General features: G+C 47.8%; 1 protein-coding gene across 18 annotated transcripts; it reads left to right on the plus strand.

Annotated features, from left to right (window-relative positions):
- Positions 1–13,513: 13,513 nt before the first annotated feature.
- On the plus strand, positions 13,514–16,796 carry LOC125550819 (uncharacterized). 18 transcript variants are annotated; one of them, XM_087513990.1, is made up of 6 exons: positions 13,514–14,020; positions 14,470–14,530; positions 14,811–14,896; positions 15,434–15,560; positions 16,034–16,211; positions 16,334–16,796. In XM_087513990.1, the coding sequence occupies exons 2-6, from the start codon at positions 14,528–14,530 to the stop codon at positions 16,336–16,338; spliced, it is 399 nt and encodes a 132-aa protein (XP_087370116.1). In that variant the 5' UTR covers positions 13,514–14,020; positions 14,470–14,527; the 3' UTR covers positions 16,339–16,796. The 18 variants fall into 18 exon arrangements, 4 of the variants coding, with proteins under 4 accessions (XP_087370116.1, XP_087370113.1, XP_087370115.1 ...); XM_087513987.1 differs by having other exon boundaries at positions 16,339–16,796; XM_087513989.1 differs by having other exon boundaries at positions 16,366–16,796.
- Positions 16,797–72,089: the final 55,293 nt, after the last annotated feature.

Here is a 72,089-nt window from a genome sequence, read left to right on the forward strand (position 1 = left end):
ATCTCATATCATGTCATCATGTGCATTGCATTTGCATACGTGTTCATCTCATGTATTCGAGCATTTTCCCCGTTGTCCATTTTGCATTCCGGCGCTTCGTTCTCCTCCGGTGGTCAATTCTAGCTTTCTTTCGTGTGTGGGGACTAAACATTTCCGGATTGGACCGAGACTTGCCAAGCGGCCTTGGTTTACTACCGGTAGACCGCCTGTCAAGTTTCGTATCATTTGGACTTCGTTTGATATTCCAACGGTTAACCGAGGGACTGTAAAAGCCTCGTGTGTGTTGCAGCCCAACACCCCTCCAATTTGGCCCAAAACCCACCAAACTCTGCTCCATCATCTAGAGCGTTCGATCACGATCGCGTGGCCAAAAACCGCACCTCATTTGGACTCTCCTAGCTCCCTCTACCTATAAAACTAGACCTCCCCCGAAATTTTCGGGTCATTCTACCCTAACCCTAGCAAAATCCGCTCCTCCGCGCACCGGACGTGTCCGGCACGGATCGGACACTTCGCGCCGCCGCCCCGCACCAGTGGCGTCCCGCCACGTGACGCTCGCCGCCCGCTGCCGCCGCGGGCCGGGAAGCCCGGATCCGGCCCCTGCGGCCCGTTCCTCCGCCGCCCGGCGCCCGCGCCTCCACCACCCCTCGTCCCCGACGCCGGTGCCGGCCGCCTCCGCCGCGCAGCTCGCGGGCTGGAGCAAGCTCCGCCCCGCCGCCTCCTCCACCGCGGGTCACCGCCGCCGATGACCCCGCGGGTCGTCTTCACCGTCGCCGGCCGCCACCACCAGCGCCGCCCGCGACCTCGCCGCCTCCTCCTCTCCCCGCGACGAGCTCCGGCCACCTCGGCTTCTTCTCCGACCGTCGAACCTCGGGAGCCGCGCCGGTGAACAGTGCCAGATCTGGATCTGAAACCCCTCGGTTGACTTTTGTCCCCCCGAACCCTAACTTTTGTGCTATCTTTGACCTGCCATATCTCCGCATCCGTAGCTCCGATTTGGACATATAGTATATCAAAATGTTCGTCTCGACGAGTACATCATTTCATTCCATTGCATCATTTTCATTTGAGTTCATCTTGATGCCCGAAATGCTGTGAGAAGAGGGCTTCGTGAGTTATTTGTCAGATCTGCTAGTTCATCTTAGACTTTTGTCATTTTTGCCATGTTTGTTGTGTGCATGATATGCCTATGAGTCCTTCATATGTTTTCTTAAGCATCTTGTTATCTTTCCAGAGGTGCAACCCATGCATTTTTGTGATGTGTGTGGTGACTCGTGCAAGCTTGCAAAGTGAGGCACCCGGTAAACCTGTTTTCAGAGACTTGGTAGTTCTCACCAAGTCTGGGATTGTTTAGTTCACGATGCCATATGTTCTTGCTGTTTCCTAATGATCCGTGCCTCTTTTGAGGATGATCAGTAAAGGAGTTTTGTTAATATTGTAGTGCTCTATCCATCTATGCCTTTGTTTGCAATTATGGAGCACCCTAGCTTGAGTCAATCGAGCTCTACTTTTGCTTCGTTGTGAATCTGGGCAGATCGTCAACTTGTTTGCGATTTTGCCGATGCTTTTGTAGTTGATCCGTGCATGCTATGCCTTTGTTCTTGCCATGCCTAGCTAGCATTTTGTGCCTTTTTAATGGATGTATGCTTTCCTTGCCATGACTTGCACCATGGTGAGTGCATCGAGCTCGTTTACATGCCTTCGTGAGTTATATTTCAGCATGTCTCAGTTTTCACTAAGTCTGAAAACTGATTATGTTTTAGCTATGTTCGTGTGCTTGTTAGTATATTTTGTGATCCCTTTTGGCCCCAGGTCACTAAGGGTCTTTTGTTAAAATTGTTGAGTATCTTCATGCCATGTTCTTCTTTGTCATAATCAGGTCCTGTATCATGTTGTTTTGTTGCTCCGAAGAGGGCTTCATGATCTGAAATTTCAGACAAGTGTTAATTTCACTAAGTCTGAAATCTATTTTGCATTTGCGTTTTTGCCATGCTTGTTTGAACCTCTTAATGGATGAATTGGCCGTGGCTCAGTGCTAGTCTTTTGTTAAGCATCTTGAATGCTTCCCTGCCATGTATTTTGTTGCCATGTTTGGGTGCTGTAGCTTGTTCTTTTCATTGCATTTAGAGGCCTACTTGCTGTAAATTGCAGACCGGTGTCATTCTTAAATCGCTTGCCATTTCCAAACCGTAACTCCGATTCCGGTGATCTTTATATCGTTTTCAAGAGATTTTATCTCATCTTTCCAGTGGCACACTTGGTTTTCCAAGTTGAGGCCAGGTTCATGCATTTCCTGTCATATCTTGCATTTTGCATCCCGCATCGCATCCCGCATAGCATACCATCTTTGCATCTTATTATTTGAGCTTGCACGTGGTTGATTGTATCCTTGTTGCTTGTTTGTCTTGTTTGGGTAGAGCCGGGAGACGAGGGTTGGTTTTACTCGTAGCTTGACCTATCTGAGTGTGCCCTGAGAACGAGATATGTGCAGCTCCTATCGGGATTTGTCGGCACATTCGGGCGGTGTTGCTGGTCTTGTTTTAACCTGTCGAAATGTCTTGTTGTACCGGGATACCAAGTCTGATCGGAATGTCTCGGGTGGAGGTCTATTCCTTCGTTGACCGTGAGAGCTTGTCATGGGCTAAGTTGGGACTCCCCTGCAGGGATTGAACTTTCGAAAGCCGTGCCCGCGGTTATGGGCAGATGGGAATTTGTTAATGTCCGGTTGTAGATAACTTGAACATAAACTTAATTAAAATGAATCAAACGTGTGTGTTACCGTGATGGCCTCTCCTCGGCGGAGTCCGGGAAGTGGACACGGTGTTGGAGTAATGCTTGCGCAGGTTGTTCCTCTAGATTCTCGCTCGCGCTTTGCCTCCTCTTCTCGCTCTCTTTTGCGAATAAGTTAGCCACCTTATATGCTAGTCACTTGCTGCAGCTCCACATATATTTGCCTTACCCTTTCTATAAGCTTAAATAGTCTTGATCGCGAGGGTGCGAGATTGCTGAGTCCCTGTGGCTCACAAATACTATAACTACAGATGCAGGTCCAGGTGATTCCGCTCCTGGTGACACATACGAGCTCAAGTGGGAGTTCGACGAGGACTCGCAGCGTTACTATGTGTCTTTTCCTGATGATCAGTAGTGGTGCCCAGTTGGGGTTTGATCGGGACCGTGTCGCATGTTGGGTTTTCTTCTATTTTGGTGCCGTAGTCGGGCCATGAGTGTTTGGATGATGTATGTTATTTATGTACTTTGATGTGACGTGGCGAGTGTAAGCCAACTATGTATCTCCCCTTTTATTATATATATTACATGGGATGTTGTGATGATTGCCTAACCTGTGACATTGCTTTCAATGCGGTTATGTCTCTAAGTCGTGCCTCGACACGTGGGAGCTATAGCCGCATCGAGGGCGTTACAAGTTGGTATCAGAGCCTTCCCCGACCTTAGGAGCCCCATTGCTTGATCGTTTTTAGCAGCCGAGTTGTGTCTAGAAAAATGTTTTGAGTCATTTAGGAATTATATATCGGAGAGCTTAGGAATTCTTTTACTTCCTAGTCTCCTCATCGCTCTGGTAAGGCATCCTGACGTAGAGTTTTGACTCTTCTCTTCTCAAATTTCACTAATTTTTTTTAGGATCACGCGAGTATCTTGGAATCGTTCCGATGGCTTATGATGAGAATACTGTCTTGGTGCCTCCTGTCAGGGGTTTAGTGGAAGTATCCCGGGGAGTTGAGCTCTGAGGTGTTGTCATCATAATTTTATCGTTGCAATTCTGGAATACTTGAGATATTTTCGCCGACATCGAAAATCTCTTTTATGCAGTTCGTTGGTGAGATAACCTCGACGCCACCCAGTACTGGGGCGGGAGTTCGGGAATATCGCCATAACTTGTATAACGGATGCTTTTCGAAGGTTGAGGTAGATGGTTTCCGAAGGTTTCTTGGTTATGTGTTGAAGGATGGATACAACTGGATGTAGGAATTGCTAGTTTGGGTGAAATATTGTGCTTCCCCTGTATCCCCAACACCTGATTGCATAACCGGAAAGTTTCGGGAGTTTCATAGGTGGGAATTCTCATAGCTCTAGTTTCTTCTTCCACGAATATTGGTTTGAGATTGGGATTTCTTACCGATTATTCGTTCTTGATCCGTACCTTGTTGATTTATTTATCTACTTTTATTCTACGTGGCTTCGCAATTTAGGGATATGTGACTACTTCAAGAGAAGTGCATTCGTTCATTTTGTTCGGATGTGAAGACTTTATGTTGCAATTTTCATTCCGTTGGTTTCAGCTTCATTTATCTGTCTATGTGCTAACGGTTGTCAACCTCTTCAGGATGGCTCCTCCAACGCGCTTGACTCCGAATCCTGATCCGCCACCACCTCCACCTCCTCCAGAGGCATGGCAAGCTGTGATGGCCGCAACCAACGCAAACACACAGTTGATCATGCAAATCCTCCAAGAGCGAAATCAAGGCAGTCAAGAGAATCAAGGCAGCAATCAGAATCATTTTGCTACACTGAATCAGTTCCTTGCTAATGGTCCAAAGACGTTCAGCAATTGTATTGAGGCATCCGATGCTGACGATTGGCTTGTGGATCTGGGTAAGCATTTTGAGTGCAACAACGTCAGGCCTGAAGATTTCATCAAGTTCGCTTCCTTCCAACTCAAAGATCAGGCTGTAGAATGGTTCCAGCAGTACAAGGATTCCAGAGGTGGACGTCTGATCACTTGGGATGATTTCCATCAAGATTTCCGAGCTCATCACATCCCTCAAAGTGTGGTTGAGAGTAAGCATCAGGAATTTCGCAACTTGAAGCAAGGCTCTTTGTCTGTCTATGACTACAACAAGTTGTTCCAGAAGCTCGCCCGCTTTGCCAAGCAGGACGTACCTGATGAGAACAGCATGATATACCAGTTCAGGGGTGGCCTTAGAGAAGAAATTCAGCTCGCTCTTGTCCTCTTTGAGTCGTTGAGATACGATGAGTTCTACAACATGGCACTGAAGCAAGAGGCTTCTCAGTTGAGGTGTGATGCTTCCAAGAAGCGAGACAGAGATGCTACTCCTTCCTCCTCTACTCAAGTGGCCAAGCAGCAGAAGTATTGGCTTCCTCCTCCTCCGTTCCGTCAGCCGTATCAGCAGAAGAGCAAAGGTGGCAGTGGTTCTTCCCACCCACCCAACCCTGGCTTTCAGAACAAGTCTTCGTCTCAACCTCCAAGATCGAGTGCTCCGTACCACCGTCCGCTTTCAGAGGTCACGTGCAACAAGTGCCAAGAAAAGGGTCACTATGCCAACAAGTGTTTCAACCAGAGGCGTCTTCCTCCTCCTCCTCCTCCTGTGAGATCGGCAAGTACAGTTGTGGTCAAGCATAACCCCAAGTATGCCAAGGTCAACTTGATGAACGCAGCTCAGGCAGATGATTCATCAGATGTCATCATGGGTAACCTTCCTGTTAATGATATTCCTGCAAAAGTTCTTTTTAACACTGGTGCATCGCATTGTTTCATGTCAACACCATTTTTTACCAAGTATGAGTTCTTTTCTTCTCATTTGGGTAAACAAATGGATATCGTTTCTCCTGGCAAACGTTTGAGTGCAAGTCTGGAGGTGCCAGATGTTACTATCACATTGGGTGACTACAAGTTCCTTTCTTCCCCAATGGTTCTTGGTAACTCGGATATTGATCTTATTCTCGGAATGGATTGGCTTTCTAAGCACAAGGCTCAGCTGGATTGTGCAGCCAGGCAGATTCAATTGACTCATTCGTCTGAGGATGTAATTGTCTTTACCGCTTGTGATGATACCATCCGTCTGTTTTCTCTCAATGAGAAGGGTGAAATGGATGCTATCTCGCAAATTCCAGTCGTTTGCGAATATCAAGACGTCTTTCCAGAAGAGCTCCCAGGAATGCCTCCGCACCGGCCAGTTGAATTCGTTATTGATCTTGAGCCCGGCACGGAACCTGTGTGCAAACGTCCTTACAAGCTCGGACCTGAAGAGTTGAAGGAGCTGAAGAAACAACTCGATGAGCAAGAGAGAATGGGTCTCATCCGGCCTAGTTCTTCTCCGTGGGGTTGTGGTGTTCTTTTTGTGAAGAAGAAGGATGGATCGGACCGAGTTTGTGTTGATTACCGTCCATTGAACAAGAATACCATCAAGAACAAATACCCACTTCCCAACATCAATGAGCTGTTCGAACAACTCAAAGGTGCTCAAGTATTCTCCAAGCTTGATCTCCGTATGGGTTATCATCATATTCGTATCCGTGAGCAAGATATTCCCAAGACGGCTTTCAGGACAAGCTTTGGGTCATATGAATACACTATCATGTCTTTTGGCCTCGTCAACGCTCCTCTGACGTTCTCTCGCATGATGAACTTCATCTTCAACGCCTACACCAATGACTTTGTTTTGGTCTACCTCGACGACATTCTAGTTTTCTCCAAGAACAAGGAAGATCATGCCAAACACTTGCGTTTGGTTCTCGATAAGCTCAGGGAACATCAGTTCTACGCCAAGTTCTCCAAGTGTGAATTTTGGCTCGATGAGGTTCTTTATCTTGGTCATATCATCTCTGCCAAGGGCATTGCCGTGAATCCTGAGAAGGTGTCTGCAATTGTGAATTGGGAACCTCCTCAGAACATGAAGCAACTCCGCAGTTTCCTCGGTCTCGCAAGCTATTGCCGAAGATTCGTTGAAAACTTTTCTAAGATCGCGAAGCCCCTCTCAAATCTTCTTCAGAAGCACGTCAAGTACGTTTGGTCTCCGGAGTGTGATATTGCTTTCAACACTTTGAAAGAGAAGTTGATCTCTGCTCCAGTTCTGACTCCGCCTGATGAATCCAAGCCGTACGAGGTCTTTTGTGATGCCTCTCTCCAAGGTCTTGGTGCAGTGTTGATGCAAGAGAAGAAAGTTGTTGTTTATACATCTCGCCAGTTGAAGCCTAATGAGAAGAACTACCCCACTCATGATCTCGAGTTGGCGGCAGTTGTGCATGCTCTGTTGACTTGGAGACATCTTCTATTGGGAAGAAAAGTGGACATTTTCACTGATCACAAGAGTCTCAAGTACATCTTCACCCAGCCTAATCTCAACCTCAGGCAAACTCGATGGGTCGAAATGATTCAAGAGTATAATCCGAGTATCGAGTATACTCCAGGCAAGGCTAATGTGATCGCTGACGCTTTAAGCAGGAAAGCGTATTGCAATAGTCTGATTCTTAAGCCTTATCAACCCGAGCTTTGTGAAGCTTTCCGCAAACTGAATCTGCAAGTTGTTCCTCAAGGTTTCCTCACCAACCTTCAAGTCTCTCCTACCTTAGAAGACCAGATTCGCCAAGCCCAGCTTCTTGATGCTATGGTGAAAAAGGTGAAGATTGGGATTGCCAAGAGTCAGTCCAAGTACAAGTGCTACCGCCTTGATGACAAGGACACTCTCTTCTTCGAGGATCGAATTGTTGTACCCAAAGGTGAACTTCGTAAAGTGATCATGAACAAGGCTCACAATTCTCTCCTCTCCATCCACCCTGGGAGCACGAAGATGTATCAGGATCTCAAGCAAGCTTATTGGTAGACCCGAATGAAGCGCGAGATCACTCAATTCGTGAATGAATGTGATGTCTGCAGAAGAGTGAAGGCAGAACACCAAAGGCCAGCAGGTCTCCTCCAACCTCTTGCCATTCTAGAATGGAAGTTTGATCACATTGAAATGGACTTCGTGACTGGGTTTCCAAAGTCCAAGCGTGGCAATGATGCTATATTCGTTGTCATCGACAAGCTCACCAAAGTGGCTCACTTTCTGCCTATCAAAGAGTCGATCACTGCAGCTCAATTGGCGGAACTCTATACCTCTCGTATTGTCTCTCTGCACGGTATTCCTCAAGTGATATCTTCAGACCGTGGCAGCATCTTTACCTCCAAGTTTTGGGATTCTTTTCAGAAGGCCACGGGCACCAACATCCGCTTCAGCACTGCTTTCCATCCTCAAACAAGCGGTCAAGTCGAGCGTGTCAACCAGATTCTTGAAGATATGCTCAGGGCTTGTGTGATCTCTTTCGGCATGAAGTGGGAGGATTGTCTTCCCTATGCTGAATTCTCCTACAACAACAGTTTTCAAGCAAGTTCGGGCAAGGCCCCATTTGAAATTCTGTATGGCAGGAAGTGTCGTACCCCTCTTAACTGGTCTAAAACCGGTGAACGTCAGCTGCTGGGTAATGACTTAATCACAGAGGCAGAAGAAATGTGCAAAGTCATTCGTGATAACCTCAAAGCAGCCCAATCCCGCCAGAAGAGCTACTATGATAGTAAGCACCGTGATTTGGCTTTCGAGATTGGAGATCATGTTTACCTCCGCGTCTCTCTTATGAAAGGTACTCGTCGCTTCGGTATCAAAGGGAAGCTTGCCCCCAGATACGTGGGACCTTTCAAGATTGTCAGCAAGAGAGGCGACCTCGCCTATCAACTCGAGCTTCCGTCAAACTTTGCAAATGTTCATAATGTGTTCCATGTCTCTCAGCTTTGAAAGTGCTTCAAGACTCCTGACTGCACCGTCAACTTCGAGGACATTGAGCTCCAAGAAGATCTCTCTTATCGTGAGCACCCAGTTGCTATTCTTGAAGATACTGAACGCAAGACTCGCAACAAGTCGATCAAATTTCTCAAAGTCAAGTGGTCACACCATTCCGGCCGTGAAGCTACCTGGGAATGCGAGGATCACCTCCGTTCTGAGTTCCCGGCGTTCTTCCAGTCCTAGATCTCGGGACGAGATCCTTTCGTAGTGGTGGAGTGTTGTAACACCCCGGATATAACTTTCCCAATTTGTACTCCAACTCTTGTCGTTTCCGGCGTTAAGTTATATTTATTTCTCGGGTTCGGGTCTTTGTCTCTGTGTGTTGTTTCGTTGTCATGCATCTCATATCATGTCATCATGTGCATTGCATTTGCATACGTGTTCATCTCATGCATTCGAGCATTTTCCCCGTTGTCCGTTTTGCATTCCGGCGCTTCGTTCTCCTCCGGTGGTCAATTCTAGCTTTCTTTCGTGTGTGGGGACTAAACATTTCTGGATTGGAACGAGACTTGCCAAGCAGCCTTGGTTTACTACCGGTAGACCGTCTGTCAAGTTTCGTATCATTTGGACTTCGTTTGATATTCCAACGGTTAACCGAGGGACCGTAAAGGCCTAGTGTGTGTTGCAGCCCAACACCCCTCCAATTTGGCCCAAAACCCACCAAACTCTGCTTCATCATCTAGAACGTTCGATCACGATCGCGTGGCCGAAAACCGCACCTCATTTGGACTCTCCTAGCTCCCTCTACCTATAAAACTAGACCTCCCCCGAAATTTTCGGGTCATTCTACCCTAACCCTAGCAAAATCCGCTCCTCCGCGCACCGGACGTGTCCGGCCCGGATCGGACACTTCGCGCCACCGCCCCGCACCAGTGGCGTCCCGCCACATGACGCTCGCCGCCCGCCGCCGCCGCGGGCGGGGAAGCCCGGATCCGGCCCCCGCGGCCCGTTCCTCCGCCGCCTGGCGCCCGCGCCTCCACCACCCCTCGTCCCCGACGCCGGTGTCGGCCGCCTACGCCGCGCAGCTCGCGGGCCGGAGCAAGCTCCGCCCCGCCGCCTCCTCCGCCACGGGTCACCGCCGCCGACGACCCCGCGGGTCGTCTTCACCGTCGCCGGCCGCCACCACCAGCGCCGCCCGCGACCTCGCTGCCTCCTCCTCTCCCCGCGACGAGCTCCGGCCACCTCGGCTTCTTCTCTGGCCGTCGAACCTCGGGAGCCGCGCCGGTGAACAGTGCCAGATCTGGATCTGAAACCCCTCGGTTGACTTTTGTCCCCCCGAACCCTAATTTTTGTGCTATCTTTGACCTGCCATATCTCCGCATCCGTAGCTCTGATTTGGACATATAGTATATCAAAATGTTCGTCTCGACGAGTACATCATTTCATTCCATTGCATCATTTTCATTTGAGTTCATCTTGATGCCCGAAATGCTGTGAGAAGAGGGCTTCGTGAGTTATTTGTCAGATCTGCTAGTTCATCTTAGACTTTTGTCATTTTTGCCATGTTTGTTGTGTGCATGATATGCCTATGAGTCCTTCATATGTTTTCTTAAGCATCTTGTTATCTTTCCAGAGGTGCAACCCATGCATTTTTGTGATGTATGTGGTGACTCGTGCAAGCTTGCAAAGTGAGGCACCCGGTAAACCTGTTTTCAGAGACTTGGTAGTTTTCACCAAGTCTGGGATTGTTTAGTTCACGATGCCATATGTTCTTGCTGTTTCCTAATGATTCCGTACCTCTTTTGAGGATGATCAGTAAAGGAGTTTTGTTAATATTGTAGTGCTCTATCCATCCATGCCTTTGTTTGCAATTATGGAGCACCCTAGCTTGAGTCAATCGAGCTCTACTTTTGCTTCGTTGTGAATCTGGGCAGATCGTCAACTTGTTTGCGATTTTGCCGATGCTTTTGTAGTTGATCCGTGCATGCTATGCCTTTGTTCTTGCCATGCCTAGCTAGCATTTTGTGCCTTTTTAATGGATGTATGCTTGCCTTGCCATGACTTGCACCGTGGTGAGTGCATCGAGCTCGTTTACATGCCTTCGTGAGTTATATTTCAGCATGTCTCAGTTTTCACTAAGTCTGAAAACTGATTATGTTTTAGCTATGTTCGTGTGCTTGTTAGTATATTTTGTGATCCCTTTTGGCCCCAGGTCACTAAGGGTCTTTTGTTAAGCTTGTTGAGTAGCTCCATGCAATGTTCTTATTTGTCATAATCAGGTCCTGTATCATATTGTTTTGTTGCTCCGAAGAGGGCTTCATGATCTGAAATTTCAGACAAGTGTTAATTTCACTAAGTCTGAAATCTGTTTTGCATTTGCGTTTTTGCCATGCTTGTTTGAACCTCTTAATTGATGAATTGGCCGTGGCTCAGTGCTAGTCTTTTGTTAAGCATCTTGAATTCTTACCTGCCATGTATTTTGTTGCCATGTGTTGGGTGCTGTAGCTTGTTCTTTTCATTGCATTTAGAGGCCTACTTGCTGTAAATTGCAGACCGGTGTCATTCTTAAATCGCTTGCCATTTCCAAACCGTAACTCCGATTCCGGTGATCTTTATATCGTTTTCAAGAGATTTTATCTCATCTTTCCAGTGGCACACTTGGTTTTCCAAGTTGAGGCCAGGTTCATGCATTTCCTGTCATATCTTGCATTTTGCATCCCGCATCGCATTCCGCATAGCATACCATCTTTGCATCTTATTGTTTGAGCTTGCACGTGGTTGATTGTATCCTTGTTGCTTGTTTGTCTTGTTTGGGTAGAGCCGGGAGACGAGTTTGCTAATGAGGAGCCCGTTGAGTTTACTTTTAAGGATCCAGTCAACTCTGACAGATTTGCAGGCAAGATGATCATACCCTTGAAATCACTACTATCTTTGCTATGCTAGTTTGCTCGCTCTTGCTATGCCAATGCTACGATGTCTACCTTTTGCTTGTCAGCCTCCCAATTGCCATTTCAAACCTCTAACCCACCATGTCCTAGCAAACCGTTGATTGGCTATGTTACCGCTTTGCTCAGCCCTTCTTATAGCGTTGCTAGTTGCAGGTGAAGATTGGAGCCGTTCCTTATTGGAACATTTATTTACTTGTTGGGATATCATTATATTGCTATGTTATCTTAATGCATCTATATACTTGGTAAAGGGTGGAAGGCTCGGCCTCTCGCCTAGTGTTTTGTTCCACTCTTGCCGCCCTAGTTTCTGTCATATCGGTGTTATGTTCCCGGATTTTGCGTTCCTTACGCGGTTGGGTTATAATGGGAACCCCTTGATAGTTCGCCTTGATTAAAGCTTTTCCAGCAATGCCCAACCTTGGTTTTACCATTTGCCACCTAGCCTCTTTTTCCCTTGGGTTTCCGGAGCCCGAGGGTCATCTTATTTTAACCCCCCCGGGCCAGTGCTCCTCTGAGTGTTGGTCCGAACCAGGCAGCCTGCGGGGCCACCTCGGGGAAAGTCGAGGGTTGGTTTTACTCGTAGCTTGACCTATCTGAGTGTGCCCTGAGAACGAGATATGTGCAGCTCCTATCGGGATTTGTCGGCACATTCGGGCGGTGTTGCTGGTCTTGTTTTAACCTGTCGAAATGTCTTGTTGTACCGGGATACCGAGTCTGATCGGAATGTCTTGGGTGGAGGTCTATTCCTTCGTTGACCGTGAGAGCTTGTCATGGGCTAAGTTGGGACTCCCCTGCAGGGATTGAACTTTCGAAAGCCGTGCCCGTGGTTATGGGCAGATGGGAATTTGTTAATGTCCGGTTGTAGATAACTTGAACATAAACTTAACTAAAATGAATCAACCGTGTGTGTTACCGTGATGGCCTCTCCTCGGCGGAGTCCGGGAAGTGGACACGGTGTTGGAGTAATGCTTGCGCAGGTTGTTCCTCTAGATTCTCGCTCGCGCTTTGCCTCCTCTTCTCGCTCTCTTTTGCGAATAAGTTAGCCACCTTATATGCTAGTCGCTTGCTGCAGCTCCACATATATTTGCCTTACCTTTCTATAAGCTTAAATAGTCTTGATCGCGAGGGTGCGAGATTGCTGAGTCCCTGTGGCTCACAGATACTATAACTACAGATGCAGGTCCAGGTGATTCCGCTCCTGGTGACGCATACGAGCTCAAGTGGGAGTTCGACGAGGACTCGCAGCGTTACTATGTGTCTTTTCCTGATGATCAGTAGTGGTGCCCAGTTGGGGTTTGATCGGGACCGTGTCGCATGTTGGGTTTTCTTCTATTTTGGCGCCGTAGTCGGGCCATGAGTGTTTAGATGATGTATGTTATTTATGTACTTTGATGTGACGTGGCGAGTGTAAGCCAACTATGTATCTCCCCTTTTATTATATATATTACATGGGATGTTGTGATGATTGCCTAACCTGCGACATTGCTTTCAATGCGGTTATGTCTCTAAGTCGTGCCTCGACACGTCGGAGCTATAGCCGCATCGAGGGTGTTACACAGTGGTGAAAGATTTCCCTGACGTATTTCCATAGGAGTTGCCAAGCATGCCACCGGATAGAGATATTGAGTTTTTGATTGAGATTTTGTCAGGCACAGGGCCAATATCTAAGAGACCATCACTATTAGAAATCACCATTTTACCTAGGGCCAAGGTCTTTCCCTAGAGTTTATTGGGCTCCTCAAGGGATAGTAAAGCAATGAACAGTGCACTCTAGGGGAAGATGATTTTCCAACAAAAATATGTATGACAATATACTTTCCCTAGGGTTGACCCATTTACATGCCATCAAGCCTAAGAAAACATGATGGGAGGGCCCACTGTGGCATGTAGCTGGAGTCCTTTTGCATCTTCGGTCGACTTCGCGCCACTTTAATTGGATGGCTCGCGCGCTCTTTTTTCCTTTTCGTGTAGCTGGGCCCTCTGCTCAGTGACTAATGACGAATAGAGAGCTAGAAAGGGCGCGTATGTACCAATATTTTGGCCCGACTGGGTCTCCTTCCCTCGCTCAAATCCCTGCGCCTCCAGAAGCCAAAATATCCCCCTTCTCTCCCGAAGCATCTCCAGTCCAAGATCCAGATGCGCTCACCCCCAGTCCTGCCGTTCCCCACCGCCGTTCGCCTCCAAGCCGTCCTGTCGCGCCCCCTGCCGGACTGACGTGTCCCACCGCCGCCCGTCTCCCCGCCACTCGCCCTGTTCCCTTCCGCACCTACGCCCCGTCGTGTCCCCCGCCCAACCACCGCACCGCCTCTCCTCCGCCCCGCTGTGTCCGCCGCTGCATAACCACACTGTCGTGTGCTCCCACGCCGCACTGCGCAGTCGTGCCCCCTCTTCTTCCATACCTTCAGTGCTCCAGTGGAACCATGGCCGTGACGGGCTTGCTGACCATGGCCACGCAGCCGGGATGACGGTGACGCCCCCCTGGTGACCTTGCCCCGGCTGGTAGCTGCACGACCACCGGATCTACCCAACATCGTACCCCCTCCTTCTCTCCAACAGGTTCCCATTGTCTCTCTCACTCTATGGTTTTACTTGTGTGCCAGAACTCGTGCTACCATCAAGAATTGTCCATATTACATATTGTCAATGCCTGCTCACTGTAGGAAAATATGTTTCTTTCACTGTAAATCTGAATATTCAGGAGATCGATAGACTACGTGGGGATAATCATGTGACATTATTTCTGAACTATTAAGCAGTAGTTATTAATTCGAGTACAGTTGCATAATCTACCCAGTAATTATATGCGTTCTAATCGGTAAAAAAGAGTAAGTTCAGAAATAGATTGACATGAACAACAAAAACAGAAACTTAGTACTGTAAGAGTTGTTAAATTTTACATGATTACGAATGCATCTATGAACACACTTCAAGTAGAGTAACCTTCTCTTGTTAATAAAGTTCCACCTTGAGTCTATATAACAGATAGTAGCATCTTATTAATGCAGACTGGCAGTTAACGGGGCTGTGGTCTTAATCACAGTGTTGTATTAGGAGGTCTGATAAATGGTAATTTCTCTACTATCTAGGCATTTCCCCTTGATCTTATTGCTATGTAAGTATGCAACATTGTGTCTCAGTTTCAAAAAAATGTAGGAAATTGAACTTTGCTTTGAAGGATATGTTGTGCAAACTGACCAACATGTCCATCTAGTATCTACTTTTATGTTGATGTGATTTTGATCTCTAGTTATATACTATGATGACTATGTTTTTTGTTTGTTTGCACAAAGGAAACCATAAGTTTTTCACTCTTTATTTATCATTGAATTGTCTTCTTTAACTACAGGAACATGTTCTTACCGATGGTCATGGTCTAATGGTTGATGGATACTATCGTTTAATTCAGGCTCTTGCACAGAGAAACTTCTTGAGGTGATGTTATGTAGTTTGAGCTTATCAATTTACTTGCGATTCTTTTGAACTAACCAATTGGTGTATCCCTATTCTTTTGTCTATCAATGAAATTCCACCATCTCTAGTTCCAACTCTTTGCTTGCTCACCATCTCTTGCAGATTTTGGAAATAAGCCAAGAACCACCAGCTTTGTGTGCTCAACAACACACAGATCATATAAGTTTTCTAGAAATACAATTGATACAAACTGTGTATGTTCCTGCAATGTGGATGTTGAAATGCATGCTTATGTGATGTGTGGTCATATGCACTGTTGTGCTTACATGCGAAGCGCGATCATGATTTTTTTATGATGGGGCTATGTGGGTGTGGGGAGGGATTACATTCTATTGTTTTATGTCCTTACTGTCACAATTTACAGTTGTTATGCTGCCAAAATTTCTACTAAAATATTCAATTCTTACAACTAAGTGGTAAACTACTGGTCATCACTAATTTCAGGACCATAATCTCACTTTGGATATGCACAAGACTTAAATCTAATGTCTGACTCAGGTGCTACATGATATTTGGAGTTTTATCAGTGCATCTGGAAGTAACTCGCTCAGCTTGTCACTCCAGGTCCAGGGCAGCCAACCTCTTGATCATTAATGTTTCTTTTGTTAGTGTTTACACTGCCAAGGTTAGTGTTTTAGGCGGTTGATTGCTATTGTTTTAGTTTTTCTTTGTTCAGATTAGTTCTGCCAATATAATGCTTAATATGGACCCTATTACAAAGTGTTTTATGTATCAATTACTAAATACTTGGGTAACCGTCGACTATAGCGGCCACATGTTTTGCTACCTGATGTTGGCCACAGATTACTCCTTTACACCCGCCTTGAAAGTCAAGCTGAACATTTGTTTCCTTCTCGGTAGCACCACTATGTGCATAAGTGTTCTCTGTTAGATGTCATTGATTTCCATTGCTTAGTCTAGTTTTTTGAATGGTTTGTACTGTAAAAAATGTTCTCATGTTTCTTCCGGTTCTAGTGATTGCCTTTCTTTTTCCTGAAATCTCCCATTAGATACAGTCCGTTTTCGGATAGCACCCACTAGTTATACTTTTCTATTTGAACTAATATATCTTGTAGTAATTCAGTTTCTTTGTTTCAGGAACCACTCGATGGATACAACGAGTGCCACTTTCCACCGATGCACCCTCTTTTCGACTCATTGTTAGACGATTGTACAGCCTATGTGTTCCGTGGAATGATATACGCTGATCTGAACCAGAACCCACTTATTGTGCTGTTGGAGATTCTTCGTGGCCATCTAAGTTCAGATAGAAGAGGTATATTGTTACATGCCCTTTCTTTCGTAGTTTCTTGTTTGCACTCATACACATATCCTAACCTTCATCAAAGCAGACAGTGGCTTACATTATTGTTATGTTTCTCGTTGGAAAATCTGAAGCATAGCGGTGCTTTGCTTACGTTACAATGCAGGGGTTTTGGATTGAAAATTCCACCTGAGGCAGCTGAGGTTGTTCACTGCTGGTGCCGACTCGGTGATTAGGCTCTACTTCGAGTGATGATGATGGTGCTTTTAAAGAGCATTTGGTTTTTCCAGTGATTTTGACACGATGATGATGATGTGTTGTTTTGACAAGAGTCACAAACCAGAGCCTGGAAGGAAGGATTGTGTCTGCTTGAAGACCAACTTCTTGGTGCATGTATAGATAACATGTTGCTACAAATTTTTGGTAGTAGCAGATACTTTGGCTTGACAACGCTTGTACTGGTGATTTAGGTATCCTGCTAGTTGGAGCATATAGCTTTTTTTTCCAAAAGTCCGGCTCTATTGAACTGTAGTCCGATGTATGTGTCATTGACCATGAATGTGATGTGGTTGTTCAATTTTGGCTATAATTTATAAATTTGAATTATGGTGCAAAATTTAATTATTTAAATTATGCTGCTACGAATTTAAATTTGAATTGTATATTTGCATGGCATGATTCAAAAGGGCCCTGTAATCTTTCCCTAGGGCCAAACTTGCTTGTAGGTAAATCACCTTTCCAACATGGACTAACGTGAAGTCTAATTCTTCCCCTACGGTCTGCAGCCCTAGGTAAACAATGGTTCCCTAGAGCTTGGGAGGTGCACTCTAGGGAAAGAGCTCTTTACCGACTATACTTTACCTAAGGTTCTTTCCCTAGGGCAAGCTCTAGGTAAAGCCTTTACCTATGGTTTTTGGCATTTCACCTAGGGTACATGGCTGTAGGTAAAATTGTAGTTTCTAGTAGTGCATACAGGATGCCCGCAAAAGATTTGGAGGAGATTAAGAAGCAGATTAAAGAGTTACTAGATAAAGGTTATATTCGCCCAAGTTCTTCGCCTTGGGGATCGCCAGTACTTCTAGTGGATGTTAAGGATGGTCGTTGATTATCGAGGATTGAATGAAGTAACAATCAAGAACAAGTACCCACTGCCGATAATCAATGATCTGTTTGATCAATTGCAAGGAGCTAAGGTATTTTCCAAGATCGATCTGCGATCAGTATACCATCAGTTGAAGATTTGAGAGCAGGATATACCTAAGACGGCTTTTACCACCAGGTATGGGTTGTACGAGTATACCATTATGTCATTTGGTCTGACTAACGCACCTGCATATTTCATAAACATGATGAACAAGGTGTTTATGGAGTTTTTGGATAAGTTCGTCATGGTGTTCATTGATGATATTTTGGTCTACTCAAAGAATGAAGAGGAGCATAAGGAGCATTTGCGTTTTGTACTTGAGAAGCTCAGAGAACATCAGTTATATGCCAAGTTCAGCAAATGTGAGTTTTGGTTAAAGGAAGTTGGATTCCCTGAACACGTTATATCCGGAGAAGGTATAACAGTAGATCCCACCAAGGTTGTCACGGTGACAAATTGGGAAGCACCAACAACAGTTGGAGAGATCCGGAGTTTTCTTGGACTTGCAGGATACTACCGGAGATTTATTGAGAATTTCTCAAAAATTGCGAAGCCTATGACGGAGTTGTTGAAGAAGGATACCAAGTTCAAATGGATTGAGGAATGTGAGGCCAGTTTCCAGGAGTTGAAGAAACGTTTGGTTACATCACCAGTATTGATTCTGCCAGATCAGAGCAAGGATTATGAGGTGTATTGCGACGCTTCACGTCGAGGACTTGGAGCAGTGCTTATGCAGGAGGGAAGAGTTGTTTCGTATGCTTCACGACAGTTGAAACCTCATGAGTTGAATTATGCCACGCATGATTTGGAGTTAGCAGCCGGAGTGCATGCATTGAAGACTTGGAGACATTTTCTTATTGGAAACCATTGTGAAGTGTACACGGATCACAAGAGTTTGAAGTATATTTTCACGCAGAAGGAGCTAAATCTCAGGCAAAGGAGATGGTTGGAGCTCATCAAGGATTATGATATGAGATTGCATTATCATCCCGGAAAGGCTAACGTAGTAGCCGATGCGCTGAGCCGTAAGAGCCATGTCAACACACTAATGGCGGGAGATTTACCGAAGGAGTTAGCCGAAGACCTTCGTGAGCTATGTTTGGAGATAGTTCCGAGAGGCTATGTAGCAGCATTGGAGATTCAGTCTACTTTGATGGATAAGATCAGAGAAGCTCAAAAGACTGACAAGGAGGTTGCCTCTACAAAGGAGAAAATGAGCAAAGGAAAAGTTAAAGGATTTTATGAGGATGAGCACGGTACCCTATGGTTTGAAGACCGTGTTTATGTGCCTAACGACCCGGAGATCAGGAAGTTGATTCTGCAGGAGGCCCATGATTCACCATATTCAATTCACCCAGGAAATACCAAGATGTATTTGGATTTGAAGGATACTTTCTGGTGGACCGGAATGAAGAAGGATATTGCGAAGTATGTAGCAGTTTGTGATGTATGTCAGAGAGTAAAGGCAGAGCATCAGAAGCCAGCAGGATTGCTACAGCCATTGCCGATACCCGAATGGAAGTGGGATAAGCTAGGCATGGATTTTATCACGGGATTACCCAGGACCCGTTCAGGCTATGACTCGATATGGGTTGTAGTCGATCGCTTGACGAAGGTAGCTCATTTCATCCCAGTAAAGACCATTTATACCAGTGCTAAGTTGGCAAAGATATACATGACCAGGATCGTATGTCTGCATGGAGTTCCGAGGAGCATTGTATCAGATAGAGGAACCCAGTTTACCTCAAAGTTCTGGAATCAGTTGCACGAAACTTTGGGTACCAGATTAGAGTTCAGTACAACTTTTCATCCGCGGACAGATGGACAGACCGAGAGAGTCAATCAGAGTTTGGAGGATATGCTGAGAGCTTGTGCGCTAGATTATGGATCTAGTTGGGACGACAATTTGCCATATGCAGAGTTCTCTTACAACAACAGTTATCAATCCAGTTTGAAGATGGCCCCTTTCGAAGCCTTGTACGGAAGGAGGTGCAGGACCCCATTGTCGTGGGATGAAGTTGGAGACCGCCAGTTGTTTGGACCGGATTTGATTAAGGAGTCTGAACAGAAGGTGAAATTGATTCGCGATAGGCTCGAGGTAGCCCAGTCCAGGCAGAAGAGCTATGCAGATTGTAAACGCAAGGAGACAGTTTACGAAGTCGGAGACCGAGTTTATCTTCGAGTATCTCCACTTCAAGGAGTTAAGCATTTTGGAGTTAAGGGAAAGGTAGCGCCACGCTTTGAGGGACCCTACAAAATTTTGGGACGCATGGGAGAAGTTGCTTATAAGTTGGAATTGCCTGAAGGATTGTCGAGAGTTCACGACGTGTTCCACGTCTCCCAATTGAAGAAGTGCCACACAGAGATGGCGGACATACCGCTGAGAGATACACTGCCGCTGGAAGCAATTCAGTTGGATAGTGATTTGACCTATGAGGAGAAACCCGTCAAGATTCTTGAGTATGCCAGCCGAGTCACCCGCATCAAGGTTATCAAGTTTTGTAAAGTTCAGTGGAGCCACCACATCAAGGATGAAGCCACCTGGGAGCAAGAGCAAGAACTGTTGAAGGACCACCCTCACCTATTTTCTGGCCAACCTAAATCTCGAGGGCGAGATTCATCTTAAAGGGGGTAGGTTTGTAACATCCCAAATTTTCAATTTGGAATGTTATACATTAGGTCATCACTGCATATCATATTTTATTTGCTTTTGGCCTGATCCAGAAATTCTACGCAACTCAAGGACCTACGGAGAGAGTTGGGGATTTCGTTATTTTCATATTTGGGTTTTTCTCAAATTTTGAAAATAGGATCATTGATTTTGTTTATTTATCTTCAATTATTTCTATAATAAAAATATGAGAGAGGGAATAAAATGACTTTGCCAAAATAAAAAATATTGAAGGTTTAATAAAAAAATCAAGTAATATTTTATTTCGGAGTTTTCTCGCTATTCTATTTGAATTTAGGAAAAATTGCATGTTTTTCAAAACTGCATTTTAGGGCCAAGAAAATGTTCATCTTGTTCTAAATATTTTATTTAGACGGTGAAAATTTGTTTTGACACTTTTAGATTTTTATTTGTTTTTCTAGGATTTTTCTTAGTTCGACGGGATTTTTTTAAAAAAAAGTCTCCGCGCCCGACTGGGCCGAAGGCCCAGCCGAGCCAGGCCGGCCTGCGCCGCCGCCGCCTTCCCCGCGCCGCCCCGCAGCCGACCCGGACTCCAAGTCTGAGCCGGACTCCTCCGCGCCGCCGCCTTGCCCCTTCCCCAAGCCGCCACCCACCCTCTTAAATAGCCGTCGTCGCCCTCCCCACCCTGCCACCCGACCCGCCCCGCCGCCGAAAGAAGCAGCAGCAGCCGCCGTCGCCGCCTTGCGCCGCCGCTGCTGCCTCCCGCCGCAGCCCCGCGACCCCACGCCGCCCCACCGCCGCACCGGAACCCCGCCGGAGCCGAGCCGAGGTAGCCGCCCCGCCGCCCCGGTTTTTCTAAAGAAACCGATCCGGTTTTTTAGAAAACCCTAGTTTCGTTTTTTTGAAATAGATCCTTTTTCTGGTTTATTTTTTTAGTGAGCGTTCGCCCATTCGTTTGTTTTAATGGACGAATTCGCTGTTTAGTTTCAGTTAACGAACGTTCATTCGTTAATCTGTTCGTCCGTTTTTCTTTTTCTTGGATTTTTCCGCAGTTATTTCTGATCGCGATTTCTTATCCGATTTTCGTTCAAGTATAACTTTTCGCTCGTTTATCGGAATCAGGCGATTCAAGCGCCTGGAGTTTCGTCTCGAAACCATTTTTCCGTTTAACCTACTCAAATAAGATTTTGCTTTTGTAAAATTTGACTTAGATCCAGATTAGTAAACGAAGTTTGTTTTTTTCGCCGTTTGACTTTCGTTGCTTCGTTCAATTTGATTCTTTTTGCAAACCGGAGTTCTTAAGTTGAACTTTCTAGTTAGATCTCTTATTTGAGTTTTACCCGTGTATTAGTTGAGTACTTATTGTATGCTTGTTTATTTGCGATAGAGTACCCGGAGTGCGCCGCTTGCTACTTTGAATCTCTAGGTTTCGCGGATCATCAGCAAGACAAGTAACACTTTGATCATACCTCTTTACTACCCAGTTTTTATTGCATTAGATCAATCCTCAAACAATTGTATGATTAGGATCTGATTAATATGTGGGTTTTGGGAAGTAGATGAGGTAGTACCTATTACCTATTTTATTATCAAACCCTTGGGAGTTACTTCTACGTTTGCTTGTTGTGTCATGCTATGCTAGTAGACGTGGATTGGGTGAGTGTATCCATGAAAGATGTGATATTGTTAAACTAATGGTTTATTTAAGATGGCAACTTAAACACACATCTGGGTGGATTGAGGCACCTGGGTATTCCAGTGATTGCCTGTTTTCTTTATGGACCGCCACCCAGACTCAAAGGGATCATGAGATTATTCATACTAGAAACTTCCATGTGCAGCCACAAGCTACTATGGGCTCTAGTATAGTTGACTAAGTCGTGCGAACTCTTACAGTGGTAGACTAGCAGGTGTAGGGGATGTAGGTTGGTACTGTCCACCCGATCGTAAGGTGCTAGCGCTTCTAAAAGACTATGTCTCGGTCATCCGTTTCTCAAACATCTTGTAGTGCGAGAATCCCAACAGAGGAGATCGAGTCTTGTGGGGAAAAGTGCGCAAACCTCTGCAGAGTGTATAAACTAATCATGGTTAGCCGTGTCCCCGGTTATGGATGTCTTGAGTATCTAGTACTTGAATTATCATGTGAATCTCATCATGTTACTTTAATTAATATTGTTGGGTTTTAATGATAATGCTTAATTGGGATTGAGAAGATGTCTATCTTCTCAATGTTCAACAACCACCATGATAGTTAAATAAAAAATTCATTCCTTTGCGGTAGGGAAAATTGGCTTTATGAAAAAAATTGTAACCATAGAGTTTTCCACCAGTCATATATGCATGTAGTATAGCTTTATTCCTTTATTACTCTCTATGTGTTAATTTGCCAGCATATTTCATGTGCTGACCCGTTTTCGGGCTGTAACGTTCATGTTGCAGACTTTTCAGACGACGAATAAGGTGCCTTTAGGTCATGGTTCTATACTCAGTGATGCCGTTGGAGTTGATGGACTCAATTATCTTCCAAGCCTTCCGCTGTTATCGTTATTAGATGGCCTTAAGCCATATTTACTGTAATAAGTTCTCTTTTGAAGCATTCGATGTAATAAGTGTGTGATTACTACTCTGTTATAAATCCTTCAAGTATTGTGCGTGTCAGCATTACTGATCTAGGGATGACACTAAAGCACAGAGATCAGATTGTTTGAGGTCTGGTCGCTACACACAAAAGATGTAAATTTGTGTATGGAAGTTGCTCAAAGTGTTGTGGACTAGGGACCTCAAATGTTATCGCATCTTGACCTGATTGCCACCTGCTTGCAATGCGGACAGGAAGAGGAGTCAACTTTCCATGCTGATATTTCAGGCCCAATGTCGCAATCGGTTTGGAGGTGATTCGAGAAATCTGGACGGTCCCATACTGATATGGCGGGGCAATGTGCCCCACTAGTTGGTGAGATCTGGCCCTGGCGGTGCTTGTGTTGAATTATTACTTGTGTGTTTGCACATGAATGAGGGAGTAATAACCATGACACACAAGTAGAAAAAACATTTTTGAAAATTGCCTAAATTATCAAGAATGTGCATGTAAAAAATGTATATGTGGTCATGGATTTTTCCCCATAATTTAAGGGAATGCTCTTGTATTTTCAAATGGGATTAATGTACTTTAATAGATATTCTTGTATCTATAAAAAGTCTTCATATGTTTCGATAAATATTATTGTCTTTTCAAAAATAGTTCATGTAATTTTAAATTGTTTACAAAGCACTAAATATTTTATGTAATCTAAAATAGTGTTCATGTATTTTTGTAAACATATTCTTGTATTCTTGTAACTAAAAGTGATTAATAGATTTTCTGTATATTCATAAAATTGAAACAATATCCACATATTTATATAAAAAATCGTGTAATTTAGAATATGTTGTATTTTTGAAAAGATGAAATAATTTTTCTAAACACAAATTTACAAATATTTATGCAGCGTTTTGAAAAAAAAACAAGGTACAAGAAAAAAACAAAGAAAAGTGCAAAAATAAACCAAAACACCGTAAGTAAACCAAAAGAAAATGAAATGTAAACCTGAAAAGAAAAGGAAAACAGGAAATAAAATGGAAATGTTATCTGGCGATCGTTCGCTGAAAGGCCCACCCCAACGAACGGCCCCATCACCGTCAGATGCATCTTGACGCACATCCGATGCAACGTAGGTCAGCTCCAGGAGGTCACATCTTTAGATTTCCCAACCAACATTTTGTTCTTTGTGTCCCAAAAAACATGCGAGCATGGGGTCTCTAACCAGAGACCTCCCGCCCATGGCGCGCATCGCCTGCCACCTGTACTATAGCGCCTTTTGTCTACATTTGCAGTTTAAACATGTTTCTATATATCTTATGAAGCTATTTAAAAAATATAATGTTTCATTTTAAAATAAAAATAAAAAATACCATTTTTTTAATTATTGGTAGAAGAAATATCATTTTTTTGGAGTTTTTTTCCCTAAATTTGCGATGTGCATTTTTATGATATGTAGCATGTCATTTTTTCTAGGTCCTGGTTTTAATAGCTCACATGGCATTTTTTCTAGTAAAGTGCATGTCATTTTTCAGGTCCTTTTTAGTGCCACACATTGCATTTGTTTTAGCAGAGACCGTGGCATTTTTCAGGTCCTTTTGAATGCCACACATCGCATTTTTTAGCAGAGATCGTGGCATTTTAATAATTAATAACATGGCATTTTCTATTATTAAGAGGATGGCAGTTTTATTTATTAGTAACATGGACTTTTTTTAGTTACAAGGTATTTTTATTTATCAAGAGGGATGGCAGTTTATGATAAAGAGCATGGCATTTTTTTTAGTAAAGAGCATGACATTTAATGTTTTTAATAAAGTGGTGTTTTCTATTACTAAGAGGATGGCAGTTTTATTATTATTAACATGGCATTTTTATTTTTTTAGTTACATGGCATTTCTATTTATCAAGAGGGATGTCAGTTTATGGTAAAGAGCATGGCATTTTTATTGTTAATAACATGACATTTTTATTGTTATGAGGATGGCAGTTTTATTATTTGGAAGGTGGCGGTTTTATTATTGATAGCATGACATTTTTTATGAACTATAGGATGAAAATTTTATTTAGTAAGAGGATAGCAATTTGTTTTTGCCATGGCCAAAAGACAATTCACTGACATGGCGTTTCTATGAATTGTGCGCAGTGAAAAAAAAACAAAATAAAATTTTTTTTACATCATAGCATTTTTTTTGTAAAGTACCATGTCCTTCTTTATAAATTAATATGGCATTTTTAATTTTTTATATGCATGGAATTGCACAACGCTTTTTCTCTGTCTTTGCAAGGTAAATATGTAATTTATTTATGGCATTTAAAAAAAGAAAAAACAGTAAACTGGGCCTCTGGGTATATTCGGGTATATTTCGCGTTCCTTTTTTCTAAAAGGGAGGAATTGTATTCACATACTGACTCGGAAAATCAGAGTCTACTTTTCAGATTCGCATGTATGTATAAGAGGAGAGGTAGAGGATTTCTCGCGTCCACCGACGACGACAGCGCGCACGCGTACTGGCCGGAGATTGAACTCAGTTTCAAGAGCGATCGACCAGCAATGGCATGCAGCAGCGCCAGCACCAGCGCCCTCCGGTCCTTGCCACACTGCTCGTCTTCGAACACCAGCCTTCCCGGAACGACTCGACGACGGCGATCGGAGTCAGATGCGATGATCAAGAACATATCCCCAAGAAGCTCATGTTCAACATATCGGAAAAGAGAACATGTATGGAGGTGACACCCGCCATGCTATCCCCCAAGGACAACTAGATCTGCTTTGCCACCCTGTAGGGCTGGATCTTCATCATCCATGCTTGGCGCCTTCCCGTGGGAGACTTGGCTGTGGCATCCGATCACACAAGAGACCATATCCCTCCCGCCCAAAGAAGACGACCACTATGTCCCAACCAGTTGCACCTGCCTCCTCACCCATAGCTCCGCCGTGCACCCTGACACTGGTAGAAAAAGGACCTGTTGTCCTGGTTCGTAAGGGCCTTTTGTCCCGGTTCCTGAACCGGGACTAAAGGGTCGGTACTAATGTCCTGTTCCTTTAGTCCCGGTTTAATTCAGAACCGGGACAGATGGGCCTCCACGTGGCCTGTGCGCGGAGCCCAGGCAGGAGATCCTTTGGTCCCGGTTGGTGGCACCAACCGGGACCAATAGGCATCCACGCGTCAGCATTTCTGTGGCTGGGGTTTTTGTTTTTTTTAAAGGGGGGGGTTGGGGGTTTTTGGGGGTTAATTTAGGTGTTTCATATATTATGTTAGCTAGCTATAATTAATAGAGAGAAGTGTCCTTTCTTATGTCCGTGCTTGGTCGACGCTACGTACTATACATACGTATAGAGAGGACTAGACACGCTAGCTAGCTAATAAGCAAACGAAGGAAACAGAAGATCGTCATGAACATATATGCATACAGAGAGAAGTGATATCGACCACCTCTCCTTCTCCGAGAGATTGGTCGAACAACAAGTTCTTGTATATCTATCCGACACTACCGGCTACATATATACAATAATTATCTTTTACAAATATAATTATACGGACTCATGGTCCACATAGTATTCTCCGTCTTCAGCGATCACGTGGCCAAGAAAGAATGCCGCCAATTCCTCTTGAATTGCTCGCATGTGAGCTGGTGCTAGGAGTTCATCCCGCTTCCGAAACATCTAATTTGAAGAAGGGGGTCAATACATACATACATATATATATACATATATATATATATATATATATATATAAATGAATGAAACTCAACACAAATGATGGTAATAAAATAAAATTGTGAATGTTGTTATTTACGTACTTCATATTGTTCGTCAGTGTAGCCCCGCTTGTCGTGGTTCTAACTCTGACAGTGATGTAGGGGGGTGTGTATGGAGAGGCTAGATCTCAGCTATGGAGAAGTTGTAAACACACTAGGATGTACGAGTTCAGGCCCTTCGCGGAGGAAGTAACAGCCCTACGTCTCGTGCCCGGAGGCGGTCGATTGGATTATAGGTGTGTGAATAACAGGGGTGCGAACCCTTGCTACTGAGGACGGGGTGGCTTATATAGAGTTCGCCAACCCCTCTGGCCCTCAGTAATGCGGGGTTAAAATACATTAAGACTGGGCGTTACTGGTAACGTCCCTAATACAGTGCTCTGGCTGAGCCCTCTAACATGAGAGGCAAATGCTTCATAGCCACCTCATCATTGCCACCGCCAATCTGTACAGCCATTCTGTAATCTTCGAGCCAAGTGTCAGGTTTAGACTCACCGGTGAACTTGCTGACTCCCGTCGCCAACCTGAAGTTGGAAGGAATCACTGCGGCTCTGATGGCTCGACTGAAACACTCTGGCCTCGAAACATGTATCCTGCTGCTGGCAGGCGCATCTCTGTCGTGGCCTTCTCGATGAGCTCTGTTCCTGTCAACCAAACCCTGAACGAGGATGGATCTCGCATCAAAGCCTGGGTCCCTGGGGTCGACTAGAATCCTCCGCCCAACACCATGAGGGCGTCTGTCATCTCGGTGTCGAGGCGCATATGACCCACTCCTCGGGGGAGGGGTTGGCACTCGACGTCGATCATCACGATCGGATCGGTGATCATACTACTCATTTCTTCTGTACTGATTGTGCCGGTCTCCACGTCCCTCACGCCTCGGGGGCGATCTCGGGCTGTGAGCCGACTGGACTGTATCTGTTGCAACGGATCGACTGTGGATCCTATTCCGTGACTAAGAAACAGCGGAATTCTGGTTTCCCGCCACCCGGAGCAACGCTCTGATCTGCAACAAGCCCCTGCCAGCCTCTGACTGGGAGGGCTGAATCGATTCTGCTATACGGGCCGCGGCGGCCAAATTCTGAACTGGGGTTCGATATACCTGTGTCGGCGGGAAGAGCTGACGTCGACTGGACTCGGGAGCTCGCTGACGCGCTTGCTCGTCGAGTGTTCGTTGGAGATTTTCCAGTCGAGTGCACTCGGCCAAGTTAGCCAAGCGCGCGTCCTCCAAGGCCCGGGCCTCGGGGGTTTCTCCGATGATAGGAGTGCGGAGTGCGTCCATGTTCCGACGGCGAAGCTCCTCTCGCTGCAGTGACGTGAGAGGTTCGGGGAGATACTCATCGTGGGGATGCGACGGGTCGCCCTCACCCGCGCCTCCATCAATGCGAGGGAAATCGGGAGGACTGTGTGTTCCATCGACCGCCAGAACCTCAGCCGCTGGGTCGCTGCTGTCGCACTCGGATGCGGTCTCCGCGGAGCCAGTCGACAGTTCGAACAGGCCGTAGAGGGATTTGTCGGGCTTGATTGCCGCGACTTGTGGGGCGGCCGACTGGTGAGCCACGGCGTGCCTCACCCACCTTTCAAGTCTCGACCGACCGGAGTGTTGGAAATATGCCCTAGAGGCAATAATAAAAGCATTATTATTATATTTCCTTGTTCATGATAATTGTCTTTATTCATGCTATAATTGTATTATCCGGAAATCGTAATACATGTGTGAATAACAGACACCAACATGTCCCTAGTAAGCCTCTAGTTGACTAGCTCGTTGATCAACAGATAGTCATGGTTTCCTGACTATGGACATTGGATGTCATTGATAATGAGATCACATCATTAGGAGAATGATGTGATGGACAAGACCCAATCCTAAACATAGCACAAGATCGTATAGTTCGTTTGCTAGAGTTTTCCAATGTCAAAGTATCTTTTCCTTAGACCATGAGATCGTGTAACTCCCGGATACCGTAGGAGTGCTTTGGGTATGCCAAACGTCACAACGTAACTGGGTGACTATAAAGGTACACTATGGGTATCTCCGAAAGTGTCTGTTGGGTTGACATGGATCAAGACTGGGATTTGTCACTCCGTATGACGGAGAGGTATCACTGGGCCCACTCGGTAATGCATCATCATAATGAGCTCAAAGTGACCAAGTGTCTGGTCACGTGATCATGCATTACGGTACGAGTAAAGTGACTTGCCGGTAACGAGATTGAACGAGGTATTGGGATACCGACGATCGAATCTCGGGCAAGTAACATATCGATTGACAAAGGGAATTGCATACGGGGTTGATTGAATCCTCGACATCGTGGTTCATCCGATGAGATCATCGTGGAGCATGTGGGAGCCAACATGGGTATCCAGATCCCGCTGTTGGTTATTGACCGGAGAGTCGTCTCGGTCATGTCTGCTTGTCTCCCGAACCCGTAGGGTCTACACACTTAAGGTTCGGTGACGCTAGGGTTGTGAAGATATGTATATGCAGGAACCCGAATGTTGTTCGGAGTCCCGGATGAGATCCCGGACGTCACGAGGAGTTCCGGAATGGTCCGGAGGTAAAGAATTATATATAGGAAGTGCTGTTTCGGGCATCGGGACAAGTTTCGGGGTTATCGGTATTGTACCGGGACCACCGGAGGGGTCCCGTGGGCCCACCGGGTGGGGCCACCTGTCCCGGGGGGCCACATGGGCTGTAGGGGGTGCGCCTTGGCCTACATGGGCCAAGGGCACCAGCCCTACTAGGCCCATGCGCCTAGGGTTTCCACCAAGGAGGAGTCCAAGTGGTGGAAGGCACCCCGAGGTGCCTTGGGGGGGAGGGAAACCCTCCCCTGGCCGCCGCACCTAGGAGATCAGATCTCCTAGGCTGCGCACCACCCCCCCTTGGCCCTCCTATATATAGTGGGGGAGAGGAGGGATTTCATACCACAGCCCCTAGCGCCTCCCTCTCTCCCCGTTACGTCTCTCTCGCGTAGTATAGGCGAAGCCCTGCTACTGTGACGCCCTGCATCCACCACCACGCCGTCGTGCTGCTGGATCTTCATCAACCTCTCCTCCCCCCTTGCTGGATCAAGAAGGAGGAGACGTCTCCCGTCCCGTACGTGTGTTGAACGCGGAGGTGCCGTCCGTTCGGCGCTTGGTCATCGGTGATTTGGATCACGTCGTGTACGACTACATCATCACCGTTCTTTGAATGCTTCCGCACGCGATCTACAAGGTATGTAGATGCATCTGATGACTCGTTGCTAGATGAACTCCTAGATAGATCTTGGTGAAACGAGTAGGAAAATTTTTGTTTTCTACAACGTTCCCCAACAGTGGCATCATGAGCTAGGTCTATGCGTAGTTCTTCTTGCGCGAGTAGAACACAATGAGTTATGGGCGTAGATTTGTCAACTTTCCTGCCGTTACTAGTCTTTTCTTACTTCAGCGGTATTGTGGGATGAAGCGGCCCGGACCAACCTTACACGTACGCTTACGTGAGACCGGTTCCACCGACTAACATGCACTGGTTGCATAAGGTGGCTGGCGGGTGTCTGTCTCTCCCACTTTAGTTGGAGCGGATTCGATGAACAGGGTCCTTATGAAGGGTAAATAGAAGTTGACAAATCACGTTGTGGCTTTAACGTAGGTAAGAAGACGTTCTTGCTAGAACCCTAAATCAGCCACGTAAAACTTGCAACAACAATTTGAGGACGTCTAACTTGTTTTTGCAGCAAGTGGTTTGTGATATGATATGGCCAAAGTTGTGATGAATGATGAATGATCTATATGTGATGTATGAGATGTTCATGCTATTGTAATAGGAATCACGACTTGCATGTCGATGAGTATGACAACCGGCAGTAGCCATAGGAGTTGTCTTTATTCTTTTATATGACCTGCGTGTCATCAAGAAACGCCATGTAAATTACTTTACTTTATTGCTAAACGCGTTAGCCATAGTAGTAGAAGTAATAGTTGGCGAGCAACTTCATGGAGACACGATGATGGAGATCATGGTGTCAAGCCGGTGACAAGATGATCATGGAGCCCCAAGATGGAGATCAAAGGAGCTATGTGATATTGGCCATATCATGTCACGATTATTATTTGATTGCATGTGATGTTTATCATGTTTTTGCATCTTGTTTACTTAGAACGACGGTAGTAAATAAGATGATCCCTCATAACAATTTCAAGAAGTGTTCTCCCCTAACTGTGCACCGTTCCTAAAGTTCATCGTTTCTAAGCACGCCGTGATGATCGGGTGTGATGGATCCTTACGTTCACATACAACGGGTGTTGACGAGCCTAGCATGTACAGACATGGCCTCGGAACACATGCAAAACACTTGGGGTTAACTTGACGAGCCTAGCATGTACAGACATGGCCTCGGAACACAGAAGACCGAAAGGTCGAGCATGAGTCATATAGAAGATACGATCAACATGAAGATGTTCACCGACGTTGACTAGTCCGTCTCACATGATGATCGGACACGGCCTAGTCAACTCGGATCATGTAATACTTAGATGACTAGAGGGATGTCTAATCTAAGTGGGAGTTCATTAATAATTTGATTAGATGAACTTAATTATCATGAACTTAGTCTAAAATCTTTGCAATATGTCTTGTAGATCAAATGGCCAACGTAGTCCTCAACTTCAACGCGTTCCTAGAGAAAACCAAGCTGAAAGACGATGGCAGCAACTATACGGACTGGGTCCGGAACCTGAGGATCATCCTCATAGCTGCCAAGAAAGATTATGTCCTACAAGCACCGCTAGGTGATCCACCCGTCCCACAAAACCAAGACGTTATGAACGCTTGGCAGACACGTGTTGACGACTACTCCCTCGTTCAGTGCGTCATGCTTTACAGCTTAGAGCCGGGGCTCCAAAAGCGTTTTGAGAGACATGGAGCATACGAGATGTTCGAAGAGCTGAAAATGGTTTTTCAAGCTCATGCCCGGATCGAGAGATACGAAGTCTCCGATAAGTTCTTCAGCTGTAAGATGGAGGAAAATAGTTCTGTCAGTGAACACATACTCACTATGTCTGGGTTGCATAACCGCTTGTCTCAGCTGGGAGTTAATCTCCCGGATGATGCGGTCATTGACAGAATCCTCCAGTCGCTTCCACCAAGCTACAAGAGCTTTGTGATGAACTTCAACATGCAGGGGATGCAAAAGACCATTCCTGAGTTGTTCTCAATGCTGAAATCAGCGGAGGTAGAAGTCAAGAAGGAACATCAAGTGTTGATGGTCAATAAAACCACTAAGTTCAAGAAAGGCAAGGGTAAAAAGAACTCCAAAAAGGACGGCAAGGAAGTTGCCGCGCCCGGCAAGCAAGCTGCTGGGAAGAAGCCGAAGAATGGACCCAAGCCTGAGACGGAGTGCTTTTATTGCAAAGGGAAGGGTCACTGGAAACGGAACTGCCCCATATACTTAGCGGACAAGAAGGCCGGCAAAACAAAAGGTATATTTGATATACATGTAATTGATGTGTACCTTACCAGTACTCGTAGTGACTCCTGGGTATTTGATACCGGTGCCGTTGCTCATATTTGTAACTCACAGCAGGAGCTGCGGAATAAACGGAGACTGGCAAAGGACGAGGTGACGATGCGCGTCGGGAATGGTTCCAAGGTCGATGTGATCGCCGTCGGCACGCTGCCTCTGCATTTACCTACGGGATTAGTTTTAAACCTCAATAACTGTTATTTAGTGCCAGCTTTGAGCATGAACATTGTATCGGGATCTCGTTTAATTCGAGATGGCTACTCATTTAAATCTGAGAATAATGGTTGTTCCATTTATATGAGAGATATGTTTTATGGTCATGCTCCTATGGTGAATGGTTTATTCTTAATGAGTCTCGAACGTAATGCTACACATGTTCATAATGTGAGTACCAAAAGATGTAAGGTTGATAATGATAGTTCCACATACTTGTGGCACTGCCGCCTTGGTCACATAGGTGTCAAACGCATGAAGAAGCTCCATGCAGATGGACTTTTAGAGTCTCTTGATTATGAATCATTTGACACGTGCGAACCATGCCTTATGGGTAAAATGACCAAGACTCCGTTCTCAGGAACAATGGAGTGAGCAACCGACTTATTGGAAATCATACATACTGATGTGTGCGGTCCAATGAGTGTTGAGGCTCGCGGTGGATATCGTTATGTTCTCACCCTCACTGATGACTTGAGTAGATATGGATATGTCTACTTAATGAAACACAAGTCTGAAACCTTTGAAAAGTTCAAGGAATTTCAGAGTGAGGTTGAGAATCAACGTGACAGGAAAATCAAGTTTCTACGATCAGATCATGGAGGAGAATACTTGAGTCATGAATTTGGCACACACTTAAGGAAATGTGGAATAGTTTCACAACTCACGCCGCCTGGAACACCTCAGCGTAACGGTGTGTCCGAACGTCGTAATCGCACTCTATTAGATATGGTGCGATCTATGATGTCTCTTGCCGATTTACCGCTATCTTTTTGGGGCTATGCTTTAGAGACTGCCGCATTCACTTTAAATAGGGCTCCGTAGAAATCCGTTGAGACGACACCGTATGAATTATGGTTTGGGAAGAAACCTAAGCTGTCGTTTCTAAAAGTTTGGGGATGCGATGCTTATGTGAAGAAACTTCAACCTGAGAAGCTCGAACCCAAGTCGGAAAAATGCGTCTTCATAGGATACCCAAAAGAAACTATTGGGTACACCTTCTACCTCAGATCCGAAGGCAAGATCTTTGTTGCCAAGAATGGGTCCTTTCTAGAGAAAGAGTTTCTCTCGAAAGAAGTAAGTGGGAGGAAAGTAGAGCTTGATGAAGTATTACCTCTTGAACCGGCAAATGGCGCAGCTCAAGAAAATGTTCCTGAGGTGCCTGCACCGACTAGAGAGGAAGTTAATGATGATGATCAAGATACTTCTGATCAAGCTCCTACTGAGATTCGAAGGTCCACAAGGACACGTTCCGCACCAGAGTGGTACGGCAACCCTGTCTTGGAAATCATGTTGTTAGACAACGGTGAACCTTCGAACTATGAAGAAGCGATGGCGGGCCCGGATTCCGACAAATGGCTAGAAGCCATGAAATCCGAGATAGGATCCATGTATGAAAACGAAGTATGGACTTTGACTGACTTGCCCGTTGAACGGCGAGCCATAGAGAATAAATGGATCTTTAAGAAGAAGACAGACGCGGATGGTAATGTGACCATCTATAAAGCTCGGCTTGTCGCTAAGGGTTATCGAAAAGTTTAAGGGGTTGACTACGATGAGACTTTCTCACCGGTAGCGAAGCTAAAGTCCGTCCGAATCATGTTAGCAATTGCCGCATTCTACGATTATGAGATATGGCAAATGGACGTCAAAACGGCATTCCTTAATGGTTTCCTTAAGGAAGAATTGTATATGATGCAGCCGGAAGGTTTTGTCGATCCTAAGAATGCTGACAAGGTGTGCAAGCTCCAACGCTCGATTTATGGGCTGGTGCAAGCATCTCGGAGTTGGAACATTCGCTTTGATGAGATGATTAAAGTGTTTGGGTTTACACAGACTTATGGAGAAGCCTGCGTTTACAAGAAAGTGAGTGGGAGCTCTGTAGCATTTCTCATATTATATGTAGATGACATACTATTGATGGGAAATGATATAGAACTCTTGGACAGCATCAAGGCCTACTTGAATAAGAGTTTTTCAATGAAGGACCTTGGAGAAGCTGCTTATATATTAGGCATCAAAATCTATAGAGATAGATCAAAACGCCTCATAGGTCTTTCACAAAGCACATACCTTGATAAGATATTGAAGAAGTTCAATATGGATCATTCTAAGAAGGGGTTCTTACCTATGTTACAAGGTGTGAAATTGAGCTCAGCTCAATGTCCGACCACGGCAGAAGATATAGAAGAGATGAGCGTCATCCCCTATGCCTCAGCCATAGGTTCTATTATGTATGCCATGCTGTGTACCAGACCTGATGTAAACCTTGCCGTAAGTTTGGTAGGAAGGTACCAAAGTAATCCCGGCAAGGAACACTGGACAGCGGTCAAGAATATCCTGAAGTACCTGAAAAGGACTAAGGAAATGTTTCTCGTTTATGGAGGTGACGAAGAGCTCGTCGTAAAGGGTTACGTCGACGCTAGCTTCGACACAGATCTGGATGACTCTAAGTCACAAACCGGATACGTGTATATGTTGAATGGTGGAGCAGTAAGCTGGTGCAGTTGCAAGCAAAGCGTCGTTACGGGATCTACATGTGAAGCAGAGTACATGGCAGCCTCGGAGGCAGCACATGAAGCAATATGGGTGAAGGAGTTCATCACCGACCTAGGAGTCATACCCAATGCGTCGGGGCCGATCAAGCTCTTCTGTGACAACACTGGAGCCATTGCTCTTGCCAAGGAGCCCAGGTTTCACAAGAAGACAAGGCACATCAAGCGTCGCTTCAACTCCATTCGTGAAAATGTTCAAAATGGAGACATAGAGATTTGTAAAGTACATACGGACCTGAATGTAGCAGATCCGTTGACTAAACCACTCCCTAGAGCAAAACATGATCAACACCAGAATTCCATGGGTGTTCGATTCATCACAATGTAACTAGATTATTGACTCTAGTGCAAGTGGGAGACTGTTGGAAATATGCCCTAGAGGCAATAATAAAAGCATTATTATTATATTTCCTTGTTCATGATAATTGTCTTTATTCATGCTATAATTGTATTATCCGGAAATCGTAATACATGTGTGAATAACAGACACCAACATGTCCCTAGTAAGCCTCTAGTTGACTAGCTCGTTGATCAACAGATAGTCATGGTTTCCTGACTATGGACATTGGATGTCATTGATAATGAGATCACATCATTAGGAGAATGATGTGATGGACAAGACCCAATCCTAAACATAGCACAAGATCGTATAGTTCGTTTGCTAGAGTTTTCCAATGTCAAAGTATCTTTTCCTTAGACCATGAGATCGTGTAACTCCCGGATACCGTAGGAGTGCTTTGGGTATGCCAAACGTCACAACGTAACTGGGTGACTATAAAGGTACACTATGGGTATCTCCGAAAGTGTCTGTTGGGTTGACATGGATCAAGACTGGGATTTGTCACTCCGTATGACGGAGAGGTATCACTGGGCCCACTCGGTAATGCATCATCATAATGAGCTCAAAGTGACCAAGTGTCTGGTCACGTGATCATGCATTACGGTACGAGTAAAGTGACTTGCCGGTAACGAGATTGAACGAGGTATTGGGATACCGACGATCGAATCTCGGGCAAGTAACATATCGATTGACAAAGGGAATTGCATACGGGGTTGATTGAATCCTCGACATCGTGGTTCATCCGATGAGATCATCATGGAGCATGTGGGAGCCAACATGGGTATCCAGATCCCGCTATTGGTTATTGACCGGAGAGTCGTCTCGGTCATGTCTGCTTGTCTCCCGAACCCGTAGGGTCTACACACTTAAGGTTCGGTGACGCTAGGGTTGTGAAGATATGTATATGCAGGAACCCGAATGTTGTTCGGAGTCCCGGATGAGATCCCGGACGTCACGAGGAGTTCCGGAATGGTCCGGAGGTAAAGAATTATATATAGGAAGTGCTGTTTCGGGCATCGGGACAAGTTTCGGGGTTATCGGTATTGTACCGGGACCACCGGGTGGGGCCACCTGTCCCGGGGGGCCACATGGGCTGTAGGGGGTGCGCCTTGGCCTACATGGGCCAAGGGCACCAGCCCTACTAGGCCCATGCGCCTAGGGTTTCCACCAAGGAGGAGTCCAAGTGGTGGAAGGCACCCCGAGGTGCCTTGGGGGGGAGGGAAACCCTCCCCTGGCCGCCGCACCTAGGAGATCAGATCTCCTAGGCTGCGCACCCCCCCCTTGGCCCTCCTATATATAGTGGGGGATAGGAGGGATTTCATACCACAGCCCCTAGCGCCTCCCTCTCTCCCCGTTACGTCTCTCTCGCGTAGTATAGGCGAAGCCCTGCTACTGTGACGCCCTGCATCCACCACCACGCCGTCGTGCTGCTGGATCTTCATCAACCTCTCCTCCCCCCTTGCTGGATCAAGAAGGAGGAGACGTCTCCCGTCCCGTACGTGTGTTGAACGCGGAGGTGCCGTCCGTTCGGCGCTTGGTCATCGGTGATTTGGATCACGTCGTGTACGACTACATCATCACCGTTCTTTGAACGCTTCCGCACGCGATCTACAAGGTATGTAGATGCATCTGATGACTCGTTGCTAGATGAACTCCTAGATAGATCTTGGTGAAACGAGTAGGAAAATTTTTGTTTTCTACAACGTTCCCCATCACGGAGCACTTGCGCCGGTGGGAGACAGGGCGGGGAGGCGACACGGGGGCCGACTGATTCTGGGTCGACGGCTGCCGCAGGAGGACGCCACGAACGCATGCGCGGAAGTGCGTCGCACCGCGGACGGGGAGCGCGTCGATGTCGAGTGGAGCCTCCTGAAGCCAAGCGGAGTCGTCGACGATGAACGTGAGCGCGCCGAGACGGATCTCGCGGCCCTCCACCAAAACTCCGCACGAAACCATGATCAAAGTGATCGGAAAAATCGCAACTTCTCCAACTAGGCGCTAAGATTCCGGCCCCACGGTGGGCGCCAACTGTCGTGGTTCTAACTCTGACAGTGATGTAGGGGGGGTGTATGGAGAGGCTAGATCTCAGCTATGGAGAAGTTGTAAACACACTAGGATGTATGAGTTCAGGCCCTTCGCGGAGGAAGTAACAACCCTACGTCTCGTGCCCGGAGGCGGTCGATTGGATTATAGGTGTGTGAATAACAGGGGTGCGAACCCTTGCTACTGAGGAGGGGGTGGCTTATATAGAGTTCGCCAGCCCCTCTGGCCCTCAGTAATGCGGGGTTAAAATACATTAAGACTGGGCGTTACTGGTAACGTCCCTAATACAGTGCTATGATGACCATAAAGACTACTTAATAGCCGACCGTTTGCCTGCGGAGTGACTTTAGATCTCCTGTCAGTCGAGTGGTTGGCTTCGTGGTCGAGTGATGGCTTCCTGGCCGAGTGTGTTGAATCCGTCGAGTGGGATCCTTTCAAGTCGATTGAAAGGTGACTTCTTCTAGGGATGTCCTTGGGTAGGGCTCCTAGGACAGGTCCATGCCCCTACCCTAAGTACATAGCTTCATCATTATCCCCCGAATGGATCGAGGTTCGAGTGAGGAAGGAGTTGGGGGTCCTTCCGCCTGGTTCTTAGCGTCATATGAATGTCTTGCACTGGATCGATCGTCACGGATGACGTTGTCAACTTCTTTCGGTCACCTTGATCCATTATTGGTCTCTCATCGAGTGAATTTCCTTACTTGTGAAATACCGAGTGCCGGCGCGAGTGGGATCTTCTGTTTGGCGAGTTGTTCTGCAGCCCGCAGATTTCGCGGGATTTGAACTTTGGGAAGCGAGCGGGACAGGCGCGGCCGCAGTAATCGGATGGGATAGGATGGAAGTTCCTCGATCTCCGCGCCACCTTTTTCGCCACGTACCGCGCGCGTGCCTATTGCGGGATTTGACGGGATCGCCTGGGCCTACCGGTCAGCCACTCGGAAGCAGCCCCTTATAAGTAGCCGGCTCGGGGCTCCCCAACAACGTGCCCTCGCCCTTTCTCTTCCCCCCGCAAGGTCCTCTGCCACCTCCGCTCTCACCCTAGCGCTGTAGGTCCGTTCGAGCTTCGCCGGCGACGATGGTGAAGGACAAGACGTCGGCCTTGGAGCGCGCGAAGAAGGCGGCGGTGCAGGGGAAGGGGAAGAAGTCCGCTCGGGACGGATCTTCCTTGAGGACTGCTCTGCCCAGGGATTGGATCCAGGGCGACTGGATGCCGTCGGTGATTCGGCAGGAAGACCTCGACGACATGGTCGAGGGGGGAGTCATTCCCCACGAAGCTGCGCGTCTCCCGGGGAGAGAGATCGAACCCCAACCTCGCGACAGTGAGTGTGTGCTCCTAGCCACCCATATTGACCGCGGATTTTCTCTGCCTCCTCATCCTTTTTTTCGGAGCTTTTTGAACTTCTTCGGAGCGCAGCTCCACCATTTTACTCCCAATTTCATCGTGTATCTTGCGGCTTTCATTTCCTTGTGCGAAAGCTTCTTGGGTTGCCGCCCTCATTGGGGACTCTTTAAACACATCTTCACTTGCCGTTCCCAATCGGTAAAGAAAGCCAAGTCGAGTGACGAACGGACGCAGGTGATCCAGTCGTGCGGGGGCCTGGCGATCCAGATGAGGGGAAAAAGTTCTTTTCCGTCTATCACCTTTCCCGAGTCGGTCCGTGGTTGGCAGGCGACCTGGTTTTATTGCCAAGACCAGGTGACCCCAGGGCAGTCGACTGGGCTCCCTCCTTTCTCTCTGGACCGAGCTCAAAAGCCCGCCTCTCTGAAAGTGCTGCCGGAGGAAAAGGCGCAAGTCAAGGTGCTGGTTGGTCGAGTGGTCCAGCTTGTACGAGAGGGCGTGACCGGCATGGACTTGCTGGAGGTCTTCCTTCGGAGGCGCATCCAACCTCTCCAGGCTCGTGACCACCCGATGTGGCTGTACTCGGGTCTCGAGGACACCACTCGGATTCACCCAGAGGAGGTCACTGACGAGATGCTGGAGGGGTGGCTGTCGAGTATCACAGGGAACAAAGACAACCCCCGAGGAGCCAGGAGGGTCCCTCCGCTCGACAACTCATATGAAGTGGACCAGGTTTGACCTTGTGTTCCCAACTGAGATCTTGTTTTCTTCATTTGTTCTCTTCGGATCGGTCGACTGACTTTCGACTCGTCCGCTGTTCTCCAGGCAACTACGGAGATGTACTCGACACCCAACGGAGCACAGGAGCAGACCGAGGAAGGGGAGGCGAGCGGAGGCGAACAGGGGGAGTGGGAATCTGACGGCGAAGGAGAGGGAGACGACGATGTCGACTCCAGCGAAGAGGAGGAGGAGGAGGAAGCTGAACCTCCCCGCTCGGAAAGGCGATCCAAGCTCACACACGACCCTGTGCGGGAACGAGGTAAGGCGACTGTTCCCGTTGGGCAGTCGTCAAAGCGCCCTCGAACCTCTTCTCCAGCACCGACTGAAAAAGCTCCCAAGCACCCCCGTGCGGCGCCGTCCAGGCCACCCAAGGCTCTGCACAAGATGAGGATGACTGTCCCCACCATTTCTGGGTAACGATAGAACTTGTTCTCCTTTGTCGACCGTGCACGGATCCTTGGTCGACTCACTGAGCCAACTGACTATCTTTCAAAATTTGCAGTGCTGCTACTTCTGAGATCTCCGCCAAGGACGATGATCAAGAGATGGAGGACGCTGTTACTTCCAACCCTGGTATGATTACTGATGTTCTGCCTTGAATCGACTGACGATTTCTCATAACTCCGGTCGACTGAATTTTTCTCGTAGCTCCTTCTCATGTTATTAACCTCCCTGATGACGACGACGAAGTGCCACCAAGAGTGAGGCGGAACAGGAGAGCGTCGGCTGGTGAGACCCCACAATCCACTCCAGCGCCTAAGGCCGTAGCTCGAGACGGTGGTGATACCACTCGGGCTTCTGTGACTTTCGCCGTTCCTCTGACAAGTGTGCGGCCCTCGACGTCGACTGCGAATCCGCCTTCGCTCTTCGCCACACACCACGTCCCTGAGGACCAAGTGGATGCGGCTAAGGAAGCTGTGCGCCAGGCAGGGATCATGATGGAGCAGGTCAAGGTGGTTCGAGAAGCCAGCCAAGCAGCTTATGACGCGAGTTCAGCTCTTCAGAGTAACGTCCAGGTCAGTCGATTCACTGCTTGTTCTGTTAGGGTATGCTGTCTGAAGAATCTCTTTTCTGAAAATCTTTAAATCTGTACACCCACTGGGTGTGTCTGTTAAGTCTTGGACGAGTGGGGGCATGCTTAGTGCACCCACTGGGTGTAGTCCCCGAGACTACGATGGACTGCTGGCAGTCGACTGTAGTCTTTATGTTGTGTTGCAGTAGTTGTACTTCTTCACTCGGTCTGGTCAGGCCATGTCAAATGAAACTGTATCCGGTCGACCGCGGGCAGTCGATTTTTTTTGCAAAACCAGTGAGGCACGCTGAGTGCACCCACTGGGTGTAGTCCCCGAGACTACTGTTGAATGTTTTTGATTCAGCTGTAGTCTTAGAAGCGCCATCATTGTCTCTTGGTTACTCGGAAGCAACTTATCTTGGCCCTCTATCGACTGATTTTTGCAGAAATCCTTTAGACTTGTGGCTCTCTATACTGAGTTGGAGAACAAACAGATCCAACTCAACCTTGACTTGAAGCTTGCTCAACAGAACCTGCAGAAGGCGCAAGAAGAAGCAAAAGGTATGGCTGGTGAGGTTTCTCATTCTTGACGAGTGACTTTTCTTTCTTGCCCGTTCTTGATGCTGAGCTCACTCGACATTCTGTAGATAAACTGGAGGAAGCTCTGAAGAAGAAGGATCGAGATCTTGCCGAAGCGCAGAAGGAGGCCTCGAGCAAAACGAAGCTTGCAGAAGAGAAACTGGCTTCGGTCGGAACTCTTGAGCAGGAGAACTCCAGACTGAAAGCTGCTCTCGAGATAGCTAATCAAGAGGTCAGACGACTGAAGAATGACAAGATGGTTCTGCACGACAAGGCGGGTGAGCTGGCGGGGAAGGTGAACGATCTGGAGGCTTATCTTGGTGGACTCGCCAAGAAGCTGTTCGTCATGCTCGAAGGTAGTTACTCCGACCCGACTGTCTTCCAGTTACCAAGCCCGTGTAGGGTCACTGTCTTATTCTTGAATCATGTTCGCAGAGTTCTGCCAGAGCTTCGAAGAGGAAACCAGTCGAGTGGAGCCAGGCTTGGATCCCGCCAATTCTCTCGTGAAGGACGAGGCTGCTATGAACGTGCTCCGACTGGAGTCTCGTGTTACCAGCGTCATTGACTATCTCGCCCGGCTGAAGGTTGCGATGTCGCGGATTGACACATCACTCTGGCCTAGGATGACGCTTCAGAACGACCTCGAGTCCCTGATGGCTCGACTTAATGAAGTCCCAGGTCGAGTGGGGGAATGGAAGAAATCTTCTGCTAGATGTGGTGCTGATGTCGCTCTGTCTGTGGTCCGCGTCCATTGCAAGGAGGCGCGAGAAGAAAAGCTGGACGCCATTCAAGTTGCCAATACCAGGAAGCACAGCTTTCAAGACTTCATGGAGACTTTCATCGCTGCTGCTACTCGTATTGCAGACGGGATCGACTTGGACGAGTTCGTCGCCCCTTCCAGCCCTCCGCTTGAGGAATAAAAAACTTTTATGCTTCACTTTAAATTTGCCTCGGAATGCCGAGTGGATTTGTAACCGTTAAACTCTGCCGAGCCGAGGGCTCGAGTACTTTGATCTGAGGTCTGGGACCTTTAGGCCTTATCTGAACTTGATTTCTCGTTGAATATCTTCATGGTTTGATCCGTCGAGTGGAACTTGATCTTCACTCGGAATAGCCTTGTATTTGTGGCGTAAATCCGAAGGAGAAGGTAGCAGTCGACTTGCGCCTCGTCGTCCTTGCGGATTGGGTTGTGTCCTGTACTTAGGTGAGCACTGGGCTGCAGCTAAGCCCTCGAGTGAGAGGTTTGCTCTCACTCGGTAGGATTTTTAAACACTTAGGCGAGCGCTGGGCTGCAGCTAAGCCCCCGAGTGGGAGGTTTGCTCTCACTCGGTAGGATTTTAAAACACTTAGGCGAGCACTGGGCTGCAGCTAAACCCCCGAGTGGGAGTCTGGCTCGCCACTCGGTAGGATTTTTAAACACTTAGGCGAGCACTGGGCTGCAGCTAAGCCCCCGAGTGGGAGTCTGGCTCGCCACTCGGTGGGATTTTTAAACACTTAGGCGAGCACTGGGCTGCAGCTAAGCCCCCGAGTGGGAGTCTGGCTCGCCACTCGGTAGGATTTTTAAACACTTAGGCGAGCACTGGGCTGCAGCTAAGCCCCCGAGTGGGAGTCTGGCTCGCCACTCGGTGGGATTTTTAAACACTTAGGCGAGCACTGGGCTGTAGCTAAGCCCCCGAGTGGGAGTCTGGCTCGCCACTCGGTGGGATTTTTAAACACTTAGGCGAGCACTGGGCTGCAGCTAAGCCCCTGAGTGGGAGTCTGGCTCGCCACTCGGTGGGATTTTTAAACACTTAGGCGAGCACTATGCTGCAGCTAAGCCCCCGAGTGGGAGGTTTGCTCTCACTCGGTAGGATTTTTAAACACTTAGGCGAGCACTGTGCTGCAGTTAAGCCCCCGAGTGGGAGGTTTGCTCTCCACTCGGTAGGATTTTTAAACACTTAGGCGAGCACTGTGCTGCAGCTAAGCCCCCGAGTGGGAGTCTGGCTCGCCACTCGGTGGGATTTTTAAACACTTAGGCGAGCACTGGGCTGCAGCTAAGCCCCCGAGTGGGAGTCTGGCTCGCCACTCGGTGGGATTTTTAAACACTTAGGCGAGCACTGGGCTGCAGCTAAGCCCCCGAGTGGGAGTCTGGCTCGCCACTCGGTGGGATTTTTAAACACTTAGGCGAGCACTGGGCTGCAGCTAAGCCCCCGAGTGGGAGTCTGGCTCGCCATTCGGTGGGATTTTTGAACACTTAGGTGAGCACTGTGCTGCAGCTAAGCCCCCGAGTGGGAGGTTTGCTCTCACTTGGTAGGATTTTTGAACACTTAGGCGAGCACTGTGCTGCAGCTAAGCCCCCGAGTGGGAGGTTTGCTCTCCACTCGGTAGGATTTTTAAACACTTAGGCGAGCGCTGTGCTGCAGCTAAGCCCCCGAGTGGGAGGTTTGCTCTCCACTCGGTAGGATTTTTAAACACTTAGGCGAGCGCTGGGCTACAGCTAAGCCTCCGAGTGGGAGGTTTGCTCTCCATTCGGTAGGATTTTTAAACACTTAGGCAAGCGCTGGGCTTCAGCTAAGCCCCCGAGTGGGAGGTTTGCTCGCCACTCGGTAGGATTTTTAAACACTTAGGCGAGCACTGTGCTGCAGCTAAGCCCCCGAGTGGGAGGTTTGCTCGCCACTCGGTAGGATTTTTAAACACTTAGGCGAGCACTGTGCTGCAGCTAAGCCCCCGAGTGGGAGGTTTGCTCTCCACTCGGTAGGATTTTTAAACACTTAGGCGAGCACTGGGCTGCAGCTAAGCCCCCGAGTGGGAGGTTTGCTCTCACTCGGTAGGATTTTTCAAACTTAGGCAAAATGGATTCGCGGCTAAGTCACCCGCTGGGGGATTTCGTATGCAAACAAAAGTGACAGCAATTATTGGAACACTCTTGTCTTTGATAAAAATGAACTGCAGAAGTTTTTCTTATTACATCTTGTCCGAGGGAGAACTCAAGTGTAAAAGGGGCGGAGCAGTTCCGCATTCCAAGCTCGCGGCTCGTCGATCTGGCGATCAACATTGTAGAGGTGATACGCTCCATTGTGGAGGACTCTGGTGACGATGAAGGGGCCTTCCCAAGTAGGAGCAAGCTTGTGTGGTTTCTGTTGATTCACTCGGAGGATCAAATCTCTTTCTTGGAAGGCTCGACTCTTCACATTTCTGGCGTGGAATCGACGCAAGTCTTGCTGATAAATGGTCGATCTGATCATGGCCATCTCCCTCTCTTCTTCTAGGAGGTCGACTGCGTTTTGCCGTGCTTGTTCTGCTTCATCTTCGGTATAATGTTCGACTCGGGGTGCGTTGTGAAGAAGATCACTCGGCAGAACTACTTCGGCTCCATAAACCAGAAAGAACGGAGTTCTTCCAGTCGACCGATTTGGGGTGGTCCTCAATCCCCACAGAACTGACGGAAGCTCGTTGACCCATGCGCCCGCTTCGTGCTTGAGATCACGCATCAACCGGGGCTTTAGTCCGTTGAGAATCAGACCATTTGCCCTCTCAGCTTGTCCGTTCGACTGGGGATGGGCGACCGATGCATAGTCGACTCGTGTGCCTTGAGAGGCGCAAAAAGCTCTGAACTTGTCCGAATCAAAGTTGGACCCATTGTCGGTGATGATGCTGTGCGGGACTCCATATCTGAATGTTAGCCCCCTGACGAAACTGATAGCAGTGCAAGCATCAAGATTCTTGATAGGCTTAGCTTCAATCCATTTGGTAAACTTGTCAACTGCCACAAGCACATGTGTGAAACCGCTCCTGCCTGTTCTCAGTGGACCAACCTGTTGGGGAACGTAGCAGAAATTCAAAATTTTCCTACGTGTCACCAAGATCTGTCTATGGAGAGACCAACAACGAGGGGAAGGAGAGTGCATCTACATACCCTTGTAGATCGCTACGCGGAAGCGTTCAAGAGAACGGGGTTGATGGAGTCGTACTCGTCGTGATCCAAATCACCGATGATCCTAGTGCCGAACGAACGGCACCTCCGTGTTCAACACACGTACAGCCCGGTGACGTCTCCCATGCCTTGATCCAGCAAGGAGAGAGGGAGAGGTTGAGGAAGACTCCATCCAGCAGCAGCACAACGGCGTGGTGGTGGTGGAGGAGCGTGGTGATCCAGCAGGGCTTCGCCAAGCACCGTGATATATGAGGAGGGAGAGAGGTAGGGCTGCGCCAGCAAGAGGAGAGGAACTAGTGTGTAATGGGCAGCCCAAACCTCAAGTATATATAGGGGGAGGGGAGGGGCTGCGCCCCCACCTAGGGTTCCTCCCTAGGGGTGGCGGCAGCCCCTAGATCCCATCTAGGGGGCGGCCAAGGGGAGGGGGAGAGGGAGGCGCACCAGGATGGGCCCTAAGGCCCATCTGCCCTTAGGGTTTGCCCCCTTTCCACCCCTTAGGCGCCTTGGGCCCTTGTGGGGGGGCGCACCAGCCCACCTGGGGCTGGTCCCCTCCCACACTTGGCCCATGCAGCCCTCCGGAGCTTGTGGCCCCACTTGGTGGACCCCCGGGACCCTTTCGGTGGTCCCGGTACATTACCGATAAAACCCAAAACTTTTTCGGTGACCAAAACAGGACTTCCTATATATAAATCTTTACCTCCGAACCATTCCGGAACTCCTCGTGACATCCGGGATCTCATCCGGGACTCCGAACAACATTCGGTAACCACATACAAACTTCCTTTATAACCCTAGCGTCATCTAACCTTAAGTGTGTAGACCCTACGGGTTCGGGAGACATGCAGACATGACCGAGATGACTCTCCGGTCAATAACCAACAGCGGGATCTAGATACCCATGTTGGCTCCCACATGCTCCACGATGATCTCATCGGATGAACCACGATGTCAAGGACTTAATCAATCCCGTATACAATTCCCTTTGTCTAGCAGTATTGTACTTGCCCGAGATTCGATCGTCGGTATCCCGATACCTTGTTCAATCTCGTTACCGGCAAGTCTCTTTACTCGTTCCGTAACACATCATCCCGTGATCAACTCCTTGATCACATTGTGCACATTATGATGATGTCCTACCGAGTGGGCCCAGAGATACCTCTCCGTCATACGGAGTGACAAATCCCAGTCTCGATTCGTGCCAACCCAACAGACACTTTCGGAGATACCTGTAGTGTACCTTTATAGCCACCCAGTTACGTTGTGACGTTTGGCACACCCAAAGTATTCCTACGGTATCCGGGAGTTGCACAATCTCATGGTCTAAGGAAATGATACTTGACATTAGAAAAGCTTTAGCATACGAACTACATGATCTTGTGCTAGGCTTAGGATTGGGTCTTGTCCATCACATCATTCTCCTAATGATGTGATCCCGTTATCAACGACATACAATGTCCATGGTTAGGAAACCATAACCATCTATTGATCAACGAGCTAGTCAACTAGAGGCTTACTAGGGACATGGTGTTGTCTATGTATCCACACATGTATCTGAGTTTCCTATCAATACAATTCTAGCATGGATAATAAACGATTATCATGAACAAGGAAATATAATAATAACCAATTTATTATTGCCTCTAGGGCATATTTCCAACACAACCATGTCCAGTCCCCAAACAGCAAAGGGCCAAACGAGTGGAATGGTCTTCAGGGCTGACGCAGGCTTGTGTGACATGTTGGAGTAGAACTGGCACCCTCCACACTTGTCGACTATCTCCTTTGCCATTTCATTTGCCTTTGGCCAGTAAAATCCCGCTCGGTATGCTTTAGCCACAATGGTCCGAGAAGACGCATGGTGACCACAGGTCCCCGAGTGGATATCATCAAGGATTATCTGACCTTCTTCTGGTGTTATGCACTTCTGACCGATTCCAGTCGCGCTTTCTCTATACAACTGTCCCTTTATGACTGTGAAGGCCTTGGATCGGCGGACGATCTGTCGAGCCTCTTCCTCGTCCTCAGGGAGTTCTTTCCTTAGGATATACACGATGTACAGTATCGTCCAGTCGGGAGTGATTGCCAAGACTTCCATGATTAGGTCGACCACAACAGGGACTTCGACTTCAGTCGGATCTGTGGCACTTTTCGGCTGCGGGGCTTCTTCTGTAAAATGATCTTCTTGGACTAACGGCGAGTGGATGTGCTCCAGGAACACGTTGCTGGGGATGGCTTCTCTCTTGGAGCCTATCTTTGCCAAATCGTCAGCCGCCTGATTTTTCAGTCGGGGGATGTGATGAAGCTCTAACCCCTCAAATTTCTTTTCTAACTTTCTCACTGCATTGCAATAACCAGTCATTGCTGGACTTCTGACGTCCCACTCCTTCATCACTTGATTAACCACCAAATCTGAGTCGCCATAGACCATGAGGCGACGGACGCCGAGTGAAATGGCCATGCGCAACCCATACAACAGTGCTTCATATTCTGCTTCATTATTGGAGGAATCGAAGTGAATCTGGAGAACGTATCTGAGCTTATCTCCTTGGGGGGAGACTAATACTACCCCAGCACCGGAACCATTCAGCATCTTAGATCCATCGAAGAACATGGTCCAGTGCTCTGAGTGAATCTGAGTCGGAAGTTGCTGTTCAATCCACTCGGCGACGAAATCTGCGATTGCTTGGGATTTGATAGCCTTCTTTGCTTCAAACTTGATATCTAAGGGAAGGAGTTCAATCGCCCACTTGGCCACTCGACCAGTTGCATCTCTGTTGTGCAGAATCTCTAACAGTGGGGCGTCGCTGACGACTGTAATGGAGTGGTCAGAGAAGTAATGTGCAACCTTCTTCGTGGTCATATAAATCCCATATACAAGCTTCTGGTAATGAGGATATCTTTGTTTTGAAGGGGTCAAAACTTCAGACACATAATATACTGGGCGCTGAACTCTGAAGGCTTTTCCTTCTTCTTCCCGCTCGACCGTAAGTACTGTACTGACAACTTGTCCTGTGGCTGCAATGTAAAGCAGCAAAGGCTCTTTGCTGATTGGGGCAGCAAGCACCGGCTGGGTGGAGAGCAGAGCTTTGAGCTCTGCAAATGCTGCATCAGCTTCTGGAGTCCACTCGAACTTGTCAGACTTCTTCATCAGTCGGTAAAGAGGCAACGCCTTTTCACCGAGACGAGAAATGAATCGACTTAGAGCGGCCAAGCAGCCTGTAAGCTTTTGGACATCGTGCACACGCACAGGACGCTTCATCCAGAGTATGGTACCAACTTTTTCAGGGTTGGCGTCGATCCCCCGTTCGAAAACGAGAAAACCGAGTAACTTTCCACCTGGAACTCCGAGTGTGCACTTTGATGGGTTGAGTTTGATATCATACCTCCTGAGGTTGGCAAAGGTTTCAGCAAGGTTAGTCCACAGGTCGGAACCTTTCCGTGACTTGACCACAATATCATCCATGTATGCCTCCACATTCCGACTGATTTGAGTGAGTAAACACTTCTGAATCATCCTCATGAACGTGGCTCCGGCATTCTTGAGGCCGAACGGCATGGTGACATAACAGAAGCATCCGAATGGAGTGATGAAAGCCGTTTTGATCTCGTCGGGTCCATACAGACGGATCTGATGGTACCCGGAATAGGCGTCTAGAAAAGACAACCTCTCGCACCCCGCGGTCAAGTCGACTATTTGATCGATGCGAGGGAGAGGAAAATGATCTTTCGGGCAGGCCCGATTGATATGTTTAAAATCAATGCACATGCGAAGTGACTTGTCCTTCTTGGGGACCATGACGACATTGGCGAGCCACTCGGAGTGGTAAATCTCTCGGATGAACTCCGCTGCTAAGAGCCGAGCCACCTCCTCGCCAATAGCTTTCTTCTTCTGGACGGCGGACCGTCGAAGATGTTCTTTCACAGGCTTGAATTTTGGGTCGACTCGTAGACGGTGCTCAGCCAGCTCTCTAGGAACTCCAGGCATGTCAGAGGGATTCCATGCGAAGATGTCCCAGTTCTCACGGAGGAGCTGGACGAGCGCTTCTTCCTATTTGGAGTCGAGCGTCGTTGAGATGTGAGTCGGGGCAGAATTGGGGTCAGTCGGGTGAATGTGGGCTGGCTTTGTTTCGCCGGACGACTGAAAAGATGACTCTGAAGCAGGCTTCTTGGCTCGCAACAATTCACTCGGATCGGCGGTCTTCTGGTACTCTCGCAGCTCGACCACTGCCATCTGAGCATCAGCGATCTTTGAGCCTTTCTGAAAACACTCTTCAGCTTTCTTTCGATTGCCTGTAACAGTGATCACACCTCTGGGGCCAGGCATCTTCAGTTTGAGGTACACGTAACACGGTCGAGCCATGAAGCGTGCATAAGCTGGCCTGCCCAAAATGGCATGATAAGCGCTTTGGAAGTCTACAACCTCGAATGTCAACTTTTCCTTGCGGTAATTCTTCGAATTGCCAAAAACCACATCAAGAGCAATCTGGCCGAGTGATTCGGCTTTCTTCCCGGGAATGACTCTGTGGAAGCTCATGTTACTGGTACTGAGCTTGGACATCGGAATGCCCATCCCTTTCAATGTTTCTGCGTATAGTATGTTCAGGCCACTGCCACCATCCATCAGGACTTTGGTCAGTCGAGTGCCTTCGACAACCGGGTCGACCACCAAAGCTTGCCTCCCAGGGGTGGCAATGTGCATAGGGTGATCAGACTGGTCGAATGTGATGGCAGTCTGAGACCACTTCAGATAACTGGGTGTTGCCGGAGCAACCATATTCACCTCACGGTTAATGACTTTCAGTCGACTTTTGCTTTCGACATCAGCAAAAATCATCAGGGTGGAATTGCCTTGGGGGTATCCATCGTCACTATCTTCCTTGTCCTCAACTTTGTCCGACTCTTTTTTCCTTATCTTTGGACTGCTTGCCCTGAAACTGCTGGATCAGGAGCTGGCACTGTCGAGTGGTATGCTTTGGGTAAATAAGATTACCCTCTTCATCTTTCTTGGTGTGGATGTGACATGGCAGATCCAAAACATCATGTCCGTCTCCCATGCCTTGATCCAGCAAGGAGAGAGGGAGAGGTTGAGGAAGACTCCATCCAGCAGCAGCACAATGGCGTGGTGGTGGTGGAGGAGCGTGGTGATCCAGCAGGGCTTCGCCAAGCACCGCGATATATGAGGAGGGAGAGAGGTAGGGCTGCGCCAGCAAGAGGAGAGGAACTCGTGTGTAATGGGCAGCCCAAACTTCAAGTATATATAGGGGGAGGGGAGGGGCTGCGCCCCCACCTAGGGTTCCCTCCCTAGGGGTGGCGGCAGCCCCTAGATCCCATCTAGGGGGCGGCCAAGGGGAGGGGGAGAGGGAGGCGCACCAGGATGGGCCCTAAGGCCCATCTGCCCTTAGGGTTTGCCCCCTTTCCACCCCTTAGGCGCCTTGGGCCCTTGTGGGGGGGCGCACCAGCCCACCTGGGGCTGGTCCCCTCCCACACTTGGCCCATGCAGCCCTCCGGGGCTTGTGGCCCCACTTGGTGGACCCCCGGGACCCTCCCGGTGGTCCCGGTACGTTACCGATAAAACCCGAAACTTTTCCGGTGACCAAAACAGGACTTCCTATATATAAATCTTTACCTCCGTACCATTCCGGAACTCCTCGTGACGTCCGGGATCTCATCCGGGACTCCGAACAACATTTGGTAACCACATACAAACTTCCTTTATAACCCTAGCGTCATCGAACCTTAAGTGTGTAGACCCTACGGGTTCGGGAGACATGCAGACATGACCGAGATGACTCTCCGGTCAATAACCAACAGCGGGATCTGGATACCCATGTTGGCTCCCACATGCTCCACGATGATCTCATCGGATGAACCACGATGTCAAGGACTTAATCAATCCCGTATACAATTCCCTTTGTCTAGCGGTATTGTACTTGCCCGAGATTCGATCGTCGGTATCCCGATACCTTGTTCAATTTCGTTACCGGCAAGTCTCTTTACTCGTTCCATAACACATCATCCCGTGATCAACTCCTTGATCACATTGTGCACATTATGATGATGTCCTACCGAGTGGGCCCAGAGATACCTCTCCGTCATACGGAGTGACAAATCCCAGTCTCGATTCGTGCCAACCCAACAGACACTTTCGGAGATACCTGTAGTGTACCTTTATAGCCACCCAGTTACGTTGTGACGTTTGGCACACCCAAAGTATTCCTACGGTATCCGGGAGTTGCACAATCTCATGGTCAAAGGAAATGATACTTGACATTAGAAAAGCTTTAGCATACGAACTACATGATCTTGTGCTAGGCTTAGGATTGGGTCTTGTCCATCACATCATTCTCCTAATGATGTGATCCCGTTATCAACGACATCCAATGTCCATGGTTAGGAAACCATAACCATCTATTGATCAACGAGCTAGTCAACTAGAGGCTTACTAGGGACATGGTGTTGTCTATGTATCCACACATGTATCTGAGTTTCCTATCAATACAATTCTAGCATGGATAATAAACGATTATCATGAACAAGGAAATATAATAATAACCAATTTATTATTGCCTCTAGGGCATATTTCCAACACAACCATGTCCAGTCCCCAAACAGCAAAGGGCCAAACGAGTGGAATGGTCTTCAGGGCTGACGCAGGCTTGTGTGACATGTTGGAGTAGAACTGGCACCCTCCACACTTGTCGACTATCTCCTTTGCCATTTCATTTGCCTTTGGCCAGTAAAATCCCGCTCGGTATGCTTTAGCCACAATGGTCCGAGAAGACGCATGGTGACCACAGGTCCCCGAGTGGATATCATCAAGGATTATCTGACCTTCTTCTGGTGTTATGCACTTCTGACCGATTCCAGTCGCGCTTTCTCTATACAACTGTCCCTTTATGACTGTGAAGGCCTTGGATCGGCGGACGATCTGTCGAGCCTCTTCCTCGTCCTCAGGGAGTTCTTTCCTTAGGATATACACGATGTACAGTATCGTCCAGTCGGGAGTGATTGCCAAGACTTCCATGATTAGGTCGACCACAACAGGGACTTCGACTTCAGTCGGATCTGTGGCACTTTTCGGCTGCGGGGCTTCTTCTGTAAAATGATCTTCTTGGACTGACGGCGAGTGGATGTGCTCCAGGAACACGTTGCTGGGGATGGCTTCTCTCTTGGAGCCTATCTTTGCCAAATCGTCAGCCGCCTGATTTTTCAGTCGGGGGATGTGATGAAGCTCTAACCCCTCGAATTTCTTTTCTAACTTTCTCACTGCATTGCAATAACCAGTCATTGCTGGACTTCTGACGTCCCACTCCTTCATCACTTGATTAACCACCAAATCTGAGTCGCCATAGACCATGAGGCGACGGACGCCGAGTGAAATGGCCATGCGCAACCCATACAACAGTGCTTCATATTCTGCTTCATTATTGGAGGAATCGAAGTGAATCTGGAGAACGTATCTGAGCTTATCTCCTTGGGGGGAGACTAATACTACCCCAGCACCGGAACCATTCAGCATCTTAGATCCATCGAAGAACATGGTCCAGTGCTCTGAGTGAATCTGAGTCGGAAGTTGCTGTTCAATCCACTCGGCGACGAAATCTGCGATTGCTTGGGATTTGATAGCCTTCTTTGCTTCAAACTTGATATCTAAGGGAAGGAGTTCAATCGCCCACTTGGCCACTCGACCAGTTGCATCTCTGTTGTGCAGAATCTCTAACAGTGGGGCGTCGCTGACGACTGTAATGGAGTGGTCAGAGAAGTAATGTGCAACCTTCTTCGTGGTCATATAAATCCCATATACAAGCTTCTGGTAATGAGGATATCTTTGTTTTGAAGGGGTCAAAACTTCAGACACATAATATACTGGGCGCTGAACTCTGAAGGCTTTTCCTTCTTCTTCCCGCTCGACCGTAAGTACTGTACTGACAACTTGTCCTGTGGCTGCAATGTAAAGCAGCAAAGGCTCTTTGCTGATTGGGGCAGCAAGCACCGGCTGGGTGGAGAGCAGAGCTTTGAGCTCTGCAAATGCTGCATCAGCTTCTGGAGTCCACTCGAACTTGTCAGACTTCTTCATCAGTCGGTAAAGAGGCAACGCCTTTTCACCGAGACGAGAAATGAATCGACTTAGAGCGGCCAAGCAGCCTGTAAGCTTTTGGACATCGTGCACACGCACAGGACGCTTCATCCAGAGTATGGTACCAACTTTTTCAGGGTTGGCGTCGATCCCCCGTTCGAAAACGAGAAAACCGAGTAACTTTCCACCTGGAACTCCGAGTGTGCACTTTGATGGGTTGAGTTTGATATCATACCTCCTGAGGTTGGCAAAGGTTTCAGCAAGGTTAGTCCACAGGTCGGAACCTTTACGTGACTTGACCACAATATCATCCATGTATGCCTCCACATTCCGACTGATTTGAGTGAGTAAACACTTCTGAATCATCCTCATGAACGTGGCTCCGGCATTCTTGAGGCCGAACGGCATGGTGACATAACAGAAGCATCCGAATGGAGTGATGAAAGCCGTTTTGATCTCGTCGGGTCCATACAGACGGATCTGATGGTACCCGGAATAGGCGTCTAGAAAAGACAACCTCTCGCACCCCGCGGTCAAGTCGACTATTTGATCGATGCGAGGGAGAGGAAAATGATCTTTCGGGCAGGCCCGATTGATATGTTTAAAATCAATGCACATGCGAAGTGACTTGTCCTTCTTGGGGACCATGACGACATTGGCGAGCCACTCGGAGTGGTAAATCTCTCGGATGAACTCCGCTGCTAAGAGCCGAGCCACCTCCTCGCCAATAGCTTTCTTCTTCTGGACGGCGGACCGTCGAAGATGTTCTTTCACAGGCTTGAATTTTGGGTCGACTCGTAGACGGTGCTCAGCCAGCTCTCTAGGAACTCCAGGCATGTCAGAGGGATTCCATGCGAAGATGTCCCAGTTCTCACGGAGGAGCTGGACGAGCGCTTCTTCCTATTTGGAGTCGAGCGTCGTTGAGATGTGAGTCGGGGCAGAATTGGGGTCAGTCGGGTGAATGTGGGCTGGCTTTGTTTCGCCGGACGACTGAAAAGATGACTCTGAAGCAGGCTTCTTGGCTCGCAACAATTCACTCGGATCGGCGGTCTTCTGGTACTCTCGCAGCTCGACCACTGCCATCTGAGCATCAGCGATCTTTGAGCCTTTCTGAAAACACTCTTCAGCTTTCTTTCGATTGCCTGTAACAGTGATCACACCTCTGGGGCCAGGCATCTTCAGTTTGAGGTACACGTAACACGGTCGAGCCATGAAGCGTGCATAAGCTGGCCTGCCCAAAATGGCATGATAAGCGCTTTGGAAGTCTACAACCTCGAATGTCAACTTTTCCTTGCGGTAATTCTTCGAATTGCCAAAAACCACATCAAGAGCAATCTGGCCGAGTGATTCGGCTTTCTTCCCGGGAATGACTCTGTGGAAGCTCATGTTACTGGTACTGAGCTTGGACATCGGAATGCCCATCCCTTTCAATGTTTCTGCGTATAGTATGTTCAGGCCACTGCCACCATCCATCAGGACTTTGGTCAGTCGAGTGCCTTCGACAACCGGGTCGACCACCAAAGCTTGCCTCCCAGGGGTGGCAATGTGCATAGGGTGATCAGACTGGTCGAATGTGATGGCAGTCTGAGACCACTTCAGATAACTGGGTGTTGCCGGAGCAACCATATTCACCTCACGGTTAATGACTTTCAGTCGACTTTTGCTTTCGACATCAGCAAAAATCATCAGGGTGGAATTGCCTTGGGGGTATCCATCGTCACTATCTTCCTTGTCCTCAACTTTGTCCGACTCTTTTTTCCTTATCTTTGGACTGCTTGCCCTGAAACTGCTGGATCAGGAGCTGGCACTGTCGAGTGGTATGCTTTGGGTAAATAAGATTACCCTCTTCATCTTTCTTGGTGTGGATGTGACATGGCAGATCCAAAACATCATGTCCGTCTCCCATGCCTTGATCCAGCAAGGAGAGAGGGAGAGGTTGAGGAAGACTCCATCCAGCAGCAGCACAATGGCGTGGTGGTGGTGGAGGAGCGTGGTGATCCAGCAGGGCTTCGCCAAGCACCGCGATATATGAGGAGGGAGAGAGGTAGGGCTGCGCCAGCAAGAGGAGAGGAACTCGTGTGTAATGGGCAGCCCAAACTTCAAGTATATATAGGGGGAGGGGAGGGGCTGCGCCCCCACCTAGGGTTCCCTCCCTAGGGGTGGCGGCAGCCCCTAGATCCCATCTAGGGGGCGGCCAAGGGGAGGGGGAGAGGGAGGCGCACCAGGATGGGCCCTAAGGCCCATCTGCCCTTAGGGTTTGCCCCCTTTCCACCCCTTAGGCGCCTTGGGCCCTTGTGGGGGGGCGCACCAGCCCACCTGGGGCTGGTCCCCTCCCACACTTGGCCCATGCAGCCCTCCGGGGCTTGTGGCCCCACTTGGTGGACCCCCGGGACCCTCCCGGTGGTCCCGGTACGTTACCGATAAAACCCGAAACTTTTCCGGTGACCAAAACAGGACTTCCTATATATAAATCTTTACCTCCGTACCATTCCGGAACTCCTCGTGACGTCCGGGATCTCATCCGGGACTCCGAACAACATTTGGTAACCACATACAAACTTCCTTTATAACCCTAGCGTCATCGAACCTTAAGTGTGTAGACCCTACGGGTTCGGGAGACATGCAGACATGACCGAGATGACTCTCCGGTCAATAACCAACAGCGGGATCTGGATACCCATGTTGGCTCCCACATGCTCCACGATGATCTCATCGGATGAACCACGATGTCAAGGACTTAATCAATCCCGTATACAATTCCCTTTGTCTAGCGGTATTGTACTTGCCCGAGATTCGATCGTCGGTATCCCGATACCTTGTTCAATTTCGTTACCGGCAAGTCTCTTTACTCGTTCCATAACACATCATCCCGTGATCAACTCCTTGATCACATTGTGCACATTATGATGATGTCCTACCGAGTGGGCCCAGAGATACCTCTCCGTCATACGGAGTGACAAATCCCAGTCTCGATTCGTGCCAACCCAACAGACACTTTCGGAGATACCTGTAGTGTACCTTTATAGCCACCCAGTTACGTTGTGACGTTTGGCACACCCAAAGTATTCCTACGGTATCCGGGAGTTGCACAATCTCATGGTCAAAGGAAATGATACTTGACATTAGAAAAGCTTTAGCATACGAACTACATGATCTTGTGCTAGGCTTAGGATTGGGTCTTGTCCATCACATCATTCTCCTAATGATGTGATCCCGTTATCAACGACATCCAATGTCCATGGTTAGGAAACCATAACCATCTATTGATCAACGAGCTAGTCAACTAGAGGCTTACTAGGGACATGGTGTTGTCTATGTATCCACACATGTATTTGAGTTTCCTATCAATACAATTCTAGCATGGATAATAAACGATTATCATGAACAAGGAAATATAATAATAACCAATTTATTATTGCCTCTAGGGCATATTTCCAATAGTCTCCCACTTGCACTAGATTCAATAATCTAGTTCACATCGCTATGTGACTAACACTCAAGGTCACATCCCCATGTGACTAACAACCAAAGAGTTTACTAGAGTCAATCATCTAGTTCACATTACCATGTGATTAACACTCGATGAGTTCTGGGTTTGATCATGTTATGCTTGTGAGAGATGTTATAGTCAACGGGTCTGAATCTTTCAGATCTGTATGTACTTCGCAAATTTCTATGTCATCTTGTAGATGCAACTACTACGCTACATTTGGAGCTATTCCAAATAACTGTTCTACTATACGAATCCAGTTTACTACTTAGAATAATCTGGATTAGTGTCAAAGTTTGCATCGGCGTAACCCTTTACGACGAACTCTTTTACCACCTCCATAATCGAGAAAATTCCTTAGTCCACTAGTTACTAAGGATAACTTTGACCGCTGTCCTGTGATCCATTCTTGGATCACTCTTGTACCCCTTGAATGACTCATGGCAAGGCACATTTTAGGTGCGGTACACAGCATAGCATACTGTAGAGCCTATGTCTTAAGCATAGGGGACGACCTTCGTCCTTTCTCTCTATTCTGCCGTGGTCGAGCTTTAAGTCTTAACTTCATACCTTACAACTCAGGCAAGAACTCCTTCTTTGACTGATCCATCTTGAACACCTTCAAGATCATGTCAAGGTATGTGCTCATTTGAAAGTACCATTAAGCATTTTGATCTATCCTTATAGATCTTGATGCTCAATATTCAAGTAGCTTAATCCAGGCTTTCCATTGAAAAACACTTTCCAAATAACCCTATATGCTTTCCAGAAATTCTCCGTCATTTCTGATCAACAATATGTCAACAACATATATTTATCAGAAATTCTATAATGCTCCCACTCACTTCTTTGGAAATACAAGTTTCTCATAAACTTTGTATACACCCAAAATCTTTGATCATAATCAAAGCGTATATTCCAACTCCGAGATGCTTACTCCAGTCCTTAGAAGGATTGCTGGAGCTTTGCATACCTGTTATCATCTTTCAGGATTGACAAAACCTTCCAGTTGTATCACATACAACCTTTCCTCAAAAATCGTCGAGGAAGCAATGTTTTTGACATCCTGTCTGCAAGATTTCATAAATAATGCAGTAATTGCTAATATAATTCCAACAGACTCTTAGCATCGCTACGAGTGAGAAAGTCTCATCGTAGTCAACTCCTTGAACTTGTCGGAAAACATCTTAACGACAAGTCGATCTTTCTTAATGGTGACATTTACCATCATTGTCCGTCTTCCTTTTAAAATCCATCTGTACTCAACAGCCTCACGACCATCGAGCTGTTCTGTCAAAGTCTACACTTTGTTTTCATACATGGATCCTCTCTCGGATTTTATGGCCTCGAGCCATTTATCGAAATCCGGGCCCACCATTGCTTCTCCATAGCTCGTAGGTTCATTGTTGTCTAGCAACATGACTTCCAAGACAGGATTACGTACCACTCTGAAGTAGTACGCATCCTTGTCATCCCACGAGGTTTGGTAGTGACTTGATCTAAAGTTTCATGATCACCATCATAAGCTTCCACTTTAATTGGTGTAGGTGCCACAGGAACAACTCCCTGTGCCCTGCCACACACTAGTTGAAGAGACGGTTCAATAACCTCATCAAGTCTCCACCATCCTCCCACTCAATTCTTTCGAGAGAAACTTTTCCTCGAGAAAGGACCCGATTCTAGAAACAATCCCTTATTGCTTTCGGATCTGAGACAGGAGGTATGCCCAACTGTTTTGGGTGTCCTATGAAGATGCATTTATCCGCTTTGGGTTCGAGCTTATCAGCCTGAAACTTTTTCACATAAGCGTCGCAGCCCCAAACTTTTAACAAATGACAGCTTAGGTTTCCCTAAACCATAGTTCATACGGTGTCATCTCATCGGAATTACGTGGTGCCCTATTTAAAGTGAATGTGGTTGTCTCTAATGCCTAACCCATAAACTATCGTGGTAATTCAATAAGAGACATCATGGTATGCATCATATCCAATAGGGTGCAGTTATGATGTTCAGACACACCATTACACTATGGTGTTCCAGGCTGTATTAGTTGTGAAACAATTTCCACAATGTCTTAATTCTATGCCAAACTCGTAATTCAGATATTCATCTCTATGATCATATCATAGACATTTTATCCTCTTGTCACGACGATCTGTCAACTTCACCCTGAAATTACTTGAACCTTTCAACAATTCAGACTCGTGATTCATCAAGTAAATATACTCAACATCTACTCAAATCATGTGTGAAGTAAGAACATAACGATATCCACTACACGCCTCAGCACTCATTGGACTGCACACATCAAAATGTATTACTTCCAACAAGTTGCTTTCTAGTTCCATTTTACTGAAAACGAGGCTTTCAGTCATCTTGCCCATGTGGTATGATTTGCATGTCTCAAGTGATTCAAAATCAAGTGAGTCCAAACGGTCCATTTGCATGGAGTTTCTTCATGCATATACACCAATAGACATGGTTCACATGTCTCAAACTTTTCAAAACGAGTGAGCCCAAAGATCCATCAACATGGAGCTTCTTCATGTGTTTTATACCGATATGACTTACGTGGCAGTGCCACAAGTAGGTGGTACTATCATTACTATCTTATATCTTTTGGCATGAACATGTGTATCACTACGATCAAGATTCAATAAACCATTCATTTTAGGTGTAAGACCATTGAAGGTATTATTCAAATAAACAGAGTAACTATTATTCTCTTTAAATGAATAACCGTATTGCGATAGTCATAATCCAATCATGTCTATGCTCAACGCAAACACCAAATAACAATTATTCAGGTTTAACACCAATCTCGATGGTAGAGGGAGCGTGCGATGCTTGATCATATCAACATTGGAAACACTTCCAACACATATCGTCAGCTCACCTTTAGCTAGTCTCCGTTTATTCCGTAGCTTTTATTTCGAGTTACTAACACTTAGCAACCGAACCGGTATCTAATACCCTGGTGCTACTAGGAGTACTAGTAAAGTACACAATGTATATCCAATATACTTCTATCGACCTCGCCAGCCCTCTCATCTACCAAGTATCTAGGGTGGTTCTGCTTCAGTGACTGTTCCCCTTATTACAGAAGCACTTAGTCTCGGGCTTGGGTTCAACTTTGGGTTTCTTCACTAGAGCAGCAGCTGATTTGCCGTTTCATGAAGTATCCCTTTTTTTTGCCCTTGCCCTTCTTGAAACTAGTGGTTTCACCAACCATCAACAATTGATGCTCCTTCTTGATTTCTACTTTTGTGGTGTCAAACATCGCGAATATCTCAAGGATCATCATATATGTCCCTGATATATTATAGTTCATCACGAAGCTCTAGCAGCTTGGTGGTAATGACTTCAGAGAAACATCACTATCTCATCTGGAAGATCAACTCCCACTCGATTCAAATGATTGTTGTACTCAGACAATCTGAGCACAAGCTCAACAATTGAGCTTTTCTCCCTTAGTTTGCAGGCTAAGAAAATCATCGGAGGTCTTATACCTCTTGACGTGGGCACGAGCCTGAAATCCCAATTTCAGCCCTCGAAACATCTCATATGTTTCGCGACGTTTCAAAACGTCTTCGGTGCCTCAACTCTAAACTGTTTTACTGAACTATCACGTAGTTATCAAAATGTGTATGTCAGATGTTCGCAACATCCACAGACGATGTTCGAGGTTCAGCACACTGAGCGGTGCATTAAGGACATAAGCCTTCTATGAAGCAATGAGGACAATCCTCATTTTATGGACCTAGTCCGCATAATTGCTACTATCAACTTTCAACTAAATTTTCTCTAGGAACATAACTAAACAGTAGAACTGAAGCGCGAGCTACGACATAATTTGCGAAGACCTTTTGACTATGTTCAGGATAATTAGGTTCATCTTATGAACCCCCACTCAGATTGACATCCCTCTAGTCATTTAAGTGATTACATGATCTGAGTCAACTAGGCCGTGTCCGATCATCACGTGAGACGGACTAGTCAACATCGGTGAACATCTTCATGTTGATCATATCTACCATACGACTCATGCTCGACCTTTCGGTCTTCTTGTGTTCCGAGGCCATGTCTGTACATGCTAGGCTCGTCAAGTTAACCTAAGTGTTTCGCATGTGTTCCGAGGCCATGTCTGTACATGCTAGGCTCGTCAACACCCGGTGTATTCGAACGTAAGAATCTATCACACCCGATCATCACGTGGTGCTTCGAAACGACGAACTTTCGCAACGGTGCACAGTTAGGGGGAATACTTTCTTGAAATTTTAATGAAGGATCATCTTATTTACTACCGTCATTCTAAGCAAATAAGATGTATAAACATGATAAACATCACATGCAATCAAATAGTGACATGATATGGCCAATATCATATTGCTCCTTTTGATCTCCATCTTCGGGGCTCCATGATCATCATCGTCACCGGCATGACACCATGAACTCCATCATCATGATCTCCATCATTGTGTCTCCATGAAGTTGTCTCGCCAACTATTACTTCTACTACTACTACAGCTAAAGGTTAGCAATAAAGTAAAGTAATTACATGACGTTTATGTTGACACGCAGGTCATAAATAAATTAAGACAACTCCTATGGCTCCTGCCGGTTGTCATACTCATCGACATGCAAGTCGTGATTCCTATTACAAGAACATGATCATCTCATACATCACATATATCATTCATCACATCCTTTGGCCATATCACATCACATAGCATACCCTGCAAAAACAAGTTAGACGTCCTCTAATTGTTGTTTGCATGTTTTACGTGGCTGCTATGGGTTTCTAGCAAGAACGTTTCTTACCTACGCAAAGACCACAACGTGATATGCCAATTGCTATTTACCCTTCATAAGGACCCTTTTCATCGAATCCGATCCGACTAAAGTTGGAGAGACAGACACTCGCCAGCCACCTTATGCAACTAGTGCATGTCCGTCGGTGGAACCGGCCTCACGTAAGCGTACGTGTAAGGTTGGTCCGGGCCGCTTCATCCCACAATGCCGCCGAATCAAGATTGGACTAGTAACGGTAAGCATATTGAACAAAATCAACGCCCACAACTACTTTGTGTTCTACTCGTGCATAGTAACTACGCATAGACCTAGCTCATGATGCCACTGTTGGGGAACGTAGCAGAAATTCAAAATTTTCCTACGTGTCACCAAGATCTGTCTATGGAGAGACCAGCAACGAGGGGAAGGAGAGTGCATCTACATACCCTTGTAGATCGCTAAGCGGAAGCGTTCAAGAGAACGGGGTTGATGGAGTCGTACTCATCGTGATCCAAATCACCGATGATCCTAGTGTCGAACGAACGGCACCTCCGTGTTCAACACACGTACAGCCCGGTGACGTCTCCCATGCCTTGATCCAGCAAGGAGAGAGGGAGAGGTTGAGGAAGACTCCATCCAGCAGCAGCACAACGGCGTGGTGGTGGTGGAGGAGCGTGGTGATCCAGCAGGGCTTCGCCAAGCACCGTGATATATGAGGAGGGAGAGAGGTAGGGCTGCGCCAGCAAGAGGAGAGGAACTAGTGTGTAATGGGCAGCCCAAACCTCAAGTATATATAGGGGGAGGGGAGGGGCTGCGCCCCCACCTAGGGTTCCTCCCTAGGGGTGGCGGCAGCCCCTAGATCCCATCTAGGGGGCGGCCAAGGGGAGGGGGAGAGGGAGGCGCACCAGGATGGGCCCTAAGGCCCATCTGCCCTTAGGGTTTGCCCCCTTTCCACCCCTTAGGCGCCTTGGGCCCTTGTGGGGGGGCGCACCAGCCCACCTGGGGCTGGTCCCCTCCCACACTTGGCCCATGCAGCCCTCCGGAGCTTGTGGCCCCACTTGGTGGACCCCCGGGACCCTTTCGGTGGTCCCGGTACATTACCGATAAAACCCAAAACTTTTTCGGTGACCAAAACAGGACTTCCTATATATAAATCTTTACCTCCGAACCATTCCGGAACTCCTCGTGACATCCGGGATCTCATCCGGGACTCCGAACAACATTCGGTAACCACATACAAACTTCCTTTATAACCCTAGCGTCATCTAACCTTAAGTGTGTAGACCCTACGGGTTCGGGAGACATGCAGACATGACCGAGATGACTCTCCGGTCAATAACCAACAGCGGGATCTAGATACCCATGTTGGCTCCCACATGCTCCACGATGATCTCATCGGATGAACCACGATGTCAAGGACTTAATCAATCCCGTATACAATTCCCTTTGTCTAGCAGTATTGTACTTGCCCGAGATTCGATCGTCGGTATCCCGATACCTTGTTCAATCTCGTTACCGGCAAGTCTCTTTACTCGTTCCGTAACACATCATCCCGTGATCAACTCCTTGATCACATTGTGCACATTATGATGATGTCCTACCGAGTGGGCCCAGAGATACCTCTCCGTCATACGGAGTGACAAATCCCAGTCTCGATTCGTGCCAACCCAACAGACACTTTCGGAGATACCTGTAGTGTACCTTTATAGCCACCCAGTTACGTTGTGACGTTTGGCACACCCAAAGTATTCCTACGGTATCCGGGAGTTGCACAATCTCATGGTCTAAGGAAATGATACTTGACATTAGAAAAGCTTTAGCATACGAACTACATGATCTTGTGCTAGGCTTAGGATTGGGTCTTGTCCATCACATCATTCTCCTAATGATGTGATCCCGTTATCAACGACATACAATGTCCATGGTTAGGAAACCATAACCATCTATTGATCAACGAGCTAGTCAACTAGAGGCTTACTAGGGACATGGTGTTGTCTATGTATCCACACATGTATCTGAGTTTCCTATCAATACAATTCTAGCATGGATAATAAACGATTATCATGAACAAGGAAATATAATAATAACCAATTTATTATTGCCTCTAGGGCATATTTCCAACACAACCATGTCCAGTCCCCAAACAGCAAAGGGCCAAACGAGTGGAATGGTCTTCAGGGCTGACGCAGGCTTGTGTGACATGTTGGAGTAGAACTGGCACCCTCCACACTTGTCGACTATCTCCTTTGCCATTTCATTTGCCTTTGGCCAGTAAAATCCCGCTCGGTATGCTTTAGCCACAATGGTCCGAGAAGACGCATGGTGACCACAGGTCCCCGAGTGGATATCATCAAGGATTATCTGACCTTCTTCTGGTGTTATGCACTTCTGACCGATTCCAGTCGCGCTTTCTCTATACAACTGTCCCTTTATGACTGTGAAGGCCTTGGATCGGCGGACGATCTGTCGAGCCTCTTCCTCGTCCTCAGGGAGTTCTTTCCTTAGGATATACACGATGTACAGTATCGTCCAGTCGGGAGTGATTGCCAAGACTTCCATGATTAGGTCGACCACAACAGGGACTTCGACTTCAGTCGGATCTGTGGCACTTTTCGGCTGCGGGGCTTCTTCTGTAAAATGATCTTCTTGGACTAACGGCGAGTGGATGTGCTCCAGGAACACGTTGCTGGGGATGGCTTCTCTCTTGGAGCCTATCTTTGCCAAATCGTCAGCCGCCTGATTTTTCAGTCGGGGGATGTGATGAAGCTCTAACCCCTCAAATTTCTTTTCTAACTTTCTCACTGCATTGCAATAACCAGTCATTGCTGGACTTCTGACGTCCCACTCCTTCATCACTTGATTAACCACCAAATCTGAGTCGCCATAGACCATGAGGCGACGGACGCCGAGTGAAATGGCCATGCGCAACCCATACAACAGTGCTTCATATTCTGCTTCATTATTGGAGGAATCGAAGTGAATCTGGAGAACGTATCTGAGCTTATCTCCTTGGGGGGAGACTAATACTACCCCAGCACCGGAACCATTCAGCATCTTAGATCCATCGAAGAACATGGTCCAGTGCTCTGAGTGAATCTGAGTCGGAAGTTGCTGTTCAATCCACTCGGCGACGAAATCTGCGATTGCTTGGGATTTGATAGCCTTCTTTGCTTCAAACTTGATATCTAAGGGAAGGAGTTCAATCGCCCACTTGGCCACTCGACCAGTTGCATCTCTGTTGTGCAGAATCTCTAACAGTGGGGCGTCGCTGACGACTGTAATGGAGTGGTCAGAGAAGTAATGTGCAACCTTCTTCGTGGTCATATAAATCCCATATACAAGCTTCTGGTAATGAGGATATCTTTGTTTTGAAGGGGTCAAAACTTCAGACACATAATATACTGGGCGCTGAACTCTGAAGGCTTTTCCTTCTTCTTCCCGCTCGACCGTAAGTACTGTACTGACAACTTGTCCTGTGGCTGCAATGTAAAGCAGCAAAGGCTCTTTGCTGATTGGGGCAGCAAGCACCGGCTGGGTGGAGAGCAGAGCTTTGAGCTCTGCAAATGCTGCATCAGCTTCTGGAGTCCACTCGAACTTGTCAGACTTCTTCATCAGTCGGTAAAGAGGCAACGCCTTTTCACCGAGACGAGAAATGAATCGACTTAGAGCGGCCAAGCAGCCTGTAAGCTTTTGGACATCGTGCACACGCACAGGACGCTTCATCCAGAGTATGGTACCAACTTTTTCAGGGTTGGCGTCGATCCCCCGTTCGAAAACGAGAAAACCGAGTAACTTTCCACCTGGAACTCCGAGTGTGCACTTTGATGGGTTGAGTTTGATATCATACCTCCTGAGGTTGGCAAAGGTTTCAGCAAGGTTAGTCCACAGGTCGGAACCTTTCCGTGACTTGACCACAATATCATCCATGTATGCCTCCACATTCCGACTGATTTGAGTGAGTAAACACTTCTGAATCATCCTCATGAACGTGGCTCCGGCATTCTTGAGGCCGAACGGCATGGTGACATAACAGAAGCATCCGAATGGAGTGATGAAAGCCGTTTTGATCTCGTCGGGTCCATACAGACGGATCTGATGGTACCCGGAATAGGCGTCTAGAAAAGACAACCTCTCGCACCCCGCGGTCAAGTCGACTATTTGATCGATGCGAGGGAGAGGAAAATGATCTTTCGGGCAGGCCCGATTGATATGTTTAAAATCAATGCACATGCGAAGTGACTTGTCCTTCTTGGGGACCATGACGACATTGGCGAGCCACTCGGAGTGGTAAATCTCTCGGATGAACTCCGCTGCTAAGAGCCGAGCCACCTCCTCGCCAATAGCTTTCTTCTTCTGGACGGCGGACCGTCGAAGATGTTCTTTCACAGGCTTGAATTTTGGGTCGACTCGTAGACGGTGCTCAGCCAGCTCTCTAGGAACTCCAGGCATGTCAGAGGGATTCCATGCGAAGATGTCCCAGTTCTCACGGAGGAGCTGGACGAGCGCTTCTTCCTATTTGGAGTCGAGCGTCGTTGAGATGTGAGTCGGGGCAGAATTGGGGTCAGTCGGGTGAATGTGGGCTGGCTTTGTTTCGCCGGACGACTGAAAAGATGACTCTGAAGCAGGCTTCTTGGCTCGCAACAATTCACTCGGATCGGCGGTCTTCTGGTACTCTCGCAGCTCGACCACTGCCATCTGAGCATCAGCGATCTTTGAGCCTTTCTGAAAACACTCTTCAGCTTTCTTTCGATTGCCTGTAACAGTGATCACACCTCTGGGGCCAGGCATCTTCAGTTTGAGGTACACGTAACACGGTCGAGCCATGAAGCGTGCATAAGCTGGCCTGCCCAAAATGGCATGATAAGCGCTTTGGAAGTCTACAACCTCGAATGTCAACTTTTCCTTGCGGTAATTCTTCGAATTGCCAAAAACCACATCAAGAGCAATCTGGCCGAGTGATTCGGCTTTCTTCCCGGGAATGACTCTGTGGAAGCTCATGTTACTGGTACTGAGCTTGGACATCGGAATGCCCATCCCTTTCAATGTTTCTGCGTATAGTATGTTCAGGCCACTGCCACCATCCATCAGGACTTTGGTCAGTCGAGTGCCTTCGACAACCGGGTCGACCACCAAAGCTTGCCTCCCAGGGGTGGCAATGTGCATAGGGTGATCAGACTGGTCGAATGTGATGGCAGTCTGAGACCACTTCAGATAACTGGGTGTTGCCGGAGCAACCATATTCACCTCACGGTTAATGACTTTCAGTCGACTTTTGCTTTCGACATCAGCAAAAATCATCAGGGTGGAATTGCCTTGGGGGTATCCATCGTCACTATCTTCCTTGTCCTCAACTTTGTCCGACTCTTTTTTCCTTATCTTTGGACTGCTTGCCCTGAAACTGCTGGATCAGGAGCTGGCACTGTCGAGTGGTATGCTTTGGGTAAATAAGATTACCCTCTTCATCTTTCTTGGTGTGGATGTGACATGGCAGATCCAAAACATCATGTCCGTCTCCCATGCCTTGATCCAGCAAGGAGAGAGGGAGAGGTTGAGGAAGACTCCATCCAGCAGCAGCACAATGGCGTGGTGGTGGTGGAGGAGCGTGGTGATCCAGCAGGGCTTCGCCAAGCACCGCGATATATGAGGAGGGAGAGAGGTAGGGCTGCGCCAGCAAGAGGAGAGGAACTCGTGTGTAATGGGCAGCCCAAACTTCAAGTATATATAGGGGGAGGGGAGGGGCTGCGCCCCCACCTAGGGTTCCCTCCCTAGGGGTGGCGGCAGCCCCTAGATCCCATCTAGGGGGCGGCCAAGGGGAGGGGGAGAGGGAGGCGCACCAGGATGGGCCCTAAGGCCCATCTGCCCTTAGGGTTTGCCCCCTTTCCACCCCTTAGGCGCCTTGGGCCCTTGTGGGGGGGCGCACCAGCCCACCTGGGGCTGGTCCCCTCCCACACTTGGCCCATGCAGCCCTCCGGGGCTTGTGGCCCCACTTGGTGGACCCCCGGGACCCTCCCGGTGGTCCCGGTACGTTACCGATAAAACCCGAAACTTTTCCGGTGACCAAAACAGGACTTCCTATATATAAATCTTTACCTCCGTACCATTCCGGAACTCCTCGTGACGTCCGGGATCTCATCCGGGACTCCGAACAACATTTGGTAACCACATACAAACTTCCTTTATAACCCTAGCGTCATCGAACCTTAAGTGTGTAGACCCTACGGGTTCGGGAGACATGCAGACATGACCGAGATGACTCTCCGGTCAATAACCAACAGCGGGATCTGGATACCCATGTTGGCTCCCACATGCTCCACGATGATCTCATCGGATGAACCACGATGTCAAGGACTTAATCAATCCCGTATACAATTCCCTTTGTCTAGCGGTATTGTACTTGCCCGAGATTCGATCGTCGGTATCCCGATACCTTGTTCAATTTCGTTACCGGCAAGTCTCTTTACTCGTTCCATAACACATCATCCCGTGATCAACTCCTTGATCACATTGTGCACATTATGATGATGTCCTACCGAGTGGGCCCAGAGATACCTCTCCGTCATACGGAGTGACAAATCCCAGTCTCGATTCGTGCCAACCCAACAGACACTTTCGGAGATACCTGTAGTGTACCTTTATAGCCACCCAGTTACGTTGTGACGTTTGGCACACCCAAAGTATTCCTACGGTATCCGGGAGTTGCACAATCTCATGGTCAAAGGAAATGATACTTGACATTAGAAAAGCTTTAGCATACGAACTACATGATCTTGTGCTAGGCTTAGGATTGGGTCTTGTCCATCACATCATTCTCCTAATGATGTGATCCCGTTATCAACGACATCCAATGTCCATGGTTAGGAAACCATAACCATCTATTGATCAACGAGCTAGTCAACTAGAGGCTTACTAGGGACATGGTGTTGTCTATGTATCCACACATGTATCTGAGTTTCCTATCAATACAATTCTAGCATGGATAATAAACGATTATCATGAACAAGGAAATATAATAATAACCAATTTATTATTGCCTCTAGGGCATATTTCCAACACAACCATGTCCAGTCCCCAAACAGCAAAGGGCCAAACGAGTGGAATGGTCTTCAGGGCTGACGCAGGCTTGTGTGACATGTTGGAGTAGAACTGGCACCCTCCACACTTGTCGACTATCTCCTTTGCCATTTCATTTGCCTTTGGCCAGTAAAATCCCGCTCGGTATGCTTTAGCCACAATGGTCCGAGAAGACGCATGGTGACCACAGGTCCCCGAGTGGATATCATCAAGGATTATCTGACCTTCTTCTGGTGTTATGCACTTCTGACCGATTCCAGTCGCGCTTTCTCTATACAACTGTCCCTTTATGACTGTGAAGGCCTTGGATCGGCGGACGATCTGTCGAGCCTCTTCCTCGTCCTCAGGGAGTTCTTTCCTTAGGATATACACGATGTACAGTATCGTCCAGTCGGGAGTGATTGCCAAGACTTCCATGATTAGGTCGACCACAACAGGGACTTCGACTTCAGTCGGATCTGTGGCACTTTTCGGCTGCGGGGCTTCTTCTGTAAAATGATCTTCTTGGACTGACGGCGAGTGGATGTGCTCCAGGAACACGTTGCTGGGGATGGCTTCTCTCTTGGAGCCTATCTTTGCCAAATCGTCAGCCGCCTGATTTTTCAGTCGGGGGATGTGATGAAGCTCTAACCCCTCGAATTTCTTTTCTAACTTTCTCACTGCATTGCAATAACCAGTCATTGCTGGACTTCTGACGTCCCACTCCTTCATCACTTGATTAACCACCAAATCTGAGTCGCCATAGACCATGAGGCGACGGACGCCGAGTGAAATGGCCATGCGCAACCCATACAACAGTGCTTCATATTCTGCTTCATTATTGGAGGAATCGAAGTGAATCTGGAGAACGTATCTGAGCTTATCTCCTTGGGGGGAGACTAATACTACCCCAGCACCGGAACCATTCAGCATCTTAGATCCATCGAAGAACATGGTCCAGTGCTCTGAGTGAATCTGAGTCGGAAGTTGCTGTTCAATCCACTCGGCGACGAAATCTGCGATTGCTTGGGATTTGATAGCCTTCTTTGCTTCAAACTTGATATCTAAGGGAAGGAGTTCAATCGCCCACTTGGCCACTCGACCAGTTGCATCTCTGTTGTGCAGAATCTCTAACAGTGGGGCGTCGCTGACGACTGTAATGGAGTGGTCAGAGAAGTAATGTGCAACCTTCTTCGTGGTCATATAAATCCCATATACAAGCTTCTGGTAATGAGGATATCTTTGTTTTGAAGGGGTCAAAACTTCAGACACATAATATACTGGGCGCTGAACTCTGAAGGCTTTTCCTTCTTCTTCCCGCTCGACCGTAAGTACTGTACTGACAACTTGTCCTGTGGCTGCAATGTAAAGCAGCAAAGGCTCTTTGCTGATTGGGGCAGCAAGCACCGGCTGGGTGGAGAGCAGAGCTTTGAGCTCTGCAAATGCTGCATCAGCTTCTGGAGTCCACTCGAACTTGTCAGACTTCTTCATCAGTCGGTAAAGAGGCAACGCCTTTTCACCGAGACGAGAAATGAATCGACTTAGAGCGGCCAAGCAGCCTGTAAGCTTTTGGACATCGTGCACACGCACAGGACGCTTCATCCAGAGTATGGTACCAACTTTTTCAGGGTTGGCGTCGATCCCCCGTTCGAAAACGAGAAAACCGAGTAACTTTCCACCTGGAACTCCGAGTGTGCACTTTGATGGGTTGAGTTTGATATCATACCTCCTGAGGTTGGCAAAGGTTTCAGCAAGGTTAGTCCACAGGTCGGAACCTTTACGTGACTTGACCACAATATCATCCATGTATGCCTCCACATTCCGACTGATTTGAGTGAGTAAACACTTCTGAATCATCCTCATGAACGTGGCTCCGGCATTCTTGAGGCCGAACGGCATGGTGACATAACAGAAGCATCCGAATGGAGTGATGAAAGCCGTTTTGATCTCGTCGGGTCCATACAGACGGATCTGATGGTACCCGGAATAGGCGTCTAGAAAAGACAACCTCTCGCACCCCGCGGTCAAGTCGACTATTTGATCGATGCGAGGGAGAGGAAAATGATCTTTCGGGCAGGCCCGATTGATATGTTTAAAATCAATGCACATGCGAAGTGACTTGTCCTTCTTGGGGACCATGACGACATTGGCGAGCCACTCGGAGTGGTAAATCTCTCGGATGAACTCCGCTGCTAAGAGCCGAGCCACCTCCTCGCCAATAGCTTTCTTCTTCTGGACGGCGGACCGTCGAAGATGTTCTTTCACAGGCTTGAATTTTGGGTCGACTCGTAGACGGTGCTCAGCCAGCTCTCTAGGAACTCCAGGCATGTCAGAGGGATTCCATGCGAAGATGTCCCAGTTCTCACGGAGGAGCTGGACGAGCGCTTCTTCCTATTTGGAGTCGAGCGTCGTTGAGATGTGAGTCGGGGCAGAATTGGGGTCAGTCGGGTGAATGTGGGCTGGCTTTGTTTCGCCGGACGACTGAAAAGATGACTCTGAAGCAGGCTTCTTGGCTCGCAACAATTCACTCGGATCGGCGGTCTTCTGGTACTCTCGCAGCTCGACCACTGCCATCTGAGCATCAGCGATCTTTGAGCCTTTCTGAAAACACTCTTCAGCTTTCTTTCGATTGCCTGTAACAGTGATCACACCTCTGGGGCCAGGCATCTTCAGTTTGAGGTACACGTAACACGGTCGAGCCATGAAGCGTGCATAAGCTGGCCTGCCCAAAATGGCATGATAAGCGCTTTGGAAGTCTACAACCTCGAATGTCAACTTTTCCTTGCGGTAATTCTTCGAATTGCCAAAAACCACATCAAGAGCAATCTGGCCGAGTGATTCGGCTTTCTTCCCGGGAATGACTCTGTGGAAGCTCATGTTACTGGTACTGAGCTTGGACATCGGAATGCCCATCCCTTTCAATGTTTCTGCGTATAGTATGTTCAGGCCACTGCCACCATCCATCAGGACTTTGGTCAGTCGAGTGCCTTCGACAACCGGGTCGACCACCAAAGCTTGCCTCCCAGGGGTGGCAATGTGCATAGGGTGATCAGACTGGTCGAATGTGATGGCAGTCTGAGACCACTTCAGATAACTGGGTGTTGCCGGAGCAACCATATTCACCTCACGGTTAATGACTTTCAGTCGACTTTTGCTTTCGACATCAGCAAAAATCATCAGGGTGGAATTGCCTTGGGGGTATCCATCGTCACTATCTTCCTTGTCCTCAACTTTGTCCGACTCTTTTTTCCTTATCTTTGGACTGCTTGCCCTGAAACTGCTGGATCAGGAGCTGGCACTGTCGAGTGGTATGCTTTGGGTAAATAAGATTACCCTCTTCATCTTTCTTGGTGTGGATGTGACATGGCAGATCCAAAACATCATGTCCGTCTCCCATGCCTTGATCCAGCAAGGAGAGAGGGAGAGGTTGAGGAAGACTCCATCCAGCAGCAGCACAATGGCGTGGTGGTGGTGGAGGAGCGTGGTGATCCAGCAGGGCTTCGCCAAGCACCGCGATATATGAGGAGGGAGAGAGGTAGGGCTGCGCCAGCAAGAGGAGAGGAACTCGTGTGTAATGGGCAGCCCAAACTTCAAGTATATATAGGGGGAGGGGAGGGGCTGCGCCCCCACCTAGGGTTCCCTCCCTAGGGGTGGCGGCAGCCCCTAGATCCCATCTAGGGGGCGGCCAAGGGGAGGGGGAGAGGGAGGCGCACCAGGATGGGCCCTAAGGCCCATCTGCCCTTAGGGTTTGCCCCCTTTCCACCCCTTAGGCGCCTTGGGCCCTTGTGGGGGGGCGCACCAGCCCACCTGGGGCTGGTCCCCTCCCACACTTGGCCCATGCAGCCCTCCGGGGCTTGTGGCCCCACTTGGTGGACCCCCGGGACCCTCCCGGTGGTCCCGGTACGTTACCGATAAAACCCGAAACTTTTCCGGTGACCAAAACAGGACTTCCTATATATAAATCTTTACCTCCGTACCATTCCGGAACTCCTCGTGACGTCCGGGATCTCATCCGGGACTCCGAACAACATTTGGTAACCACATACAAACTTCCTTTATAACCCTAGCGTCATCGAACCTTAAGT

Source organism: Triticum urartu, chromosome 3A (genome assembly GCF_056163025.1).
Source record: "Triticum urartu cultivar PI428250 chromosome 3A, HENAU_Tu73, whole genome shotgun sequence".
Lineage (NCBI taxonomy): Eukaryota > Viridiplantae > Streptophyta > Magnoliopsida > Poales > Poaceae > Triticum > Triticum urartu.

What these genes read in the sequence shown, in the direction of transcription:
- LOC125550819 (XM_087513987.1), top strand. An exon ending in TTAGTGTTTACACTGCCAAG is followed by an intron (nt 15,561 to 16,033) that starts GTTAGTGTTTTA and finishes TCTTTGTTTCAG; the next exon opens with GAACCACTCGATGGATACAA. An exon ending in TCTAAGTTCAGATAGAAGAG is followed by an intron (nt 16,212 to 16,338) that starts GTATATTGTTAC and finishes TCTGAAGCATAG; the next exon opens with CGGTGCTTTGCTTACGTTAC.